The following is a 72,089-nucleotide window of genomic DNA, read 5'->3' as shown; positions in this document are numbered from 1 at the left end:
CTCTCCTACTTTGTTCAGAGGTACCGGTCTTACATTTGATCTAGGCTTCTCGATCTCATCTAGCTCTTTTTCCAAGAACTTTAATGGGCTTTTGATCCCAATTTTTTCCAAGCATTTTGCTATATCCGTCACATACTTGGCCTGATTTTCAAAAGTTCTGCCAATGTAATTGTGCACTTCACTGGTGTGGATAGCAAGTCAGTCAAAATTTTTGTGTCTAATTCTTTTGTCCCTCCTAGCCTCTGTGAACTCTCACAATCTCAGACTTTGCCTCAAAATCTCCCATGTACTGTGGCAAAGTTCTTAACGATGCAGGTCTACTGTCTTCGGAGGCTATCGATCCTACGTCACCATGATATGACCTTGCATCAACACTCATTTGTGGTCTATCTAATGTGATTTCAGGAAATGGTGCTGGTCCAGCATCCTCTTCTCTTTTTTGGGCATCTCGGACAGCCTTCCATAACTCCTCTGGCTACTGCTCCTCAACTATAGGAACATAGGGTGGGAAATCCTTCATTGATTCATCTGTTGTATTTTGGACTACCCTCGAGTCTTGCGACCTTGGCAGTGGTTCTTCCCTATGATCCACCTCTTCTCTAGGCAATTCGTCTACTTTAATGCTCTCATCTTTGTGCACTAGGTGACTATCCTATCCTTCAATTCTGGTGGAGGTGGTTCTAGCAATGCTTGAGCAGTTTCAATGAGTTGCTTACACATTTCTAGCCTTTGCTTCTCTAGTTCAAGATAAGGATGGGTCATCCATCATTGTTCTAAGGTCTGTCTATTTTTCAATCTAGCCTCATAAGCCTGTAAAATAAAGTCTAAAGGCTCATTCACTTTGTCCACTAGGACAGATCCTCCTGAACTAGCACTCTTGGGTGCTTCAGCTGGTTTAAGGGTTTCAGCTTCCCTTTGTTGTGTCTGTTGCTCTTGAGTTGTTTCCAACTCAGCTGTAACAAACTTTTCTTCTCCTTTCTCCCTTTCTAGTCTCGCTTTCATTCTAGTCCTTCTTGCTCGTCTAGAGTTTCTACGGCTTTTGGAACTCTTACTAGTCTCTCCATCTGTAAGCTTCTTCTCTTGCACTTTTGCTTGTGCTCTTGTGAAAATGTTTACTAGAGCAACTTTCTTACTTTCATCTTCTTGTCTTTTAAGCACTTGTTCTTTTGCAATTTTTTCTTGCTCTGTTGTTGTTGTCGTCTCTCCTTTTGTTGCGGCTCGTTCTTTCTCTGATTTGTTGGTAGAAGGAAAGGTAACATGTGGTTACATTTTACCTTTCTTTCTTGGATTCTTAGGACAATCCAAAATCATATGTGTGACTGCACACTCATTACAATATACATTTATCATGATATCATGGTGTGGACAATCCTTAATCAAGTGATCACTACTACCACATCTGTCACATGGACGTCTTGGTTGTTGTGGCAATACTTGATATTGACCTTGAAGTGGCCTCTGATCGACCACATATCTTTCTATTTGAAGCTCATGACTCACATATGCATTTCTAGCAGCTATGGGTCTTTCACTTCAGAACACTTGTTCCGCTACAGGATGATATCTAGGTGGTTGAGACATAACATGATCAAACCCTAGTGGAGTCTTAGGTCTATAGTAAGGACAATGTTGCATCGGATGGTCCCTCCATATGTCATGCACCTTCATCGTTGAGGAACTCTATAGGCTGGTACTCTGTCAGAGTGGTTGATGTGTTGCATCACATTCTCTATGATTTGCTCCTCAACATTTACTTGGTTTTGTCTTAGATTCCCTCTTTGATCCTCAAGATCAGCGGTTTTCTTTTTCTCACTCGCATCATTCATCTTCTTCTAACCATCTTCATAGAATTTGCAATTGTCAACTAGGTCAACTGCCGCTTTGGTCACCTCTTCTAAGATTTGGTATCTTTTCACGTATAGGTCCTTTTGGAGATTCTCATTCCTAAGCCCTCTGATAAAGCATAGGATCTGACGTTCTGGCATGGGTAACTCTTGGGTAGGACATCTAGCAACATATTGCTTGAAACGCAGTATTGCATATCGCAATGTTTCTGTTTCGCCTTGTTTAAATTCCAGAATCTTAGAAAGGGTGTTATGTGTGAGGTCCCCACCCCACCATATCAAACAGCGGATCTGATGGTGAACCTGGTGGCCACTAGATCTATAGCGGAATCAAACAAAGTGGTTTAGGGTTCAGCTAGCAGACGATCTCTCATCACAAAGTAAGTCGAGCTCGAGCCTACTAGCAATGAGATCTAGCTCCATCTCGCAGGGGAAGCGTACTTAAACCATCTAGCGATCCTAAGACCCACCTTCCAAGAGGAGAGAAACCTCGAGTGCCTTTTTCCCCATGTTTCGGAGGCACGTACTCTCGAGATTTCACCGCTCTAGGGACAATGAGTATTACTAATATCGAATTAAACACTATGGGGACAGAGAGTTCCCCACCAATCGGGACCACCCATCTAATAGGCATTGGCAACCTGAGCCAAGCCCCCACTTTCCACCCCCACACTCACACTTCCTTGTGTGACTTAATTACTACCACAATGATTGTTCAACATAAACATTCCTTGATTAATTCTGAATCACATTGTTCGTTAAGACAACCCTTCAAACAGTATTGCAAATCGGCACCAAGACAGAATTTCTAGTAAAAATTCTACACAAACTTATTCATTAAAATTCCAATGTTCTGGAGGTACAACATCCCCCCTCCAGCGAGAGTTTACTCCTCCCGTTGTCACCTAGCTGCCCATACAACTAGGTTTGTCCACCGCATAAAAAGCACGACATGGACACTCCCACCGCATAGAAAGCAAGACGTGGGTTCCCACCGCATAGAAAGCAAGTTGTGGGTAAGGCCCTAAGATAGTAACTCTAGCTACTGCAATATCTTCGCGAGCCGCCCCCTGTGATCAGTAGGGGGGTTAGGACTAGTTCAACATTGGAAGTAGAATGAACATGCTGAGATAAATTTTCCCTAGCATACATTCTTTCCTATTGCAAACAGTATATCCGTCAAACAATTCTTTCCTACTTTAAAATTTAGTAAACAAATGAATTCAAATGCCGTTGTTTCCGTTGGATTTGTCCAACATGTTCGGGGACGTGTTCATTTCCTAACTAATCGTATGCAATGTTAATTAAACAACTTGAATAAAATTTAGTGACCTATCTCTTCCATTTGCTTGTCAATGGCCGGTGAGATGGCCGGTATTTGTTCGTCCATGGGAGATTTTCCCTTTTCGTTCACCTTGCTCGTTCCTGCCTCGTGGTCGTGGGCTCCACCAAAGCGAGTCCTCTTAATCGGGGCCATTTTAAACTCACTACTTTAAATAATTAGTTTGGAGAAAAGAGATAATGTCCACAAGCGTCATAACAAGCCAAATGATAGATTAGCAACATCAAACAATGCCTGGTATATGAGAGGTTTAGATTTTTCCATATAGCAATCATTATGGATGATGTATATTCCTATGGGAACCGGCTCTAAGGATAATTACTCGACTTAGATGATTAAGAATAATAAGGTCTCATTAACAGAATTACCAGGAAGATGAATCAAGCATAATTAATCTCTTCCTAGCAATTAGAGGATGCAGGTTCACCTCATGCATAGGTGTGAGAAAAATTAACTCTTAGAGACTCAATGACGGCTTTAATTTTACCTTAATTACATCTTAATGCATAAGAGAATGGATCTAATTTAGCTACATTGTTAATAAAAAAAGTGAATTTCATCCATCTACACAGTTACCAGCTTATTGATTAATCACTATGTTACCTAGAGAGAGAAAATTTTGTTAATCATGCACTAATCACTAATTAAGGATAATGAATGGCTGATAATTATGGCATGATGATTACATAATAGAATATGGTTAAAGAGAAATTAGAGAGTAATTATAGAGAATTACGACTAGGAATAAGCATAATAGACGAGAAATTTAGATGGTAATGAAAAGGATTTACAAAAAGCATTAATTAAATCGTGGTTACCGTGATTAAGGGCTGATAATCCTCTCAATTCTCTGATGTAATCGAGCTTCTTGAGGCGAGAATTTGACAGCACCTCCCTCCTTGCTTCTCCTTCAAAGGATGTGTGTACCGGCAGCACCTTCCCAAGGTGTGTGTAGGTGTGTGTGTGTGCACTGGGTGTGTGTGTGAGCATGTGTGTGTGTGTGTGAGAGAGAGAGAGCAGGCCTTTAAATAGGCTCCTACAGGCTGAAAATTGACCAGCCCTGCTATAAGCATATTGAGGAGCACTGAGTCTCTGCATTGGCAAGTCCAGTTCCCCTACCCACCAAGTGTCAGGTTGGCTAGGTTAACTGGCTCTGAGACTTAGTTTCTGGCTTGGCAGCTTTCCCAGGACTCCCACAAGGACAAAGGGCGCCCCCTAGCTGCTAAAGCTGATCTGGAGTGGCCTTGGATCTGTTCCCACACAGTCCCGGGCTCCGGTGCCTCCCTGCTCAACTGTTGGAAAAATTGATTTTAGGCTGAAACGGGTCATACGAGTCGGATTTTGATGCCGTAAATTGCTATACGGAGCTCTAACTAAGGAATACTGGCTCGAGTACCTGCCATATTTAACAGCCCCCTGGGTCCGAAAGTGCATTTTTTTCAAATTCGGGGTACGGGTGCAGTGTTTCGAGACGATCAAAACTAGACTGGTCGGGTGATCAAAAACTTACTATTTTTGGAAATTTTTTGCAAAAATTATTTTAATTCACATTTGGGAGCTTTAAAACATTCTAAACATCATGGCACTGACAGAATTCAGAAAACTGCTAAAAATAGTAACTTTTTCTATTATGATCATTACATGGTGCACGGTGCTCTTTTTGGTCGGGGTCAGAGACCTTACAACCTCCCCAACGTGAAAAAATTGAGATGTCCTCATCTCAAGAATGTGTCTGGGTAATCTTTTATGAGCGTTGGTTCGTCCTCCCAAGTTGCATCTTCTTCAAGGTAATCCTGCCACTTTACTAGATGCTATGTGATTGTTCTATTGCGTAACTTCCTTTCCCTCGTTTCAAGTACATAGTCAGGTTGGAGCTCAAGAACTCCTTGTGCTGGCATGACTATCTGATCTGAGTCCAAGAATTGATCAGGGTTAGGAATATAAGGTTTGAGTAAGCTGACGTGGAACACATCATGAACCTTCAAGTTTGCAGGTAACTTTAGCTTGTAGGCTTGGTCACTTACAACTTTAACAATCTCAAATGGTCCACAATACCTTGGGCTTAGCTTCTTATCATATCTGCCTAGTGATAAGTTACTTTTCTTTGGTCGGACTCTCAGAAAAACCTTATCCCCTTCTTTGAACGTTCTTTCCAAACGGTTCTTATCTGCATAGTGCTTCTGCCTATCCTGAGCGGCCTGAATGTCTTGGCAAATAGCTCTAGTCTGAGCTTCCATATCTTCTAACATCTTCCTAGATGCTTCTACCCTGATGGTTTTATCTGAGAAGTTCAGTGGTGCTAAACAGTCCTGTCCATAAAGAGCTTTGAAAGGTGACATTCCAATGCTTTTGTGTTCGGAAGAGTTATAAGCATACTACACCAAAGGTAGATATTGTAACCACTTCTTTGGCTCTTGCGAACAATAGGCTCTGAGAATTTCCTCGATGACTTGATTAACTCTTTCAGTTTGCCCATCTGTCTGTGGATGATACGCTATACTGAAAGCTAATTGTGACCCAATAGATTGGAAAAGAGAAGTCCAAAACTTTGATGTAAACTTGGCATCTCTATCACTGACGATACGCTTGGGTAGACCATGTAACCTAAAAATCTCCTTGATGAATACCCGGCTAATATCTGAAGCAGTAAAGGTTGTCTTTACGGGTATTAGATGAGCCACTTTTGTGAGCATATCAACAACCATGAAAACAGAACCATAACCTCCTGTAGAAGGTAATCCTGTACCAAAATCCATATTGACGCATTCCCATTTCATCTGGGGTATGTCAAGAGATTGAAGTTGCCCTGGTAACTTGATTCTTTTGGCCTTTATCCTCTGACAAGAAAGACATTGCCTCACATAGCGAAGTATGTCTCCTTTCATTCCAAACCAACAATAACTCCCCCTGACAGCATGAAGAGTTTTAGCATAGCCTGGATGTCCGGATGTAGGGCTATCGTGTGCTTCATACAAAATGGCCTTCTTTAAAGCTAGATATCTGGGTACACATAGTCTATGTCTGTAGTAAAGTCATCCTCCCATAAGAGAGTAATCTTTAGCTTCAGGTATCTTATTTTGCTGGACTAATGCTACTATACGTTGGTATTCTGGATCTACCAAAGATGCTTCTTTGATTCTATCCCAGATAGGGTTATTTGGAATAGAGATAGCTCCGAGAAAGGATTTTCAGCTAAGACCATCTGCAACTGCATTCTCCTTCCCTAGTCTATACTTTATGTCGAGGTCATATTCTTGTAATAGCTCTATCCATTGTCGTTGTCGCATGTTGAGAATAGGTTGAGTAAAAATCCACTTTAAGCTCTTGTGGTCTGTAACCAGCTGAAACTTGCATCCGAGAAGGTAATGTCTCCACAACTTCAGCGCATGTATAACTGCTAAAAGTTCCAGATCATGAGTAGGATAATTCTTCTCATGATCCCTCATCTTTCGTGAAGTATACGCCACTGGTCTTCCTTCTTGAGTAAGAACTCCGCCTAAAGCAAATTTGCTAGCATCGGTCGCTACTTCAAATTATTTACTGAAGTCTGGAAGCTTTAAAATGGGAGCTGAGACCAAGAACTCTTTTAGCTTAGCAAAGCTAGATTCGTGCTCGGCCTTCCATTCGATCCTCATTCCTTTCTTCAGGAGTTCCGTCAAAGGTGCAGCAATACGTGCATAGTCCTTGACAAAAATCCTGTACCATCCCGTTATTCCAAGAAATCCTCTTACTTCGCTGACGGTGGATGGTTGAGGCCAATCAACGATGTCCTTGACTTTATCTGGATCCACTGAAATTCCTTCAGCCGATATGACAAATCCAAGGTAATTGACCTTCGGTGAGAAAAAGGTACACTTGCTCTCTTTAGCGTAAAGCTGATGTTCTCGAAGGAGATCAAGTACCTTGCGAACATGATCTTTGTGATCTGCTTCGTTCTTAGAGTAGACCAGAATGTCATTAAAGAAAACCAAGACAAAGTCATCCAGATAAGGTCTGAAAATATCCTGCATAAGTCGATTGAAGCTTGCAGGGGCATTTGTTAGACCAAAAGACATTACTGTGAATTCGTAGTGTCCATACCTAGTGTTGAAAGCTGTCTTTGGAATATCCGATTCCTTGATTCTGATTTGATAATATCCTGACCTTAGATCAATCTTACTAAACATTTTGGCACCGTGGAGTCTGTCCAAGAGTTTGTCAATCCTTGGAATTGGATACTTGTTCTTGACAGTTACCTGGTTCAGTCCATGGTAGTCTATGCATAGCTTTAAGGTTCCATCCTTCTTCTTTTGAAAAAGAACTGGAGCACCCCAAGGAGAAGTACTAGGTCGAATGAATCGTTGCTCAATGAGTTGCCTAAGTTGTTCCTTGAGTTCGATGGCCTCTGGAAGTGACATTTTATAAGGTCTTTTTGAGATAGGTTCACATCCAGGGATAGTTTCAATCTCATGATCTACCTCTCTATGTGGCGGAAGATTCGTAAGGTCTTCTGGGAATACATCATCATACTCTCTCAACCAGTTTGGTCGAAGTGAGGTATCTGCTTGGTCTACTTTGTTGAGCTTTATCGCATAAATTTTTTGTCCCTTTCTTAATCCCTTCAAAAGTCTGCTGGCCTTTACTAGAGTAGCCCTAGGTCTCCCATTTTCCCCCTGGATTAAGGCTTCATTACCCAAGTTATTTGTAAAGATAAAGTTTTCTTGTGCACAATGTATGTGGGCCCTATTTTGCTTTAGCCATTCCATCCCTAGTATCCCATCAAAGAATCCTAAGGGTAGGGTTCGAAATTGGGCAGAAGTTGGGTGTCCCCCTAAATCAAAGTCGATTTTTCCTACAGAATGTTGAGATACTACTTCCTTGCCGTTTGCTAACTCTACAACTAGCTTGCTTGTTGGATACTTATCTAGCCTTAACTTCCTCATGCATCTGGGTGAAAGAAATGAAAGAGTACTACCACAATCTATAAGGAAGTTAACTTGTTCACCTCTGAGAGATCCTGGCGTATGAATGACTGCGTATTGCTCGCAACCATTGGGGTTGTCAATTGCAACATGCAGGGTTTCTCTTTCCACTGCTTCGTCTCCCACTGTTGGTTGTACCACTGCGGCATTCACTCTGGCGGTAGCTCCACGCCCTCGCCCTCGCCCTTTGTTCATCCTTTCTCGTCCTCCTCTTTCGTTAGCTTGGCCACGCCCATGGGCATTCAAAGGTATGACATTGGCGTTGGTTGCCTGAATGTTCCCGGGGCACTTGGATCTATAATGTCCATACTCGCCGCAACCATAGCATCGAACATCTGGGAACTCCGTGGTTGTGGTGGTAGCCACAATAGGACGCTGGTCATATGCTTGGTTGGCTGGTCTGTTATTCCAAGCAGTTGTCCTTGCCCTCTTTGCCCAATGATTCCTCCTGTTTTGATTAACCTTTTGTACTTCAAGAGCTAATGGTTTGGCCCTCAGCAAGGCATCCTGAAGAGTTGTCGGCCTGAGAGCTTCCAACCGAGTATTCAAGGGATCGATTAGCCCTTGGCAAAATCTCGCTACGTGTTGTTCCAAGGTCATCTTAGGAGCATATCTTTGAAGAGTGACAAACTTTGCATAGTATTCTTTGACGGATGAAGTCAGCTACCGAAGTGAAAAGAACTCATTCATCTTCAGGGTTTTGTATAGTCAGGTGGTAAATAACGCCCCATTATCGCAGCTTTGATGTCTTCCCAGGATTGGGAAGATCCCTTGATATCCAAATCCTTGCAATGTTGCTACCACCATATCTTGGCATCGCCAGTCAAGTGGAACATCGTAAGCATGGTCTAATTTATGGGTTGGGTTCCCGCAGCTTCAAAGTAGTCATCCATGGCTTCCATCCACACTTCCGCATCTCTCTCCACATTTGCCCCCTCGCCCTTAAAGATCGGAGGTTGGGCTTGCTTAAGGAGGAGCTTGTTCTCTTGCGCTGCCGAGTATAGAGCAACAGGGGGTGCCTACATGGGTTATACGAGATTCTTGATACCATTACTTGGATTTCAAAATAGACACGAGACTTTAAATAAAATTCAAGATACCACTTTATCTAGAGACAGAGATTCAGAGACAAAAAGCACTTTATTGATGAAAATTTATTACAATTGAAACCCCTCAAGGTTTAGGATAACTGATGATCAACTTATTACATGGCTTTTCGGATTGCGTATAAAATATGCCTAGGAGATGGTATTCACATGATGCACTACTTTGTTCGTAAAATAGTTCCTATACTCATCCTTGAGCGGATTATAAACTAAGATATCAAGCCGGAATTCCTCTTTTGGTACTCCAAAATTTTTGACTCTGTTTGTTGGGATCACCTCAGTGACCTTTTTCAAGAGCCAGTTGTTGATGGCTTGATTGGATTCGCCTGAAACAGTCAGGTCCAATCGGGTAGGCAGCAAGTAGAATAACTCCACTACCCTCAACTCTTCTCCCCAACGTATCTTCTTCAAATCGGTAGCCAGGCATCCTAGCTTCCGAGCGTTGATGTAGTAAACCCCTCCTGGAAATGTCCAATCAAGTTTCCATCCTCTATCAATGCGAGTGGAGTGTGGCGTATGAGCCTTCATCAGTATCTCCATGACATCTCGCCTGAACAGGTAAACTGGGGTGTTGACCGCTGGGTCAACAACACAACATAACTCAAGTTTCGTACCAAAGTCTTATCTTTTGCGAGTTATAAAATGCTGCGGATTATGGATATAAACGTCATTTGTAATGAGTAGTTATTCTAGTTTTAGAAGCCGGGGTGCAATGGCACTTCTAGATTGTAAATACAAAGCCATTTGACCCTTTCAACCCCATTTTTGGTTAAACCTAAGGTAGCCTTAGTATATAAGGTACCTAGGTCATTTTGTAAAAAAGACTTTTAATCATAATCAAAACTTAGCGCTGCCGTCTACTGTGTGTGAGAGAGAAAGAGAGTGAGCATGAGCTTCATCCTCTCGCTACGCCCGGCTCGCTCAACACATTGGAGATCTGACTGCACCATTGCTGTATTCCACGATCAAGTGGATAGCCAGGAAGCGTGTGTCTTGCCGAGGGTCTGCGACTAGATAGGTTTAGTTAGGATCTGTGGATTAGAGTAGTTGTTGGTGGTCGAGTGATTTGTGAGGTGATAAAAGCGTTTACTAGTCCGTGTGTGGCAGTGAAGCGTTTTTCTACTCATAGATGCAAAACCCCATATGATTTGTAGGAGTAGCTTTAGGTAAGTGATCCGATTCTGATCTAGAGCTATTCATCACTGAATTATTTGCTAAAGTGCTTGATTGCATTTGAAATCACGGAAAAGTGTGCTTTTGAGTGTAAAAATGCATTAAACAATCTTTTGTGGATATTTTTGTATGACTGACTGATGCTGTGCATATAAAAGAGCATTTGCAAGGGTTCTGTGAAGAAAACCTGCAATTCTGTAAACATAGACATCCTACGCGTAGGATGTCTCAAGGGGGTTTTGGAGACCAAATTTGAAAATTTTGACTGCACCAGTGGGTTCAAAGGGTAGGTTTTACCCTAGTAACATATTGACTTGGGTGTTTTTCTCTATTTTTGTTGACCAAAAGCCAAAAGACGGAGTCAAAAAACGTAAAATTTCAGAAAAGGCTTAAATTGAGTGATTTTTGCATGTTTTTGCAATTGTGAAGCATACTTGCGCTTGTTGAGAGCATAAGGAAGCATCGGGGACACTTCAGTCTCAAAAAATCAGCAGTAGACATCCTACGCGTAGGATGTCTACAGGGTGATCTGGTGGAAATTTTGAAATATTGAGTTGACCAGTGTGTTCAGAAGGTAGGTTTTACCCTAATTTCACCTGGAAAGTGGAAATTTGACCAAATTTTGACAGATCAAAGTCAAAAGACTAGAATTGCCAGACATCCTATCCAAATTGTGCCAAGGGATTATTCCAAGACCAAAACCATAGGGTGACTTCATGTGCATGTTATACATGATGTTTTGAGTGCATGTGAGAGATTTCATCTCATTTGGGTCAGTGAAAGTGAAGATTGAACAGACTTTAGCATTTTTGACTGAAAAAGGCAAGAATAGCTAGTTTTGGGGTCTTTTGACATCCAAACTCAAATCTAAGCATAGCATTGGGTTGCTGACATCAAGGGGAAGTTGTGGCTCAAGTTTGGGACAAAATCTGAGCAGTTAGACATCCTACGCGTAGGATGTCTTCACCATGATTTAGTAGTCCAAATCAACCTCTGAGCATACCACAGTGATCAGCACCTTAAGGAGATTCTGTGATTCAAATTTTGGGCAATTTTGAGCAGTTAGACATCCTACGCGTAGGATGTCTAAGGCATGATTTAGAGGCCAAATTCAAACTGTGGACATAGCAGGATGTTGTATAGACTTAGGCAAGGATCCTAGTCAAATTTGGTCCAATTTGGAGTTGATTTGACTTAGGAATTCATCAGAACAGACATTAGGCTTTTGAAACAGATTCTTGATCATTTGACCAACCTATAGGTGTCAGAATCAAAAAGTAAAACTAGCAGTGAGCTTAGCACATCAAAAGGAAGCTACAGTGCAAGTTTGAGCTGAAATAGAGCAAAAAGACATCCTGCGCGTAGGATGTCTCCAGCTTGATTTAGGACTCCAAACCAACCTATGAGCACACCACTGTGATCAGTACATCAAGGAGAAGCTGGGGTGAAAATTTCAAGTCATTCTGAGCAAAAAGACATCCTACGCGTAGGATGTCTCAAAGCCATTTTTAGGTCCAAATGAAATAGCATACCATTGTGTTGTTGGACTTAAGGGGAGTCTCTGGACCAAATTTTGTTAAATTCTGAGCATATAGACATCGTACGCGTAGGATGTCTCTAGGCTAGTTTTAGGGTCCAACCGTACTTTTGACCATACATGAGTGTTCACAGTGTCACAGAGATGCCAAATCTTTTTTCAAAATTGAATTTGGACTCATTTTGACCAGTCTAAACTGCATTTCACTGTTTTGGCCATAACTTTCACAAACGGTATCGGATTGGAAAAGTTTTTATATCAAAACGTAGCCTGAGAGCGGCTCTACAGATCTTAGAGCAAAACTTGAACTAAATTTGAACTAAATGTATGCCCATGGCAACCATTTAGTTCAACTTTGAAAAAAAAATCGTTTAAGGCCTCAAAATTCATCCGCAAGTTAGGGGTGTCTGAAAACGACAATTTGCGAGAATTGTGATGAAATGGTTGCGGTTTTGGACATAGTTTCGACTTTTCCCTAACCAAAGAACTTGAACACAGTGGACTAATTCTACTTGGACCAAGCAAAATCTCTTAAGCCCAGAAATCATGTCTACCCTAGATTCAAACGCAACTTACACAAGCTTGGAGATCCCGACGATAGAGGAATATCCTCCCACAATGGATCTTCCAAACTTGCAATTGATAAAGACCCATCTTGTTGAGAGAGTTTGGATGATTGCTCATGAGAGTGAAGGACTATATAGAGACATTAACGACAATGAGGTCAATCTTTATAGGTGCTCAGATCCATACCTAGAAGAGATAACGGATTACAAGCTCTTATATGTCTACACATACGAAGTCGATTGTCAATGGAGATCTATAGTTGTCGACAAGTATGGACGAGAATACAGAGTTGTAGAAAGCACAAATCCACAGACTATAGTAGAAAGAGGTGGATATTTGGTCAATGAAGGACCACAAATGCCTCCACCAAACACGAGAATTCCTATAGGAATTCCAAGAAGAGAGCCACCAAGATTCCCTTCAAGAGTGATAACAAGAAAAGGATTGGGAGAGTCTCTGGTTAGACTTGTAGACGGTCGACGAGTTAGACCATCCCAAGTCCAGAAATGGGTAAATAGAAAATACTCCGGAGATAAAGATCCGAGAGATCACGTAACGGCTTTTAAAAGAGTGATTAGAGCAGAGGAAGCTTCAGATTTTGCAGCACAGTTTGCGGGATTTGGATTGAGTCTAGAAGATGATGCAGCTACATGGTTCGACTCGGTGGAAAAATGGGATTTTGAGACCCTAGATGAGATGTTTGAGGAGTTTATTGAAGAATTCTTGCCAAAATCCATTGCTCACAACACGGTCTCGCAAATATATAGATTCAAACAGAAAGAGGATGAATCAGTACGCAAAGCATCATTACGGCTCAAGAGATATGTTAAGATCTGTCCGAGAGCGGAATTACCTACGCAAGCACAACTGATGCTGATCTTTATCTAGGGAATGAGACATGCGGGCCTTCAGAAGGATCTGCATATGATAAGGAGGATGACTCTAAATGAGTTGATCAAAGAAGCTCTTTATCTAGTGGATAACTGTGAGGCATACGAAGAAAAGGACTTAAGGAGTCAAGGAGATGACACATCCTCTCAGCACAGTGTTTCACAGATAAGTGAGTCCATTGCCAAGCCAACGACACTTATTGATCAAGAAAAGCTTATCGACGACTTGGTCAAGAGGTTGATTCCTCTTGTAAGATCTGATTCAGGAGAGCCGAAGTGGTGTGAAATTGAGAGAAAATGGACGAACCATATGGGGAAAGAGTGCTATTATAGCATGGAAAATGCTAGGGAGAGGTTTGTACAACTTGTTCCAGAAGCACCTATTCCACCTAGATACATCACGGGGAATGCACCAAGACCAGTAGGACAACAACCTCCGCTGCCAAGTGCTAGAATGCAGGTAGACATGAGATACATGCCAATGATGGAAGCATCAAATAAACCAATGCCAGTACCAGCTACAATGTGGTATAGCAACCAAAGTGAGTACTACCCTTCAGAGCAACAAAATGTGAGAGAAACACATGGAGTGGTGAGGCCGGTACAACCTCCACCTCCTGGGTTTCAGTCGAAAGAAAGAAGGTATGAAATGGAGGAAAGGACATTGCAATTCATTGCAAATAGCGGCTTATTTAGGTCAAAGCTTGCTTATAGCCAAGAGGAAATGCTAAAAGAATCTCCTTAACCAGAGACAGATTGTCACAAAAGTCGTGACAACCACTTGGTCAAACAATGTCCTCATACGGAGATCACTGAAGTAAATGCCTATTGTCTTGAGTGTGGCATCACTCACTTGATCCCCGATTGCCCGAAAAAACCAAACCAAATCAGGAAAATCACGAAAAATGTATCAGGGATTTTTCAGCTCCCTAGTAGCTCAGAAAATGAAAATTTTGTACCAGTTCAAGTGGTTACGAGAGCACAAGCTCAAAAGAAAGCTGATGAGAATCCAGAGACAAAGAACACGGAAAGTGACACGAGTCCAAAGACAGATGATGGACCAAAGACATACACACCTAGTCAGAAAACCAAGAGCAAACGAAATAGTTGGAAAGCTAGAAAGACTAGGATGAAAGCACGCAGGGAACGAGAGAAAAAATCCCTAGCTGAGAAGCTTACCGAAGCTCAGGAGAAGATACAACAACATGAGGAAAAGGAGGCACCTTCTCTTACACAGATGGTTAAACCTCTAGAAGAACCATCCACGGATGAGAAACCGAGAAGTGCTAGTTTAGGAGGATCTGTGTTGGCAGAGAAGGTTAATGAGACATTAGATGCCCTCTTGAAATCCTATGATGTGAGGCTCAAAAACAACCAAACCCAAGAACACAGGTGGATGCCATATCCCTATGCGGAACTAGAAAAGCAAAAATTTGAAATGTGCCGGAAAATGATTCAAACAGCCCAAGCTTTACTAGAACCACCAGTTGCAAAACCTGAGGATGTGATCCATGTCATGCCTACACAAGTAATCCCACCAAACCAGGAACTAAAAGAGTGAGATTCTAGTCATGAGAACAGACCAAACTCAAGGACCCAGCATTAGAACCAAGGATAGTACTGAATACCACGGATAACTCTTCCGAGGGATTTCACCAAGCTATACTTGAGGATTGTAAAGAGATAGATGGTCTTGACGAATTGTGGAAACAAGTCAGAGAGGCCAATGAAGCCGATGACCTAAGAAGACGAGTAGACAAGACTGGTGATGAACGAGGAGTGTTTCTACCACCAATAGAGGAATTTGAGACTGGATCTCTAATGAATCTAGACGTGAGATCGTATTGGGGCGACAAAGGATCTGTACAATCTATGGATAGTCAACCCCATTCTCTAAGAACACTACCGTCCTACATAGGAGAGTACGAGACCAAGTCAGATGTGGTTGCAGCCCCATCACAGAGACTGTCTCCCAACACGGCCATCGATTCAAAGGGGCTAGTAGATATTCTATCTACCCCAGTCACCTGTACAATAATGTTAGCCGAGTTGCTCAGAATAAGACCAAACATGTGGGCTAATGTGGGTAAATGTCTAGAGAAATTTGGTGTAAAAACCCCAATGACTCAAATCAAGGAAGGCATCAAAGAGCTTGAAATGCCTCAACTAAATACCAGGCCAGTGCCATTAAACAAGGTAGGCGAGTATTACGAGGGAGAACATGGAAACACCACCCTTCCTATGGAATTCAATGGTGTAAAAACCATGGCAATCCTTGACAGTGGAGCTGGTGTGGCCATTGCAACCAAAGAGGCTTGGAAAAAATGGGGAAAACCTACCTTGATATCCACATGAATGACCCTGCAACTTGCAGACAGACACAAGGAAAAGCCCCTAGGACTGCTAGAAAAAGTACTTGTTACTTCTTGTGGCATTGAATATGAACACACTTTTGCTGTTGTTGACTTTGGCAAGAAGAAAAACTATGACATCATTCTGGGAAGACCATTCATGCGACAATTGAAAATGGTCCAAGATTGGGGTTATGACCATATATACCTGAGACATATGGGAACCATAACAAAGATAAACTTGAGGGACCATAGCTATAGGGATGTGACGAGAACACCGGTTGAGGAGTTTGATTCCGCCACAGTTACAGGATCAGAACTTCCAGCTTGGTTAGGTAAGCCTAAAGAACTGTGGATGTGTGGAGCTTCACAATGTGATAGCTTGAAATGTGAGGAATGTATTCTAGAGCGGGTTATAGAGGATATGGACTATATCCCAGAACCATTTCCTGAAGAAGAGTTAGAGCCTTTTGGATGGGAACACATCTTGGCTACTCTGGACGTGTGCGCCGTGGAGGATGCTCCCACAACAAAGTTTTGTGATGAAAATGGCTATGATGTCGTTCCTTATTTTGCAGTGAGTGTAATCCAGGAAAACGAAGAGATCCAGACATCAATAAGCTCTTGAACTAAGGAGCAAACAAAGAAATGTGGAGAATCAAAAGATGAAGAAGACGACGAGTTCTATAACTCTGTAGAACACTTCGAGCTTCACGAAGATCAACGACCCGGGAATCAATGTCATCGCTACACAAGTAAAGTGCATCAAAAGTGGATTTCAAAGTCCTCGGTGAAGACACAGCCACCACAAGCATCCTCATACAGGTCTCCTAATAAGGATGCAAAGACTCAGCTAGGAGGAATACGACCAGAGCAACGAGCTAACAATGCTCTAATGAATGGGCTAGAAAAGTCCTCCAAGAAACTACCACCCACGAGCAAACAGACGGTAACTTTCCACTATCAGCCAAAAAATCAAGGGAAAGTACAAGAAGTCAACCTTGCTGAGGATAGTAGCGATAGTGATGAATCCTACGACATCCCCTATCATCAACTCAGGCCATCACTATCACCAACCCCTTCAGCAACAACCATGACAGGTCAAAAGAACAGGACAACAAGTCAAAGCCAAAAAGCTCGACAAATCTGGATACCAAAAAGTCAGATCGGCCAAAAATAGATATGGATCAAGAAGACAAAGATCTCTAATGACAAATCACAAGATCCAACACCAAAACAAAAACAAGGAAAGCATGCACAAACGGGTAAGAATACCACAAAGTCGCAAGCTTTCACAACTCAGGTTTGGGCTCCAAAGAAGTTGATTCAAGCACAAAAAAGTCAGGAATTCATTTGGATTCCAAAACAACCATAGTATCAACTTTCAAAGCCTGAATCCCATCACCAACCAAGCGTACAAGGGCTGAAGCAAATACCACTGTTGACTCACACAACAAAAAGGTGGATCCCAAAGAAGTCTCTTCAAACACAAACAAAGCACGGGCAAGTATGGGTTCCCAAACGAGAGCCAGCAACAAAACAACCAATAATCGCAAAGAAATGGGTCCCAAAGAAGAACAACAAAACTGTTGTCAGTGCATCGCCGCTTGAATTCTTACAATTCTTCCTACGATTACAGTACAGTTACAAGAGATCAAGTCACTTCAATCAAGCAACGATACAGGAGCTTCAAAGACCATTACATTGCTTAGAATAGGAAGCCTCGCCAACAAATGCCAATAAGAAAATTGCTTATACCCACATCTTGCACAACATAAATCTTTTCCATGCATTGACTGTGTATGCATAATAGGGCTACATTACAAGGCCTGCATAGGCACAACTTTTAATTGCCCAAGCACAACACATACCCTTTGCGATACCCTGTCGTAAAGGATGACTCCAAATAGGAAGGGGGGAGGCATTCTGAATGCGGACCTAACATTATGACTATTAGAGGGCAATGTTTTGTGAGATGCATTGATTTTTGCGTTTTATTGTGATAATTTTTTTACAAAATTTAGAGTATATGCCCTCATAGTAGTGTTACAGAGGAGTATGGGGACAAAATCCATATATGAGCCCCTAGGGACATGTGTATAGTGTACATAGCATTTAGATTTCTATTTGAATGATTTTTCTTTTGTTGAGTTGTTTTAAGATTTTCTTTGTTTATTATTAAGAAAACAAAAATCCATAATCCACATGAAGAAAAGACTGACAAGAGGCCTAAGCACTACAAAGAGAAGAAGGTACAGGAAAACGATGAAACTTCACGAAGAATGTCTCAGCAGCCACTACAACAGCCGAAGAACTTGTCACAAAGTAGTTTCAATAGGCAACCGACAAGTCATACAAGTCAGAGACGAGTATCTAAGCCACAAAATAAGTGAGGTGTTAGTCCCAAAGCTTCAAGTAATATTCTCTGTGGTCTAAGCGTCTTAGCTATTCTAGGTACTGCTCAAGCTGGAAGAGTTAAGCATATTTATGTTGTGTCGCTCATGCTGGTATAGGTGAGCAAAAGAGTCAAAGTCTAAGTACTTAAGTCTGGTGAAGTGAAGGAGAAGGTCCAAACGACACTCACGTACTGAGCACAGTGAGATACGAGTGGAGAAACTTCTACGTCGACAACCCTTCTTGGAAGCTATTGAGACATCTTTTGATGTCACATGTGCTACGTTTATTCCTCGAAACACCCATCATCTCCTTCTTTCACATTGCATGCTTTTGTTGACAAATTTCTCATATGCATATAGAGTGTCCCATAATTGGCACTTGCATCAGGCACTCTTTCCGTGTTTCACCCAAGCTCTCACCTTTCATGAACATGTACTTCACGTTCAACTGCTCAACTCCAATAAGAGCATTTACCAAAGGCATTTTTTTCCCATCGGGTTTTTTCCCTTTGGTCATCCAGGTTTTAGACCCTAATCTAAAGACACCTATCACCATCCTCTTGTACATATTCCTTCTACATCAACAATAAGGAAATGCTACTCAAATCAATTGACAAATGAATTGGAGCACCAATTTTAGATCATAGCATACTTCTCCTCAATGGTGAGTCGAAGAATGGCCTACAATGACACAAATGCAGACAACACTAACAACATGATTGCACAGGAACAAAGAAGTCCTCAATGACAAAGAGCAGACATAAGGGTAATCAGAGGATCTCAAAGTCTTGTCCTTGATAATGCGCATTGAATGCTCGGCAGGGTTTTGAACCTCAAATTAGAATAATTAAGTCCAGGATTCGACCTGACAGACAGACTTTGCATTGGAGTGCAACTTGGCCTAAAGAAGTTATGGGTTTAGCCATACAATTTCTACAAAATCCTTACAAAGCTGTCATTGGCTCACAAGATCAGAAAGCCAATCACTCAATTCTACAGATTGTAGAAGTTGTTTTTGAGAATCACAAATACTCCGAATTGACAGATTTGCTGGAGAAAATGATGGATGGAGCTTTCTCTATCCATGATGATAAGAGTCAAGCTCAACAACATTGGGTTCTTTTTGAGTTTAGATCTGGTAGTAGAACTATAATGACAGAAACAGATGCTGCAGCTCGGAGTGTGGATGTGAAAGACATAAAGTTCGTCATCAATTATGATTTTCCTAAATCATGTGAAGACTATGTACATCAGATTGGATGAACAAGACAAGCTACTGCAAAGGCTATAGTCTATACTTTCTTCCCAACAACAAAACGACAGCAAAGACCACATCGCCATCGACAATCAGGTCATGTCGGGGACGACATGAATGCGAAAGGGGGGAATATTGACCGCAACGTCAACAACACAACATAACTCAAGTTTCGTACCAAAGTCTTATCTTTTGCGAGTTATGAAATGCTGCGGATTATGGATATAAACGTCATTTGTAATGAGTAGTTATTCTAGTTTTAGAAGCCGGGGTGCAATGGCACTTCCAGATTGTAAATACAAAGCCATTTGACCCTTTCAACCCCGTTTTTGGTTAAACCTAAGGTAGCCTTAGTATATAAGGTACCTAGGTCATTTTGTAAAAAAGACTTCTAATCATAATCAAAACTTAGCGCTGCCGTCTACTGTGTGTGAGAGAGAAAGAGAGTGAGCGTGAGCTTCATCCTCTTGCTACGCCCGGCTCGCTCAACACATTGGAGATCCGACTGCACCATTGTTGTAGGCTCGAGGAGAGCTACGCGACAACGCCAAGCATTCCACGCGAGACGAAGTGCACACGCCGACGCATCTACGAGCTATTTGTGGCCGTAAGTGTATCAAACGATGTCTGTTTTCTGCATGCTAGTAGTCTATAGAATCATGGCGACATAAGCTACGCATAGGTACTCATAAATTTCAGTTTCGGGCACTTTCAAAATTCTATTCTGTCATCCTACGCGTTTTCCGTAGATGGGTTTAGAGTGAGGGTTTTGAGTGTAGAAGCTTAGGGACAGGTGTATCCTAGTGAGGGGATGGTGTTCCTTAAGTTTCGTACGAATCTTGCATGATTAGGTGAGTTACCTTCTGTATGTGTGTATGTGGCTAGGTGGTGTAGTTGAGAGCAGTGAGGTTCTTGATTGTGGTTTAGTTGGCCTTCCTGAGTGTTGTATGTGTAGGATGGTCTTAGCCTGACAAGCTTAAGAGATTTCCTCCGTGTGCCTATTGTGTCATCCGTGTCCTCGATTGACATTATGTTGATCTATGTAGTGTTTGCATGCACTTCATGGGTGTGTGAGTTGCCCCCCGTCCAACATGGGGATCTTCGAGCTTGCTCAAAAATAAGCTCAAACACTTGAAACTTCTGATATCCTAGCACGGGGTCTTCCTGCTGTTGAGATGTCGAGCTCTACACCTTGAGCTGGCATCCACTATGGGTCTTGGCCGCTTACGGCATTTACTCACTGGCGCGTTAAGTGACCGACACGGAGGATCTCTGCCAGTGATTCTACAGCTGGACTACACTTATAGTGCCAGCCTAGTACGCTTCTAGCGAGTTCACACTTAGTGACCGCATGTACATATGTGCTACTTTTCAGCTTTAGCACTTAGTCATTTTGTATTCTCTTTTCTGTGTGAAGAAGAAGAAGAAGCTTTCCATCTCTGTGTGCTTTGTGTTTGTCTTGTGTAGCTCTCTTGCATCCTCATTCTTTACACCTGCAACACCAATGCAAGGAATTCGGATCAGCTACCTATATACTTTCAGTTCCTTTTTAAATATTCAAACAGTACGACTTTATTTCCCAGCGTAACCTAGGCTTAGCTCTGATACCAAGTGTGAGGTCCCCACCCCGCCATATCAAAAAACGGATCTGATGGTGAACCTGGTGGCCACTAGATCTATAGGGGAATCAAACAAAGTGGTTTAGGGTACGATCTCTCATCACAAAGTAAGTCGAGCTCGAGCCTACTAGCAATGAGATCTAGCTCCACCTCGCAAGGGAAGCGTACTTAAACCATCTAGCGATCCTAAGACCCACCTTCCAAGAGGAGAGAAACCCCGAGTGCCTTTTTCCCCATGTTTCAGAGGCACGTACTCTCGAGCTTTCACCGCTCTAGGGGCAATGAGTATTGCTAATATCGAATTAAACACTATGGGGACAGAGAGTTCCTGACCAATCGGGACCACCCATCTCATAGGCATTGGCAACCTGAGCCAAGCCTCCACTTTCCACCCCCACACTCACACTTCCTTGTGTGACCTAATTACTACCACAATGATTGTTCAACATAAACATTCCTTGATTAATTCCGAATCACATTGTCCGTTAAGACAGCCCTTCAAACAGTATTGCAAATCGGCACCAAGACAGAATTTCTAGTAAAAATTCTACTCAAACTTATTCATTAAAATTCCAATGTTCTGGAGGTACAACATCCCCCCTCCAGCGAGAGTTTACTCCTCCTGTTGTCGCCTAGCTGCCCATACAACTAGGTTTGTCCACCGCATAAAAAGCACGACATGGACACTCCCACCACATAAAAATCAAGACGTGGGTTCTCACCGCCTAGAAAGTAAGTCGTGGGTAAGGCCCTAAGCTAGTAACTCTAGCTACTGCGATATCTTCGTGAGCCGCCCCCTGTGATCAGTAGGGGGGTTAGGACTAGTTCAACATTGGAAGTAGAATGAACATGCTAAGCTAAATTTTCCCTAGCATACATTCTTTCCTATTGCAAATAGTATATTCGTCAAACAATTCTTTCCTACTTTAAAATTTAGTAAACAAATGAATTCAAATGCCGTTGTTTCCGTTGGATTTCTCCAACATGTTCAGGGATGTGTTCGTTTCCTAACTAATCGTATGCAATGTTAATTAAACAACTTGAATAAAATTTAGTGACCTACCTCTTCCATTTGCTCGTCAATGGCCGGTATTTGTTCGTCCATGGGAGCTTTTCCCTTTCCGTTCACCTTGCTCGTTCCTGCCTCGTGGTCGTGGGCTCCACCAAAGCGAGTCCTCTTAACCGGGGCCATTTTAAACTCACTACTTTAAATAATTAGCTTGGAGAAAAGAGCTAATGTCCGCAAGCGTCATAACAAGCCAAATGATAGCAACATCAAACAATGCCTGCTGCATGAGAGGTTTAGATTTTTCCATATAGAAATCATTATGGATGATGCATATTCCTATGGGAACCGGCTCTAAGGATAATTACCTGACTTAGATGATTAAGAATAATAAGGTCTCATTAATAGAATTACCAGGAAGATGAATCAAGCAAAATGAATCTCTTCCTAGCAATTAGAGGATGCAGGTTCACCTCATGCATAGGTGTGAGAAAAATTAACTCTTAGAGACTCAATGACGGCTCTAATTTTACCTTAATTACATCTTAATGCATAAGAGAATGGATCTAATTTAGCGACATTGTTAATAAAAAAAGTGAATTTCATCTATCTACACAGTTGCCGGCTTATCGATTAATCACTATGTTACCTAGAGAGAGAAAATTTTGTTAATCATGCACTAATCACTAATTAAGGATAATGAATGGCTTATAATTCAACTATGGCATGATTATTACATAATAGAATATGGTTAAAGAGAAATTAGAGAGTAATTATAGAGAATTACGACTAGGAATAAGCATAATAGACGAGAAATTTAGATGGTAATGAAAAGGATTTACAGAAAGCATTAATTAAATCGTGGTTACCGTGATTAAGGGCTGATAATCCTCTCGATTCTCTGATTTAATCGAGCTTCTTGAGGCGAGAATTTGACAGCACCTCCCTCCTTGCTTCTCCTTCAAAGGATGTGTGTACCGGCAGCACCTTCCCAAGGTGTGTGTAGGTGTGTGTGTGTGTGTGAGCATGTGTGTGTGTGTGTGTGTGTGAGCAGGCCTTTAAATAGGCTCCTACAGGCTGAAAATCGACCAGCCCTGCTATAAGCATCTGGAGTAGCACTCAATCTCTGCATTGGCAAGTCCAGTTCCCCTACCCACCAAGTGTCAGGTTGGCTAGGTTAACTGGCTCTGAGACTTAGTTTCTGGCTTGGCAGCTTTCCCAGGACTCCCACAAGGACAAAGGGCACCCCCTAGTTGCTAAAGCTGATGTGGAGTGTCCTGGGACCTGTTCCCACACAGTCCCGGGCTCCGATGCCTCCCTGCTCAACTTTTGGAAAAATTGATTTTAAGCTAAAACGGGTCATACGAGTCGGATTTTGATGCCGTAAATTGCTATACGGAGCTCTAACTAAGGCAGACTGGCCCGAGTACCTGCTAAATTTAGCAGCCCCCAGGGTTCGAAAATGCATTTTTTTCAAATTCGGGGTACGGGTGCAGTTTTTCAAGACGATCAAAACTAAACGGGTCGGGTGACCAAAGACTTACTATTTTTGGAAATTTTTTGCAAAAATTATTTTAATTCACATTATGGAGCTTTAAAACATTCTAAACATCATGGCACTGACAGATTTTAGAAAACTGCTAAAGTAACTTTTTCTATGATGATCATTACATGGTACACGGTGCTCTTTTTGGTCGGGGTCAGAGACCTTACATTATGTTCTATGCCCTCTTGAATTCTTGAACAAATTCATCCAACATTTGTTCAATGGTTGTGAACTCTCTCCGGTTCAATAGTTCAAACCATGCTTGTGCATTGTCCTCCAATGTAAGTCGAAAACCTCATACTACGTGTGGAAGTCCTCTACTCGTTCTGCTCGTAGGACTTGCTTGAAAGCCGAGACATGGGCGTATGGGTCTCCTATGCCATTGTACTTTCTATTTACCCATTTTCTTAGCCGAGATGGTCTTATACTTTGGGGTGCAAAGTATGGTTGCAGCATCCATCTTCATCTTCATTACTTCATCACCATCTTCATGTGGAATCTTTACAAAATCTTTGAGGATTCTTTATGGAAACGTTGTTTAAAGGGTGTCCTTTCAACAAACGGCCAAGTGGTGAATCTATGGTCTATCTTTCTTATAACCACTATTTAAAATTGATAAATGGTGGATGTAATGGAAACCAACCATTACATCCACCTTGCAAAGCTGGTTAGAATAGCCAAGTGGTGGATCTGAATTACAACCACCTTTAGCACTTGGTTAGAATGGCCAGGTGGTGGATCTAAGGTCTGCATATTGCACATAGGTTGTTTAAAATAAGAAGTTGGTGGATGTAGGAGACACTAACCATTGCATCCACCTTGGAAAATCTGGTTAAAATGGCCAAGTCCTGGATCTTGGATGCACTTACCTTGAAAAATAGGAAGTTCGTGGATGTAGGAGAAACCAACCATTGTATCCACCTTGAGAAATCTCATTAGAGTGGCCAAGTAGTGGATCTTTGGATGCAAAAACCTTTCTTACACACTTTGTCGAAAGTTGTAAATTGGAGGATTTACAAGACACCAACAATTGCATCCACCTTCAAAAACATGGCTTGAATGGTGGCCAAGTGTTGGATCTTGGATGCATTCACCCTCTAAGAGTTGGTTAGAATGGCCCACTAGGGAGTCTAAGATCTACCTATTTCACACACTTTATTTGAGATTGCAAGGTGGTACATCTAGGAGACACGAACAATTGGGTGCATGTTTCAAGCCTTCATTATATTGTCCAAGTTCTGGAGCTTTTATGCACCTTCTTCCGAATTCTTAGTCTAAATGGCCAAGTGGTGGATCTTGGAATTGGCTACAATGGGTAAGGATCTAAGGTCTACCTTTCTTACTCACTTTGTTGAAAGTTATAAATTGGAGGATTTACAAGACACTAACAATGGGATCCACATTTCAAGCCTTCGCTATAATGGCCAAGTGGTGGATCTTTGATGCACATACTTCCCAATTCTTAGTCTAAATGACCAAGTGGTGGATCTAGGATCTACTCATCCGACAAACATTGTGTAAAATTACAAGTGTTATTATGGCCAACTTTTGAATGCACCTAACTCTAAGACATGGTTAGAATGGCCAAGTGGTGGATCTAGGAGACACCAACAATTGGATGCATAATTCAAGCCTTTGTGATAATGGCCAAGTGGCGGATCAATGATGCTCCTACTTTCCAATTCTTAGTCTAAATGGCCATGTGGTGGATCTAGGAGACACCTACAATTGGATCCACAATTCAAGCCTTCATTATAATGGACAATTGGTGGATCATTGATGCACCTACTTCCCAATTCGTATTCTAAATGGCCAAGTGGTGGATCTAGGATCTACTCATCCCGCAAACATTGTGTAAAATTACAAGTGTTATGATGGCCAAGTGTTGAATGCACATAACTTTAAGACATGGTTAGAATGGCCAAGTGGTGGATCTAGGAGACAACAACAATTGGATCCACAATTCAAACCTTCATTATAATGGCCAAGTGGTGGATCTTTAATGCACCTACGTTTTAATTCTTAGTATAAATGGCCAACTGGTGGATCTAGGATCTACTCATCCCATAAACATTGTGTGAAATTACAAGTGCTATGATGGCCAAGTGTTGAATGCACCTAGCTTTAAGACATAGCTAGAATGGCCGAGTGGTGGATCTATGGTTTACACCCATCCTCCAATACTTGATAGAATGGCCAAGTGGTGAATCAATGGTCTATCTTTCCTATAAACGCTATTTAAAATTGATATATGGTGGACATAGGGGAAACCATTGCATCCACCTTGCAAAAGCTGGTAAGAATAGGCAAATGATGTATCTAAATTGTAACCACCTTTAGGACTTAGTTAGAATGGCCAGGTGGTGGATCTAAGGTTTGCATATTGCACACAGGTTGTTTAAAATAAGAAGTTGGTGAATGTAGGAGACACCAACCAATGCATACACCTTGGATAATTTGGTTAAAACGGCCAAGTCGTGGATCTTTGATTCACTCACCTTGAAAAATAGGAAGTTGGTGGATGTAGGAGAAACCAACCATTGTACCCACCTTGAAAAATCTGGCTAGAGTGGCCAAGTGGTGGATCTTTGGATGCACCCACCTTCAAGAATTGGCCAGAATGGCTAAGGATATAAGGTTTAACTTTCTTGCACACTTTTTCAAAAATTGTTAATTGGAGGATTTACAAGACACGAACCATTGCACCCACCTTCCAAAATTTGGCTTGAATGGTGGCCAACTGTTCGATCTTGGATGCATCCACTCTCTAGGATTTGGTTAGAATGGACCACTAGGGAGTCTAAGGTCTACCTATTTCACACACTTTATTTGAGATTGCAAGGTGGTGGATCTAGGAGACACCAACAATTGGATCCACATTTCCAGCCTTCGTTATAATGGCCAAGTGGTGCATCTTTTGTGCACCTACTTCCCAATTCTTAGTCTAAATGGCCAGGTGGTGGATCTTGGATGCACCCACCTTCAAGAATTGGTTACAATGGTTAAGGATCTAAGGTCTACCTTTCTTACACACTTTGTTGAAAGTTATAAATTGGAGGATTTACAAGACATTAACAATTGGTCCACATTTCAAACCTTCGTTATAATGGACAAGTGACGGATCTAGGAGACACCAACAATTGGATCCACAATTGAATCCTTTGTTATCATGGAAAATTGTTGGATCATTGATGCACCTTCTTCCCAATTATTAATCTAAATGGCCAAGTGGTGGGTCTGGAATCTACTCATCCGACAAACATTCTGTAAAATTACAAGTGTTATGATGACCAAGTATTGAATGCACAAAACTTTAAGACATGGTTAGAACGGCAAAGTGCTGGGTTTAGGAGACACCAACAATTAAATCCACAATTCAATCCTTTGTTATAATGGCCATGTGGTGGATCTTTGATGCACCTACTTTTCAAATTCTTAGTCTAAATGGCCAAGTGGTGGATCTAAGATCTACTCATCCATTAAACATTGTGTAAAATTACAAGTGTTATGATGGCCAAGTGTTGAATGCACCTAACTTTAAGACATGGTTAGAATGGACAAGTTGTGGATCTACGGTCTACACCCGCCTACCAATATTTGGATAGAATGGCCAATTGGAGAATCTACGGTGTACACCCACCTACCAATACTTTGATAGAATGGCCAAGTGGTGAATCTATGTTCTATCTTTACTATAAACACTATCCAAAATTGATAGATGGTGGACGTAGTGGAAACCAACCATTGTATCCACCTTGCAAAAGCTGTTTAGAATAGCCAAGTGGTGGATCTAAATTGCAAACACTTTCAGGACTTAGTTAGAATGGCGAGGTGGTGGATCTAAGGTCTACATATTGCACACAGGCTGTTTAAAATAACAAGTTGGTGGATGTAGGAGACACCAACCATTGCATCCACCTTGGATAATCTGGTTAAAATGTCCAAGTAGTGGATCTTGGATGCACTAACCTTGAAAAATAGGAAGTTGGTGGATGTAGGAGAAACCAGCCATTGTATCCACCTTGAAAAATCTGTTTAGAGTGCCCAAATGGTGGATCTTCGGATGCATCCACCTTCAAGAATTGGCTAGAATGGCTAAGGATATAAGGTTTACCTTTCTTACACACTTTGTGGAAAGTTTACAAGACACCAACCATTGCACCCACCTTCCAAAATATGGCTTGAATGGTGGCCAACTGTTGGATCTTGGATGCATTCACGCTGTAGGAGTTGATTAGAATGGCCCACTAGGGAGTCTAAGGTCTACCTATTTCACATACTTTATTTGAGATTGAAAGGTGGTGGATCTAGGACACACCAAGAATTGGATCCACATTTAAAGCCTTTGTTATAATGGCTAGGTGGTGGATATTTGATTCACCTACTTTTGAATTCTTAGTCTAAATGGCCAAGTGGTGGATCTTGGATGCACCCAGCTGCTGCACGAGTTGGCTACAATGGCTAAGGATCTAAGGTCTAAGTTTTTTACACACTTTGTTAAAAGTTATAAATTGGAGGATTTACAAGACACTAACATTTGGATCCACATTTCAAGCCTTAGTTATAATGGCCAAGTGGTGGATATTTGATGCACATACTTCCCAATTCTTAGTCTAAATGACTAAGTGGTGGATCTACAATCTACTTATCCCACAAAAATTGTGTAAAATTTCAAGTGTTATGATGGCCAAGTGTTGAATTTAACTTACTTTAAGACATGGTTAGAATGGCCAAGTGGTGAATCTAGGAGACACCAACAATTGGATGTGTAATTTAAGCCTTCGTGATAATGGCCAAGTTGTGAATCAATGATGCACCTACTTCCCAATTCTTTGTCTAAATGGCCAACTGGTGGATCTAGGATCTATATTTCCTTTAGACACTATTTAAATTTGATAGATGGTGGACGTAGGGGAAACTAACCGTTGCATCCACCTTGCAAAAACTTGTTAGAATATCCAAGTGGTGAATCTAAATTGCAACCACCTTCACGACTTGGTTAGAATGTCTAGGTGGTGCATTTAAGGTCTACATATTGCACACAGGTTGTTTAAAATAAAAAGTTGGTGGATGTAGGAGACACCAACTATTGCATTCACCTTGGATAATCTGGTTAAAATGGCCAAGTAGTGGATCTTGGATGCACTCACCTTGAAAAATACGAAGTTGGTGGATGTAGGAGAAACCAACCATTGTATCCACCTCGAAAAATTTGGATAGAGTGGCCAAGTGGTGGATCTTTGGATGCACCCACCTTCAAGAATTGACTAGAATGGCTACGGATATAAGGTTTACGTTTCTTACACACTTTGTGGAAAGTTGTAATTTGGAGGAATTACAAGACACCAACCATTGCACCCACCTTCCAAAATATGGCTTGAAAGGTGGCCAATTGTTTGATCTTGGATGCATTCACTCTCTAGGAGTTAGTTAGAATGGCCCACTAGGGAGTCTAAGGTCGGGCCTATTTCACACACTTTATTTGAGATTGAAAGGTGGTGGATCTAGGAGACACCAACAATTGGATCCACGTTTAAAGCCTTTGTTATAATGGCCAAGTGGTGGATATTTGATTCACCTACTTCCAAATTCTTAGTCTAAATAGCCAAGTTGTGGATCTTGGATGCACCCACCTTCAGGAATTGGCTACAATGGCTAAGGATCTAGGGTCTACGTTTCTTACACACTTTGTTAAAAGTTATAAATTGGAGGATTTACAAGGCTCTAACAATTGGATACACATTTCAAGCCTTCGTTATAATGGCCAAGTGGTGGATATTTGATGCACATACTTCCCAATTCTTAGTCTAAACGACCAAGTGGTGGATCTAGGATCTACTCATCCGACAAACATTGTGTAAAATTACAAGTGTTATCGATCCTCTAGATTTCACGGTTTTTGCTTTGATTTTGCTTCCAGGTTCTTTTACCTTTTCCTGGAATAGCTTTTTTGCTTTCTTCTCGATCTTAGCTCGTTGTTTTTTTTTTCTCATCTCATACCTTTTGCTTCTACTTCTTTTGGTCTTTTAAGAGGCAACTTTTGTATTCTCCAAATTATCAGAGGAGTTATGTTTCTTTTCTTAGCCTGGGGGCTCTAGTGATTACCTAGATTGGAACAATCGGTTCACTCTCTGTGATGAGCTACTAGGTATCACTTGGACTACATTTACTACAGTTTTCCCCTTGTTTAAAGGATTTTTAGAACAATATTCTGAAAAGTGTCCTTTCTTTTTGCAACATTGTAAGCAATAAGCTTCAACCAGCTTGAGGTTTTTTTCAGGCTCTGGGCATTCATTTTTCCAATGATCATCTGCACCACAGTTGTGAAAGTTTCCTGTTCTTGGCCTAATCATGGGTCTTACCATAAGAGGTCTAACACCTTGATTAGCTACATAATACATTGGTGCGAGCTCTAATCATGTTCTTGGCCTAATCATGGGTCTTACCATAGGAGGTCTAACACCTTGATTAGCTACATAATACATTGGTGCGAGCTCTAGTGGAGCATAAGTCAGAGGTTTCCTCCATTGGCGGTGGATGTGAACTATACCAATCTCCTTCTACCATGACTGTAGATGGACTAGGCTTAGTATAGGGTGTAACGAGCACTAGTGCTTGTTGATTTTTGACTTCTTCTGAATCCATGTACTCTACAAACACTGCATTATGTCCTGGATATGAAGGTTGTTGACCCAACACGGGTTGAGGTCTTTCCATACCCATTGGTGGTCTTTGAGTTGGTGTCATGTTAGGATGGTATTTGTACATGGGTTTTCCTTGGGGCCTCATGTGCACGTACTGAACATTCCCATCATAATTTGGTCGGTAGTAGCACTCATTGCTCTCATGGTTGGTCAATTTACCCTCAGTTGCACACTATTTTTGCGGTCTAATTGGTTGGCCCTGTTGAGGTATCCCTTGCCCTGGTCCCCTTGTAGGTCCTTTTTGCATGTTATTCATCATGTCATTCATCCTTTTAAGCATGCCTTCTATGGCTCAAAGTGGTGCTGCAGCAGCCATTTCCACTTGTGCCGGTTTAGTGGATGCAGTTTTCTCACTTTGGTTATCCTTAGGGACATCTTCTTCGTTGAAAATATCACAATGGTCTCCTGAGTCAATCGCATCTGACACACACGCTTCTAGGGTTGCATGCTTCTTGCTATACATTATAGCATGAAGTTCTTTGTTTAGCAGTCCCTTTAAAAACAATGATACTAGTCGTTCTTCTGTCGGTATCTCTAGCTCTAGGCATCTAGCAATGTATTATTTCATTTGAGTTGCACAATCCCTGACAGACTCACCTTTTTTTTGTTTAAAGCTGTAGATTTGAGCTATAGTATTGTGTTTGATTCCCATTTTGGAACAAGCAACTACAAATCCTTGAGCTAATGTGTTCAAGTCCATGATTGACCTTGGTGGAATGTTTTGGAACCATGTCAATGCTTTTCCTTCTAATGTCATTCCAAACCCCTCGAATTGAGTATGGAAATCCAATATCAGATCAGCTCTTAGCACTTGCTTAAAGCTTGCTAAGTGGTCGTATGGACCCTTGATCCACTGTATTTTCTAACCCATTTTTGAAAATTAAATGATCTAACGTGTCTATTTGGTTCAACTCTCGGTCTTCTGGAAGTTGGTCCTATTCCGAGTCCTTCAAACCAGTCTGTTGGAAATAGTGACTCATGTAGCCCTGGACTGGCCTTAGTGTCACCCAGTTTTCTACGTGATGAGGTGGTCTCTGGTTTCTTAACATTACTCACAATACTTCTAATTTTACACAATATTTGTGGGATGAGTAGATCCTAGATCCACCACTTGGACATTTAAACTAGGAATTGGGAAGTAGGTGCATCAATGATCCACCAATTGTCCATTATAACTAAGGCTTCAAATGTGGATCCAATTGTTAGTGTCTTGTAAATCCTCCAATTTATAACCTTCAAATAAAGTGTGTAAGAAAGGTAGAACTTAGATCCTTAGCCATTGTAGCCAATTCCTGAAAGTGGGTGCATCCAAGATCTACCACTTGGCCATTTAGACTAAGAATTCGGAAGTAGGTGCATCAAAGATCCACCACTTGGGCATTATAACAAAGGCTTGAAATGTTGATCCAATTGTTGGTGTCTCCTAGATCCACCACCTTGCAATCTCAAATAAAGTGTTTGAAATAGATAGACCTTAAACTCCCTAGTGGGCCATTCTAACCAACTCCTAAAGGGTGAATGCATCCAAGATCCACCAACATTTGGCCACCATTCAAGCCAAGTTTTGGAAGGTGGGTGCAATGGTTGGTGTTAGACCTTATATCCTTAGCCATTCTAGCCAATTCTTGAAGGTCGGTGCATCCAAAGATCCACCACTTGGCTACTCTAACCAAATTTATCAAGGTGGAAACAATGGCTAGTTTCTCCTATATCCACCAACTTCCTTTTTTTCAAGGTGAGTGCATCCAAGATCCACTACTTGGCCATTTTAATGAGATTATCCAAGGTTGATGCAATGGTTGGTTTCACCAACATCCACCAACTTTTTATTTTAAACAATCTGTGTGCAATATGCAGACCTTAGATCCACCACCTAGCCATTCTAACCAAGTCCTGAAGGTGGTTACAATTTAAATCCACCACATGGCTATTCTAACCAACTTTTTCAAGGTGGATGCAATGGTTGGTTTTCCCTACGTCCACCATCTATCAATTTTAAATAGTGTTTATAGAAAAGATAGACCATAGACCATAGTGTTCAATCTTCAATACCATATAAAAACTCAAAACAATTTTTCTAGGTTCTTCTATTATTTCAAACATTCGCATCCTTCAACATCCAAACATCAATCTAAAGATCTCCCCAAGCTTTAACCTAGGCTTTGATACCAGTGTGAGGTCCCTGCCCCTTGTCCAGAGGGGCGGAGTACCTTTGATAGGTCTCCAATCCTGAGAAGGAAAAACCAACGGACATTGCCTTAGCTACTACGTAGCTACGAGCATGAACCGTTAGCTAAGGATTGGTCCTATCTCACTTTGGCGGAGCGTGACCACCATAACCCTATCTAAAAACTATCTATATTCAATTATACCTAAAGGTATAAATCTTAGAGTGACTAACCTGTGCGCTTTTCCCCCCATGTTTCAGATGCATAGCCGCCAAGGTTTGTCTCTTTTAAGATTTATGACTATTAAAAAAAACAATTTCTAGCGTTGGAAAGTAACCCGAGTCATCGGGTCCACCCGTCCATACAATGATACCGTCGGGGTATCATTCTCCCACTTTCCACACTGCACTCACCCTTCTTTTGTTATCTAATTACTACCACACTGTTTAAACATGCATGTTCCTTTACTTTATTTATGATACTGGTTCGTTAAAACAGCCCTTCAAATAGTATTACAAACAATAGTCAAGAAAGAAGTCGTCCAATTTTTTAAACCAACAACCCTTGGATGAAGTTCACTTAAGAATCTCTACTAGCACTATTATGTCCGATCGGTAGATACATTTTTTATTAAAACCCTTGTCCTCATGAGCGTCCCATACCGCTCGACAAGTACTCGTTGTGCTAATCTGGACGTACTCTTGCCACAGCAACAAAGGTGCCAATCTGGGCGTCATCCTCATGCCACGGCAAAACTTCCACCACAGCATCAGCGGTGCCATCCTGGGTGTCATCTCACGCCTCGGCAACTTCCACATAATGCCAGCGCTAATAAGTAGAGAAACTTGAGAGAAACCATACCAAAGGTTTTGGACAAACATTCTTTCCTATAGCAATCAGTTTAACCAGACATTCTTTCCTACTTGTCAAACATATGTCGAGTTTCTTGGGGTTAAGCCCCTTGGTTTCGGTCCGTGTTTTCTTTTCATAAGGTAAATAATATATTTCTATGGTCTCGCATATACAATGATGCATAACCTGAAACTGCAATACTAACCTGTAACATAGCTCTAATTGATCCGATTAGTGGAGACATAGAATGTTCCGCAGGAGTTGCCCCGTTACTTGTACTGGCTTCATGATCATTAGCGCCTTGTGTTCGAGCACGCTTTGGAGCCATTTCTTTGTACTACACTTATGTTATACACTTAGAACTTTAAATTGGTCAATTTCCCTAGTAATCTCCTTGTTTCCAAAGAGAGTCTGTAATTTAAACCCTCGCTAGCTCGGATTCACACTTAGTGTTGTTGTTCTACATCTAATTTCTATACATCAAATATTTACTAATCTTAATTAATCAAAAATTAAGTGTATAAACTACGAGTGAAAGTTTAGGAATGCATTACTTTTATGCTTGACATTTCTAATCCAATCCTAACTTCAATTTCATCATGTATAATAAGAATGTGATGAGTTCTCTTATGTATTAACTTTCAATTAACTATGCATAACTTAATAGTGAAGATGTACTAACTAGAGAGAGTAGGTATACTTAGAGAGATTGGAGTAAAAGAAAACATACACACACATATTTTCTAAAGTTAATTGAATCTTACTAATCCATTAGATGAAACCTTCATGCACTAAGAAAAACACTTAGCAAACACAACTTTAATTATCCCCGTTCTCAGACCCAAGACCTCACACACCTTCGAAGATGGTGAGAGCTAGCAGGGTATGAGAGTAGATTGAGAGGAAGAAGGAGTATCTTACGAGAAAGATGTAAATCTCCTCACATAATCACTCATATTAGCATAGCTTAGCTTAGTAATTAGCATGGTAGAGGAGATGAGCATGCATTGAAGCTTGGCTCTTGGTTGGATTTGCATCCACATGCCAAGAGTGTGTCGATGTAGGCTTCTATCTCACAAGCTTGGAGTAGTAGGTGATGAGCTCTCCATTAAAGCTTGGGAAGAGATAGTCTTATTTGCTTCACACATGAGATTGTGTGAGTGTGTGTGTGATAACGCCTTGCAAAAATCAGCCCCCTCTCTCTCTTGGGTGATCCCTCTTGCTATTTACTCTTGCAGGCTCCCCATTGGACCTCCCCAAGTCAAGCCAATGGCTATTAAGCAGCATAAGTGATAGCCTTCTGACATGTGTCCCCCTTTCCCCTTTTGTGAGAGCTTAATCAATTAAACTTAATTGATTTAAATGACTTAAATACCCATTGGACCTTTCCCCATTCTGACCAATAGGAATTAAGTAGCCCATTAGGCTGCTCAATTCCTATTGGACCCCTTCACGGGCTGTCCAATAATCATCCAGGAGACTTAATTTTCATTGGTTCTTTTTATTAAGTGTTTTTAAATCAATTAGACTAGATTTACTCTAGCCTAATTCTCATTGGTCCACCTCTAAGGCCATCCAATAGGAATTGGGTACACCTTGTGGGCATCTGGACTAGGGAGCTGACATGTGTCCCTCATTCCCTTTGTGTAAAGGGAGATTGTGTGTGTGTGTGTGTGGCTTTCTCTCTCATCCCCTAGAAGAAAGGCTCACCCCCTCCCATGTAGAGATATGCAAAGACTTTTTTTTACACACACAAAGCATCCAATTCCCCTAGGGTTGACCTTTGGACATAACCTTTGAATTTTGGAACCTTAGCATTTTGGAAGTCTTAATGGGCTGAACCTTAGGGTCTTCTTAGCCCATTGTTGCACATGGATCTTTTGCAGATGGCCCCCCCTTTGGATCCCTATTTTCCCTCCTTTGGATCCATTGTTGCACATGGATCTTTTGCAGATGGCCCCCCCTTTGGATCCCTATTTTCCCTCCTTTGGATCCCTACTGTGGCCGGTCTGCTAATTTAACCAATATTCTAGCTTTTTCTCCCCCGGCACTTCCCCACATTAAATGATCAATTTAATATGAGAAAATCATTTAGGAGAATTAGATATTGATTATTATGACACACCCTTGGGATAGGTGGTGCAAACACCCTATCCAAAATCATCATCACCCTTTTTCAAAACTGATAATTTGGTGATTGGCATGCATTTTCAAACATGATGGTGAACACCTGGAATTTCTGGTAGGCTGAATGAACATTTTTCTGTACCAGGAAAGTTCAATCTTCAATACCATATAAAAACTCAAAACAATTTTTCTAGGTTCTTCTATTATTTCAAACATTCGCATCCTTCAACATCCAAACATCAATCTAAAGATCTCCCCAAGCTTTAACCTAGGCTTTGATACCAGTGTGAGGTCCCTGCCCCTTGTCCAGAGGGGCGGAGTACCTTTGATAGGTCTCCAATCCTGAGAAGGAAAAACCAACGGACATTGCCTTAGCTACTACGTAGCTACGAGCATGAACCGTTAGCTAAGGATTGGTCCTATCTCGCTTTGGCGGAGCGTGACCACCATAACCCTATCTAAAAACTATCTATATTCAATTATACCTAAAGGTATAAATCTTAGAGTGACTAACCTGTGCGCTTTTCCCCCCATGTTTCAGATGCATAGCCGCCAAGGTTTGTCTCTTTTAAGATTTATGACTATTAAAAAAAACAATTTCTAGCGTTGGAAAGTTACCCGAGTCATCGGGTCCACCTGTCCATACAATGATACCGTCGGGGTATCATTCTCCCACTTTCCACACTGCACTCACCCTTCTTTTGTTATCTAATTACTACCACACTATTTAAACATGCATGTTCCTTTACTTTATTTATGATACTAGTTCGTTAAAACAGCCCTTCAAATAGTATTACAAACAATAGTCAAGCAAGAAGTCGTCCAATTTTTTAAACCAACAACCCTTGGATGAGGTTCACTTAAGAATCTCTACTAGCACTATTATGTCCGATCGGTAGATACATTATTTATGAAAACCCTTGTCCTCATGAGCGTCCCATACCGCTCGACAAGTACTCGTTGTGCTAATCTGGACGTACTCTTGCCACAGCAACAACGGTGTCAATCTGGGCGTCATCCTCATGCCACGGCAAAACAAAACTACAGTATCCAGCTGGGCTAATCTGGGTGTACTCCCACCACAGCATCAACGGTTCCATCCTGGACGTCATCTTACGCCTCGGCAACTGCCACATAATGCCAGCGCTAATAAGTAGAGAGACTTGAGAGAAACCATACCAAAGGTTTTGGACAAACATTCTTTCCTATAGCAATCAGTTTAACCAGACATTCTTTCCTACTTGTCAAACATATGCCGAGTTTCTTGGGGTTAAGCCCCTTGGTTTCGGCCCGTGTTTTCTTTTCATAAGGTAAATAATATATTTCTATGGTTTTGCATATGCAATGATGCATATCTTGAAACTGCAATACTAACATGTACCATAGCTCCGATTGATCCGATTGGTGGAGACATAGCATGTTCCACAGGAGTTCTCCCATTACTTGTACCGACTTCATGATCATTAGCGCCTTGTGTTCGAGCACGCTTTGGAGCCATTTTTTTGTACTACACTTATGTTATACACTTAGAACTTTAAATATGTCAATTTCACTAGTAATCTCCTTGTTTCGAAAGAGAGTTTGTAATTGAAACCCTCGCCAACTCGGATTCACACTTAGTGTTGTTGTTCTACATCTAATTTCTATACATCAAATATTTACTAATTTTAATTAATCAAAAATTAAGTGTGTAAACTATGAGTATTACTTTTATGCTTGACATTTCTAAGCCAATTCTAGCTTCAATTTCTATACTTCAACTAAATCAATTTTTAGTATTATTCAAAATTCTACTTAATCTAATTGACAGTAAAATTGGTGAATGAGAATTTTATCATGTATAATAAGAATGTGATGAGTTCTCTTATGTATTAACTTTCAATTAACTATGCATAAGTTAATAGTGAAGATGTACTAACTAGAGAGAGTAGGTATACTTAGAGAGATTGGAGTAAAAGAAAACATACACGCACATCTTTTCTAAAGTTAATTGAATCTTACTAATCCATTAGAAAGATTAGAGTAAAAGAGAACACATACACATCCTTTTCTAAAGCTAATTGAACTTACTAATCTATTAGAGAGATTAGAGTAAGAGATAACACACACACACACACACACACACACACACATATCCTTCTTAAAGCTAATTGAATCTTACTAATCTATTAGAGAGATTAGAGTAAGAGATAACACACATACACACACACATATTCTTTTTAAAGCTAATTGAATCTGACTAATCTATTAGAGAGATTAGTGTAAGAGATAGCACACACACATCATTCCTAAAGTTAATTGAATTCTTAATTAATATGCATCTTATTAGTCCACTAGAGTTTTTGCGATATACGTGATTCACTGAATGTGGGCTACGTCCACGGGAAAGCACTCACTCAATGGCTTTAGTACTTCAATCCAAGAAGTAAGTTACAAAGGGATTATACCCTTTTGGAGCTCCCACCTTGTTTCACTCTCACCACCTCACACCCACCTTGTTGCATCAACTTCACATTGTGAAATGTGTGTAGAAATGGCCTCCTTTTATAGGCCAGAAGGGTTTCCCTCTCTCATGAGAGGCAACGATGTGTATCCGCCCTTCTGTAGATAAGTCCAAATCGGACCCTCTATTCCGCCCATGTGTGGCTACCCTTGAGAAGACAAGTCCACTTTTGAATTGAGCCACCTTCCATTGAATTCGGCCACCGGCTACTAGCCATTGACTTCCGACCACCGGCCATTGGCCATTGACTACCGGCCATTGTCCAGCTGGCCAACCGACCGCTCGTTTTCCGATCCCTTTTCGATCGTCGTTCGGCCATAATATTCTGACAAAAATGAATATTTTGGCATCATCTATGAATGTTACATAGTACAATGAGCCACCAAGTCATAGAGTACTTGCAAGGCCCCAAACGTCAGAATGAACCAACTCAAGTTTTTTCTTTTTTTCTTTCAGTTCCAATTTTTTGAAATTTTACCCTCTTTTGTTTACCATAAACAGAATCTTCACAGAACTCTAAGTCTACTTCTTTTAAACCTGGTAGAAGCTTCTTTGTTTGAAGGATTTGCATTCCTTTGGCACTCATATGCCCAAGCCCATAGTGCCACATCGCACTGTCAACTTCTGTAGCTATCACACAAGTTGAAAATTGCATGCTAGCAATACACAAGTAAAGTGTACCAACCTTTTCTCCCTTGGCAACCACCAAAGATCCCTTTGAGATCTTCCACCGTTTGCTTCCGAATGCAATGTTGTGACCTTCATCATCCAGTTGTCCTGTAGAGATTAAAATTTTGCAAAGAGAAGGAACATGCCTCACATCCTTAAGATTCCATTCATTTCCATTAGCAGTTTTGACACAAACTATACCTTTACCGACAATTTCACAAGGTTCATCATTTCCCAAGTATACATACCCAAAATTACCTTTGGTGTAATCTTGGAAATATTGCTTGTGTGGGGTCTCATAGAATGAAGCCCCATAAGCTACTATCCAAGAATTAGACCCATTGTCTAATGAGAGAATTAGAGCATCTTGCTCTACTTTACCTGCCACATTGGCCTCAGATGTTGGCTTGTTCTTGAGACTCTGACTTCTTCTTCTTCTTGGACCAACAATCCTTCTTGATGTTGCACTTCTTGCCGCAATTCCAACATTCAAGAACTGACTTTGTGCGTGACTTACTCCGCCTTGAGAGATCACAAACCTTTTGTTTTTTAAACCTCTCCTTAGGTCTTCCTCTTATTTCCACTGACAGTGCAGCACTTGATGATTCTCATGTGCTTCTCCTTCACATTTCCTTGCTTAGGAGAACATTCACAACATCATCAAACTTAAGAGTATTTGTGCCAGAGATAGAATTACTTACAGCCATCACAAGGCTGTCCCAACTATCCGGTACAGCTGACAGTATAAGGAGAGCTCGCACTTTCTCACATCGAAATCAATTTTCACCAATCAAAGTTTACTTATGTTTGTTTTGAAGTCATTTAGGTATTGTGCAGCTGAACCATTCTCTGTCATCTTTATATTGAATAAGTGCTTCATGAGAAATACCTTATTGGATGCCAATGGTTTCTCCTAGAAGTCATCAAGTGACTTCATCATGTCCTCCATGATCTTCATCTCCACAATGTTGAAGGCCACCGTTGATGCCAAGCTTGACTGGATTGTTCCCAGTGCTTTTTGATATAGGACAATCTATGCTTCATCTGGCATCGTTGCGGGCTTCTTTGCAAGACCTTCTTGGATGCCAATGGTTTCTCCTAGAAGTCATCAAGTGACTTCATCAAGTCCTCCGTGGTCTTCATCTCCACAATGTTGAAGGCCACCATTGATGCCAAGCTTGACCGGATTGTTCCCAGTGCTTTTTGATCCAGTACAATCCATGCTTCATCTGCCATCGTTGCGGGCTTCTTTGCAAGACGGCCTAGTGGCAAATAGAGGTCCTTTTGGTAGAGATACTCTTCAATCTGCATCTTCCAATGTTGGTAGTTTTTGCTGTTGAACTTCTCGATCTTAAGTTTCCCTTCCTCTGCCATCACTCCCACTCAATTGAAGGAGTTCTTTCCTTGAGATAATTTATCTACAAGAAAACCTTGCTCTGATACCAGTTGTTAGGAAATATGACGTAGCTAAGATAATTGAGTAGATTACTTAATGGAGAGAGATGATTTACACACACAAGAGATGATAGAGTAGAGAGAGAGAGAGAGAGTACACATGATATACCTGGTTCACCCAATGTGGGCTACGTCCATGGGAAAGCAGCCACTCAATGGCTTTAGTACTTCAAAACACAAAGAAGGTTACAAAGGGATTATACCCTTTTGGAGCTCCCGCCTTGCTTCACTCTCACCACCTTGTTGCATCAACTTCACACTGTGAAATGTGTGTAGAAATGGCCTCCTTTTATAGGCCAAAAGCACTATCCTCTCTCATGAGAGGCAGCCATGTGTGGCTGCCGCCCTTGTGTAGATAAGTCCAAATCGGACCCTCCAATATTCCCATGTGTGGCCGTCCTTGAGAAGACAAGTCTGCTTTAGATTCCGGCCATTGGCTACTAACCATTGACTTTCGACCACCGGCCATCAACCAACCAGCCAACCGACCGATCGTTTTTTGACCACTTTTCAACCGCTCAGGACCTAATATTTTGGCAGAAAGGAATATTTTGACATCATCTATGAATGTCACATAGTACAATAAGTCACCAAGTGATGGTGTACTTGCAGGACCCCAAATATCAGAATGAACCAACTTAAGTTTTTTCTTGTTTTCTTTTATTTCCAGATTTTTGAAATTTTACCCTCTTTTGTTTACCATAAACACAATCTTCATAGAACTCTAAGTCCACTTCTTTCAAACCTGGTAGAAGCTTCTTTGTTTAAAGGATTTGCAGTCTTTTGGCACTCATATGCCCAAGTCGGTAGTGCCACACCGCACTGTCAACTTCTGTAGCTATTGCACAAATTGAAGATTGCGTGCTGACAGTACACAAGTAAAGTGTACCGACCTTTCTCCCTTGGCAACCACCAAAGATCCCTTTGAGATCTTCCACCGTTTTCTTCCAAATGCAATGTTGTGCCTTTCATTGTCCAATTGTCCTATAGAGATCAAATTTTTGTGAAGAGAAGAAATATGCCTGACATCCTTAAGCTTCCATTCATTTCCGTTAGCAGTTTTGACACAAAATGTGCTTTGGAATACTGATTGCTTGAGGTGTTGGTACCACTTTTAACTATTGTCAAGCTTTTTCTTGCCATTGGTAATTTGGTCGGCCTAGTGCTGCATGGTGTGGTGGAGTCTGTTGAGACTTAACTAGTCATTGCTTGATTGGTTTCGCAAGTTGTGGAGAAGATAAGTGTTTCTTTTTCTTCCAAACCATCTCCATGTTAGGTTCCTTGCTCAGAGATGCTCTTCTCTGTGTTCGAACCCTTGGAACCTTCTTTTTTTTCGTCGTCGCTGAAGTTTTAGGCCCCCAGATCTGAATCGGTTTATCCTTAAGCTGTGCTTTTGGTACCCAAATTTGCCTGACTCCTTGCATGCTATATGTAGAATTTGATTGTCGAGGGGATGGAGAAGATTGACTTTGTGGATTGGTTTGTTGATTCTTCTTTTCCATTCCTCCTTGCTTGGTGCAATTGGAACAATGAGCTGCCCTCCTTTAGGTGATAGCTTTAGTTGATTCGTATCCCAATCAGGTACTGCTTTGTATGTACGCATCTAAAGAATTCCAAGAATCATCGTCTCATTCATGTGTTCATCTCGTAAACATACAAACTGATGAGGACATGAACATCCATGTACTATCACGTTCAAGTTGACTACTCCCAATGTTGGCATTGGGTTCTTTTTGCATCCTTTGATTGTCACTATTCCTGCATCAATGCTTGACTTGTTGCCTTCTTGTATGTGGTTTCGAGTCTTTTTGAGCTATTTCTAGCCGTAGACCTGAAATTCTGCAACTTCCAATAACAACTCACACTTGATTCTTTCAGAGAGAGCAATGTTCTGAAATCCACCTCGGATCCTACTTACTCTACTCCTAGATTCTCATGCAATGAGGTTGTGGAAAGTGTCCACAAACACTCATTTTCTTGTGTTTTATATGTTTTTCAGAGTCTTGATCTTAAGACTTGTCTCTCCTTTCAATCATTCTCCAAATCCTAATCTAATTCTACAATCCTACAATCCTAAAGGTACTCAACAAGTATGATTACTTCCAAGCTACCTCTACACAGCAAAGACGACAATCTTAAGCTATGCAATTTCTAAAGGAGAGTTTTGAACTCTAGGCAAACCTAGAGGAAGTTCAAGGACAACTACACAAGACACTTGTGTTTTTTCTAGTTTAGGTCTCTGCAATCCCCGGCAGCGGCGCCAAATGTGGGACGCATGTCTAACCTCACCATCCTATCTTATTGCAGTATTAGCGAGAACCACATTTAATTTGTCAAACCATGGGACGAAGCTGACTCGACTAGTGCATAGAGGCTACAAGAGGTTGTCAATCTCTCGAGAAAACAAGCAATGCAACAAACACAATTGCAATGTGACAACCGGAGAGGGAGTAGGAAGAGTGAGAAGGAGAGAAGTGAGCGCCATTAGCTCACGCTATGTATTTCTTATCCAAAAACTTATTAAAAACTTACAAAAATTGTCTTTTATACCTTAGCCAAGGTTTTTGGGTGGTCAAAACTAATAATTTGGAGTTCTACGAAAGTTGGGTAATGATTGGCTGTACAATCTGGAAGATTGTAGCCCCGGCTCATTAATTATAGAGTTTACCCGAGAAAATAGGAGTTACAATATTCTTGATTTATCAAAATAATAAATGTTTTACAAAGAGAACTCTGAAAAATGGTTTCCGTGCTAGCTTGCTTCTAACACCTGATGTAGATGGAGAGAGAGAGAGAGAGAGAGAGAGAGAGAGAGAGAGAGAGAGAGAGAGAGAGAGAGAGAGAGAGAGAGAGAGAGAGAGAGAGAGAGAGAGAGAGAGAGAGAGAGCAGATAAAATGCACCTTGTCAGACGCTTTTGATTTACACACATTAAAAAATTATGCTTTCTGTGATGTTGAAGCCCTGAGTGTGATTGCCTTTGTCATGCTATTCATGCTTTGTTTTTCATCTGATGTGGTCCCTTTATGCGCGCAATCTAGAAATCCCTCTTTTGAATGCGATGTCACCCCTATCGTGCTATGCACAACCTGTTTTGCATGCACTATGGTTTCCTTGTGTGCGCGAGCAAGAAATCCCTCTGTGCGTGTGAGAAAGAATCTCCCATGTTTCTATGTTTCACTTGGTTCGCTGTGTGTTTCTATGGTAGGGTTTCCACATGTACTTTAAAACTTAAAACTCATCTACCTTTTGAGAGATTTGCTTTCGTTTTGACCAACCGAGTTTTTTTTAAAAATAGGAAATTTGGCATACCATACAAGTAAAATCTCTTGTGTTCTAATCATGTTCAAAAGAGATAAACCTTTATAATTCTCTACAATAAAAACTTCTTGTTTTTTGAAAAAAGGCGTGGGACATTGTCCCTCGACAAGGGGTTACCGCCTCTTGACCCCGCTTGGGGCACTGCCCCAAATCCCATGGGGGCTGTCGCCCCTCGACCGTGGTCAAGGCATTTCCCTGAGCCCCACAAGGGGCTCCTACCCCTTGACCCTTCTTGAGACGCTGCCCCAAACCCCACGGAGGTGGCTCCTTTTGATGCTACTCGGGGCATTGCCCTGAACCCCATAGGGGATTCCGCCCCTTGACCCCGCTTGGGACGCTGCCCCAAACCTCGCGGGACCCCGCTTCGGGTGCTGCACCAAACCCCAATCTAAACTCTTATTGTAATACCCTATTCCACTTTCTCAATTGTGGTCTAGCTTAGATAAGCTATGTATCTAAAACCTAGTCTCTTTCCTTGCTTCATAGCTCACCAAGGACAATCAGCATAAATAAGTGGCGAATTGGAGCTCAAAACTCAAAATTTTCCTTTGACATTGACCATATCCACAACATGCCTAAACTATGCTCATAGTTATTCTCGTCATGGCAAGTTTTGGGCTTTTTGTTTCAAATTTCACCAATTGTCAAATCTTGCTTATCAAGAGAAGCAAGGGCTAGGTCGTGGAATAAATCACCTTGGACCTTGCCCCAAATCTTGAGTCCACCACAATTTCAAGACATAATCTAATATAGCAAGGTGTCTTCTATGTGAAAACCCACCACTTGGTCCACCACTACTCCAACCTTGTTTTCATTCAACTTTGACATTAAAAAGAAATGTTCCTTTCTTGTAGTACACCTTTTCCATCTCCCATCAAAGCTAAGTCCACCACTTGTCAAAGCGAGACTCTTACATAGGGAGGGGGTTTTTGTTTCAATATTCACCACTTGTCCTTGTTGAAGAAAGTGATTCTTTTACTTCAGGAAGCTACCAGCTCATCTAGTAGTTCACCTTCAATATTGGCCATAATAATTACATCCACCACTTCTCCAAGCTTCCATTGAAAAAAGCAAGGGTTGCTCGGACATTGAGAAGAAAGGCCCTACTATCAACCTTGCTTCCATTGAAACAAGCAAGGGCTACTTGGACATTGGAAAGTAAGGCCTTGAAATTGTCCTATGTTTTCCATTAAAACTTATAGGTCCACCACTTGTCCAAGCTATACCCTATTATAGTTGGTCCAATATTCACTACTTCTCCAACCATTGGACCAGCTGCTTGTAGTTCATCTTGAACCTTGGCCATTAAAACTAGGTCCACCACTTGTCCAAGCTACCCTCAAATAAAGCAGGGGGGGTTTTGTTTCAAGATCCACCACTGCTCCAATTTTGTTTCCATTAAAATAAGCTAGGGCTACTTGTAGATTGAGAAGCAAGGCCCTACAATAGTTCATCTTGGACACTGGTCATTAAAACTAGGTCCGCCACTTGTCCAACCTTTACTCTCATTTAGAAAGGTACTTTTGGTTTCAAGATCCATCACTTGTCCAACCTTACTTTCATTCAAAGAAGCAAGAGATACTTGGACATTGGGAACCAAGATCCTACACCACCTTGGACACTGGCCATTAAAACTAGGTCCACCACTTGTCCAGCCTCTACTCTCATATATAAAAGGGACTTCTGGTTTCAAGCTCCACTAGTTGTCCAACCTTACTTCGATTAAAAGAAGAAAGGGCTACTTGGACATTGAGAACCCAGAACCTACAATATTTCACCTTGTACATTAACTAGGTCCACTACTTGTCTAGCCTTTACTCTCATATATAAAAGGGACTTTTGGTTTCAAGCTACACCACTTGTCCAACCTTAATTCCATTAAATGATGTAAGGACTACTTGGATATTGAGAATCAAGGCCCTAAAATAGTTCACCTTGTACATTAACTAGCTCCACCACTTTTCCCAGCTTTAATCTCATATAGAAAGGGACTTTTGGTTTTGAGATCCATCACTTGTCCAACCATACTTCCATTGAAAGAAGCAAGAGATACTTGCACATTGGGAATCAAGTTCCTACAATACCAGCTTGGACACTGGACATTAAAACTAGGTCCATCACTTGTCCAAGCTTTACTCTCAAAAAGGCGAGTACTCCACCCAACTTGGGTGAGGCAGAACCAATCGTGCATAACCACTTTAGAACATAACATGCTGCAAAAGTTTCAATAGCATATAACCATATCAAAAAAAAAAACCATGAGCCAGACCGGCTTCCATCATAAAATCACAACCATAATCCATGAGGGAATCTCAGCCCTTAACCATAAATTACCACCCCTTTGTAGCACCCCTATACGTGTAGGTAAAACCGGTCATAGAACGATTAATAACTCGCATTCCCAAGGTGATAACGGAGACCTAAATAAATTTATCATCAAGTTTCATCAAAAGTTTTAAATGGTTAAGTGGTTTTTCCAATCCGGTGAATCTATATAGTGGTTCTCCAGGGAGCCTGGAGTCAAAACTTTTGGTTGTGCAGTGGACAACAAGCTGTTTTTTTTATCATATCTCTTAGTGGACATCTAGGAGAGAAAATTTTCTAAATGGGGTTTTTTACCTATGGTATAAAGGGTTCGGGTTGATTCTTAACGGTTTGTGGTTTATGACCAAAACAATGTTCCTACTACCTCTATGATGTGAAACAAAAAGCACTTTTTTTGCACACACGTGATTATAAACGCATCATGTGCATAAATTAGCATGTTAAACATGATGAAGTAATCATGGGACAACACACGTACTCGATTAATCCATACATGCACTCGTATGAGAAAAAACAATCACCAAGAGTGTGACTACTTAGAAAAACGAGAGAGAGAGAGAGAGAGAGAGAGAGAGAGAAAGAGAGAGAGAGAGAGAGAGAGAGAGAGAGAGAGAGAGAGAGATGATGGCTATGGATTTTAGAGCTTCTCATCGTGATTTAGAATTGATCAAGGGCTGTCAAAAGGCTTTTTGATTTTCCAAAAGAGATCGGTGATGAGAGCTACGTAGAGGTACCCGCCACGAAAGCTTCCGGAGAGCTCATACACCGTGAAACGAGAGAGAAGATAGTAAGCAAGTAGAGAGAGAATATCCTTCTTCTTCTTCTTCTTCTTTTTCTTCTTACTCTTGAGAGAAGAGCTTATGGAGATGGTGATGAGAAAGAGCTTGCACCACTCCGTATAATATATATGTATAGCCTTGTGGTAGTAGACGCAACAGATGGCACTGAAAACTAAGCACTCTATGCCAATTTATAGGTTCTCCAACTGCCCAGAGTGTGTCCCAAGCTGAATAGTTCTACAACTAGGAATAGCTTCCTGCTTTTGGGAACTTTCCTAAAAAAAGCCTTTGCTTTTGGTGGTCAACTTTCCCACTTACCATTCAATTTTTACAGCAAAATTGGCCAATTGAACTTTCTTGCACTACCCTAGCGTACTTACAATATCGCTTTCTATAAAAATAATCTCCATAAAAATCCAATTTAGTCCCGTTTTTGCTCCGGGTGATCATTTTTAAATGCGACGGAGACTAAAATTAATATTTTTATGTTTAGGTCATCATAAAAAGCACATTGATTTTCAAAAACGCCAAAAAGCACAAAAATATAAAAATAGAGTAAAAATAAAAAATAAAAAACTAAAATTGAACCACGGGTTCCCCTCGTCCACTGGAATAAGAAAGCGGACTCTCTTTTCACTAAAAAACACTAAAAATCATGCAAAGCTAAAGATAGATTGAAAAGCACTTGAAAAGTAGATTTTTATAAAATTGAACCATAGCTTCCTTTGAACACGTAGATCAAAGATCCGACCTTGCTTTTTGCAAAAAAGCACATAAAAGCATTAAAAAACTAAAAATAACGGATTTTTTCAAAATTGAACCAAACATCCGTCTAACCTATTGGAACATGGAAACAGCCCTGCTATTCACTTTAGAATCTTTTAATACTGTCAATCAAGCATCTTAAGTCAAATTTGGGCAAAATAGATATTGAAAGCTATTTTTCTTATTTTTGAAAGAGATCAAAAAATTGGGGATCTTACATCCTCCCACACTTGAAAAATTTGAGGTGTCCTCACCTCGAGATGAAGTCTAGATAATTTAGTTTCATTACATTATCATGTTCTCAAGTGGCATCTTCCTGATGATACGTTGACCATTTAACAAGGAGTTCAATAATGGTCCAATTACGTACAGGCTTGGTTCTGCTCTAAAGTATTACTTCGGGATATACTTCAAAAGTTCTGTTCAGTAGTAGAGGTAGATAATAGAGAATCATCAAGAATATGTTGCGGATTAGGTGCATACTTCTTGAGTAAGCCGACGTGAAAAACATCATGTACCTTTATGAGTGGTGGTAATAAGAGTCTGTAAGCTTGATCATTAATCTGCTCTGTTGGTTACAAAAGGTCCACAATATCTGGCACTTAGCTTCTTACACTCACCCATTGATAAAGAACTACATTTGGGTTTCACTCTCAAAAATGCCAAATTGGGGATCTTACATCCTCCCATACTTGAAAAATTTGAAGTGTCCTCACCTCGAAATGACATCTGAATAATTTAGTCTCATTACATTATCACGTTCCCAAGTGGCATCTTCTGATGATACTTTGACCATTTAACAAGATATTCAATAATGGTCCAATTACGTAGAGGCTTGGTTCTGCTTTGAAGTATTACTTCGGGATATACTTCAAAAGCTCCATCTCAATAGAGGCAGATAATGGAGAATCATCAAGAATATGTTGCGGATTAGGTGTATACTTCTTGAGTAAGCTGACGTGAAAAACATCATGTACCTTTATGTGTGGTGGTAACAAGAGTCTGTAAACTTGATCATTAATTCAATCTATGATTACAAAAGGTCCACAATATCTAGCACTTAGCTTCTTACACTCACCCATTGATAAAGAACTACATTTGGGTTTCACTCTAAAACATGCCATATCGCCCTCTTCAAAAAGTCTGGCAGATCGTTTTAAATCAGCATAACTCTTCTGTCTATCTTAAGCAGTCTTAATATCCTATTGTATAAGATCGGTTTGTAGTTGCATTTCATCCAACATTTCTTTGGGTGCTTGAACTCGTATGAGAGGATCTGTCCATTTGAGTGGAGTAAGACATTCTTGTCCGTACAATGCTTGAAAAGGAGACATTTTAATTGAGTCTTGGAATGATGAATTATACGCCACTTCAATCAAATACAAATATCTAGTCCACTTACTCTGTTCATGCATACAATAAGCTCTTAACAGGTATTCAATGATTTGATTTGTTCTTTCTATCTGCCCATCAGTTTGAGGATGATAAGTAGTAGTAAAGGCTAATTGGTTTCCTATAGTTGAGAATAAGGCTTTCCAAAAACTAGAGGTGAATTTTGTATCACGATCAGAAATTATCTGTCGAGGTAAAACTTGATACATGAAAATACCTTTCATAAAGACTTGATCTATATCCTTAGCCGTAAATGTTGTCTTGACTAGAAACAAATGGGTCATTTTTGTAAGCATATTAACAACCACAAAAATAGAGTCATATCCCAAAGATGTAGGAAGTCATGTAATAAAATCCATGGATATGAATTCCCATTTCATTGTGGAGCATCAAAAGGTTGAAGCTTACCAGGGTATTGAATTCGTTCAGCTTTAATACATTGACATGTTAAACATCTCGTAGCATTGTTCAACACATCACGCTTGAGTCCTGTCCAAAACAAACTCTTTATTACAATAAAGTAAGTTTTAATGTATCCGGATGTCTTGCTATAGGTATATCATAAGCTTCTAGTAATATCTGAAGTTTGATTCCACCTTGATCTAGAATACAAAGATGGCTACCAAAGTAAAGGTCATCTCCTTCAATGTGGAAGCCTTTGACTTGCCTTTCTTGCTTCTCCGTGCGATTATTTAAGTTCATCAAGTACTAGATTTTTAAGTAGTACGGGTCATGAGTCATACCTTCTCGAATAAGGTCAATTAAAGAAGTAGTAGAGGTTGTGACAGCTGCTATAGTACTCTTCCTGCTTAAACCATCGGCCAAAATATTTTCCTTCCCAGGTTTATATTAAATTTCAAAATCATATTTGCATAACAATTTTCGTTGCCACATATTAAGGTCATGTTGAGTGTAGATCCACTTCAAGATTTTATGGTCTGTATGTAGATCAAATCTCCTTCCAAAGAAGATAATGTCGCCATACCTTAAGAGCATGCACTAAGGCCAATAATTTCAAGTCATGTGTAGTGTAGATCCACTTCAAGATTTTATGGTCTGTATGTAGATCAAATCACCTTCCAAAGCAGATAATGTTTCCATACCTTAAGAGCATGCACTAAAGCCAATAATTTCGAGATTCATAAGCTACTGGTTTTCCTTCTTCAGAAATAACACCACCGATTGCTTGTCCACTTGCATCAGTGACTATAGTGAATGTATTTGAGAAGTTTAGAAGTTGTAGAATTGGAGCATTCACCAAAGATTCTTTGAGTTTCTCAAAACTAGCTTGAGCATGTTCACTCCAAGTAACACTTTAGCCTTCTTAAGCGTATTAGTCAATGGAGATGCAATCTTAGCATAACCTTCAATAAATGTACGATACCATCCTGTCAAACCAAGAAAGCCAGATACTTGTCGTACTAATTTTGGTGTAGGAGAAGGCATAACAGATTTAATCTTACTTGGATTAGTAGAAACATCATCCTTGGATACAATGAATCCCAAATATTCCACCTTGTCAGTGAAGAAGTTGCATTTGCTACATTTGGCATAAAGTTGATTTTGATGGAGAAGTTCAAGTGCTTGACGCACACATTAGGAGAAACTTGGACTCAATTTTGGGCCCTGTAAGAGATGCCAACTCAGCATAGAGAGAGGTGATTATAAAAAATGCAAAAGTTTCTTTTTGGAATTCTATTTCTCATAGTTCATACGTAAAAATTTGCTCAATCACTTAAATGCATGCTCGTACAAAATGCTTTTCGAGAGCCCAACTTAAGTGTACACAAAAATCCATGTCTATGAATCTTAATAAGTGATGTGATGTGCGATGAGAGAAAACACATAAGAGTTGTTTTCAAAATACAAAATTAATACCACGGATGCATTCAAAACGTCCAAAAACCTTAAGATAGCTTTATAAAACACTGAAATCTGACATCTCTAGCTCAAGATATAGCATTTTTAAGCCTAGGTCCTCATCAGGTCAGTACCAAGTGAATAGAGGCCCTTGAGGGGTCTCAAGGGCCTCTATTCGCTTGGTACTGACCTGAAGACCTCAAGGGCCTCTATTAGCTTGGTACTGACCTGATGAGGACCTATGTTTAAAAATGCTATATCTTGAGCTAGAGACGTTAGATTTCAATGTTTTAAAGAGCTATCTTAAGATTTTTGGACATTTTGGATGCATCCGTGGGCTTAAAAAATGCTATATCTTAATCCTAGGGACTCATGAGGTCATAACCAAGCGAATAGAGGTCAAGGCACCCCTCAAGGGCCAATATTCTCTTGGTTCTGACTCCTTCATAGTCTTAAATAGTACCTATCAATCACTATCAAGTACGATCTGTTCGAATTTAAATTGCGAGTACTTCATAAAAAGGTGATTGATGCTTGTGCAAAATGCACAAGTAGAAGTACTTTACTTTATAGGATAGCAACAGTGGGTCATAAAAAGGTGTTTGACGCTTTTGCAAGATGTCATTATCAAGTGCCTTATTTTCTAATGATAGTGACAATTTCACCAAAATGATTTTCATGTATATTTTCAAAATGAGAAAAAGGGTTTTTTCTACATAACATTAGCCTTCTTCTTATTGGCTAAGGAGCATTCTCTCACTACAGCTAAAAGGCACAAAAATGATTCCATTTCTTTCATAACGTGTCATTCATGTTCTTCTCTATTTGTTGAGTAAACCAAGATATTATAAAAGAAGACAAGAATAAAATCATCAAGATGCTCTCGAAACATGTTGTTCATAAGACAATTAAAAGTTGCTTGAGCATTAGTATGTCCAAAAGATATAACTGTAAGTTCATAATGTCCAAAACAAGTATTAAATCCTATCTTTGGTATGTCCTCCTCCTTGATTCGGATTTGGTAATACCCTAACTTACGATCAATCTTTGTGAAGATAGAAGCTCCATGTAATTGGTCAAGTAGTTCGTCTCCTTGGTATTACATACTTATTCTTGATTGTTACCTGTTTCAATCCACGATAATCAATACAAAGATGTAGAGTACTATCCTTCTTCCAATTAAAGAGAACAGAAGTACTCCATGGAGAAACACTGGGTCGAACGAATCCTTCTTTAAGGAGTTGAGTTAATTGCTCCTTGAGTTTCGCAGGTTCAGATACTGACATTTTGTAAGGTCTACGGGCAACTGGTTGAGCTTCTAGAGTAACTCTATTGCATGATCATCATCAAATTCTGTTATCCATTTGGGTTCAAATGAATCTATCTTCTTCTCCTTAGGGTTAAGCTTTACTACGTAAATCCTTTTTTCCTATGACTCTTTATAAGTTTGGTAAAGTTCACTAGTCTGAGCTTAAGCTTCCCTCGTTTTCCAATAATTGTAACTCTAGAGTTTTGATCACTTTTGAAAGTCAATGAAACGTCTTTACAATGTATGTGACCATCATTGGCATTAAGCCAATCCATTCCTAAAATTTCATTGTAGATTCCTATGAGTAAGACTCTAAAGTTTGCAAAAGTGTTATGACCATCCAAAACAAAACTCAACTTACCCACTAAAGTAGAAGATCTAACCTTCTTACCCGTAGCTAATTCTAGTGTAAGGTCTGTATCAGATAATAGAGCTTGTATGCACCCACATATTGAAGTTCCTAGCCTTCTCTATGTGGAGTTGTATAAACAGAAAGCTCTCTACGAATGTACTTTCAACCGGCAAGGGTAGCTAATACAAAATCCTTTCAAGGGGGGGTCGGCCTCATCATTCCGACCCTCAATACGATGTCGGCTCTCTAGTTTCAAGTTAATATGCTCATCTCTTGCAATTGTTGTGCTACACATATGCTATTATTGCTATTAGATGCTTTACTTTGCTAATTTCAAAAGGATTGTCATATGTGTACATACATACATACACACGCACACACACACACACAAGCGTTTGTGATGCCAAGTAGTTATAAATTATGTAAGATTCATTGAAGGTGGGAATTACATGATAATAAGCTTCTTGATATTTGTTATGCCATGAAATTTGTCATCTTGGAGAGACAAGCATGGGCATGATGCCTTGAGACATTTTACAAAGGAAGATTGGTGAAAGCATATAGACTCGAGATAGTCTAGAAACGGTTTTGTGGTGGGTTCGAATAGACCAATCTTGGAGACATTAGCACGGAGGCGGCCTTGGACGAGCAAAAAAAAGGGGCCAATGCTCTCAAGAGATATCTGACGGGGGAGCACCAAATGAGCGTTGAAGCTCTCTGCCTCTTCAACTGCGTGGGTAGAGCGTTTGTAGAAAGTTGAAAGATACACAGTGCCTACGCGAGTTTCAGAAAACTTAGCGCTGTATTTAAGGAGGTTGTCGGCAAGGCGAGTAAGATCCATGGCCAGATATGGCAAATGGGGCACCACCAGATCAATATGATCCTCCTCCTCCTCGAGCACCTGCACTTGTTGTAGCTTTGTGGTGAATCGCACCTCCACGCACACCAGCTCTCCTTTCAACTTCATCCTCCCATCGTCCAACACTTTAAACTGTATGCAATTATTCGGTAATTTATCATAAACTGCTAAATCTCCCCACAAGTCAGGTTTCCATGTGTGCCGATGCCCCTCATTGCTATCCTCATGTTCCACATTCACATAATAGTTTATGGAAAACACTGCCATGGCCAAACCCTGCTGGCCTTGCCTCTTGAAGAACTCCATTGTTGAGGCCTCCACATTCTCATCCTTTGGGGCCACAAAATCCTTCACCATTGCTAAGCCCAGGATGCTGTTCATACGATCTCCCACGTGCTTGCTGTTGCGACTTCCACACAGTACTAATGCTCTGGCTACCGTTGGGAACTCAAAGCATGTCCAAAGCAAAGTGCTTAACAAGTCCCCAATACAGTCATGCCAAGTTGTTGCTTTCATCCACATCCAGTTTGATTCCACTATTACATCATCATCACCATCTGCCGTTGGAAGATTTATTGCAAGGTTCCGACACAAGAAACGCAGAACTGCTTCCATTTCCTTCAGAATCTCAAAAAGCCTTTCCTCTTCAATGATTTCAATTGTCCTCTCCCCAGTATACCAAAGACTTATCTTCTCCTCAAACTCCTCGAGGCTCTGGCATTCGCCCAAAGGGCTGTCACCCACACGCACGCAGTATCGCCTGCATTTTGACAAAGCTGCCTCTTGTCATGTCCATACTCTCGTGTGCCAACGGCATGTAAGCTCATCAATAACATTACTATTCCTGATGGGTGCCATGGGATTCCCTACATAGTGCAAAAAGATGACGGTCTCCTTTGAACTTGCATAGATCCATCCCATGTGCTTGATGGTTTCCTCAACTTCTAAATCATCATGTTGTGCAATACATACCCCATCATGCCAAGCATACTTCACCCCTGCCGCTGCCAAAATAGCACACATTCGCAGGATGTCATCCACAACTCTTTTCTGTTTTTCAGTACCTGCCACTAGTGATGCAGCATCCCAATGCTCATGGGGGCACCGTTTATCCCAGCAACGAGGTGGAAATACGTTTGCAGAGCTCTTGGATGCACATTGGCAGTTAAAAACCTCATAAACATCCATCCCATAAGTGTGGGAGATGGCGGTATAGCCCACTTGCTGCGCACCATCAGTCCAATAATTCACCAGCACCACACAGCGCTCTCCTTGCCTGCATGTGGATTCGATGTCGATCACTCGCAGGACTTGAGGTGGCTCCAGCCTTGCTCTTCTCAGAAACTGAGCTCTCAAATGGTCATGCTCTTCTCTCCAATTCGCTGCCCTGTCCCATACCGGCAATCTGACATAATAATTATTGAATACCCAAAAGATTCTACGTCGATCTTCCATGAAATCCTTCCTGTGAATGTTTACAAAGAAATCTTTTGCTGCATTAATCAAGAATTGGTGAAGTCTAGTGCACATTTCATTAATGAAGGGCCGATCAATGAAGCTTGCCGTTTCTGTACTCTGCATGTTCTGCTGTGCTTGCTCCTTTTCCATTTCCATGTTGATGTGTTCCAATTCCATGCTGAGATCCGTGTGACTAGCTATCAGATGCATCTGTGTTTTGAAATCGTCCACATCGCGCATAGAATACTTTGCAAAATGTGCGAGATCCACCTCATGATCGATGAAATTGTGCAATTCACCTTTCAAATGGGTTTCCCAAAGCGAGGGTTTTGAGCCACTAGCACTGCTCATTGTATTGAGCAGCAGCAGCTTGTGAATCAGATCATCCAGCGGAAAACAGAGCTTATGGGCGAGGTCCTTGAAATTTCCTCAAACCTTCTGCATTGCCTCTCCTGTAAAGTTCAAGGAGTTCTCTCGCTTTTCCTGTCTGCCCCGGCAACCGAGATTCGAGATTCCAAATTCAAATTTTACTCAAACCCCCTCCTCCCTTTTCAAAAACCTCCAAACTCTTACCACGTGGCATCTGTGTGATTGTTCCTTAAGCTCCCGTCCGTTCTCGGGACGGCCACAGACACGTGCACCTCGTGCTCTGATACCACTTGTCAACTTTTGTCTTGACTGCTTTGCGACCATTTGTCGCTGCCTTCGGCAGTCATCCAAAGCCACCCACAACTTTTCAGTTCTGTCACCAAGAATTGATTGAGAGAGAGAGAGAGATAGTTACAAAATGTTAGTCTAATGGTCATGTCTTAGACTCTCAATCCTTAGTGTGAGGTTCAAGTCCCTCTGTAGCCTCTTATAGAGATAAGCCTATGCTCGTTGGGGTATTCATAACTTCTTGGCAATTTAAGCATGGTATTATGAAGTGATTATATCATGTCCCCTTGTAAGGTTTTGCATGAATGCATTCAGTTCCTACAATTGGCAAATATTTGGAAAAAAACACTTGCACTTTTGTCACTAAGGACACCCAAGATATGAACAAATATACGGGTAGAACCTCGGTTGTAGGTACCAAGAATTGGTTCATAGGATCATTTTGTATTTATGTATCTCCATAGAAACACTATGTATCTTTTTGGTCTTTTGTGGTTATAAAAATTTGACTTTGAGTCTTTGTTTTGTTATTCTAACTAACATTAGTGATGTGGTGTACATGTAGATGACTGACATTTTACCTCAAGGGATATGGGCGGATATACTCTCTCGCCTTTTGGTGGTGGAGCATTTCCAAATTGGAGTGAAATTGCAAAGACTTGTCACTAGCACGCATAATGGGGAAGAGAAGAAAAGGTTGATGTCTACGGATTTCATTGTACCTAATACCTTCCGAGCTTGGTATCATTATGATGCAGGGAACCCCAAGTTTAGACCACGTGAGCATAAACCCTCACCTGTTGGGAGTATCGAGTGGATACAATCCAAGTTAAAAATGGAGATTGTTGTCACTAATCAAATATTATACATGAATGCTTATGAACCCTAAGACCAACAAAGGAAACATGGATGGCCAGAAACATACTTCCTTTAGTAATGGCTACGGGATGCTTTGACATTGTTGTGTTTAATGTATGGGCCATCAATGCAAAAACAAGGACCAAAATTCCTTTAGCCTGGTACCTTGAAAGTTGTTCTTTGACTTATTTGGAAAGTCACTAATATACAATCCTCAACCTCAGTTCCTTGCAGAATATTCACCGGCTAAGTTGGATGGGACACACCGGACATGTTTCCAAAATAATCTGCCTACTTTGATGACTACTTTGGGTATAAGAAGGTTATTTTCCACATTGAAATGGGGGTACCTATGACAAACAAATACCTTACTCAAGAATGGTATGACTCGCACGCCAATGAAGAGATGTTCCAGCCAAAGATCACAAAGGATTATTGGAATCAACCATCCGATATAGTCATGGAGTGGGACAACTATGCTCCATTGGTGAAAGGATGACACAATGGATATTACCAAGTGCATTATGTCAGAGCCATTAAAATTTATTGGAAGCTTTTGAGACACTTGTAGACTTTTTGAAAACCCAAAGTTTTGTGATATAGAAATTGGATTTATTTTTTCTCCTATTTTCCTCTCGTCTTATCTTTAAATGTCTATTCTATTTGATTTAAAGACTTTGAGCGGAATATAATGTTTTACTAAGTGTGACATTGGTTGAAAAGGTGCAGTACGTTACCATGCCTCCTATAGGAAATGCGGTTGCTACTAACACAAATGCACCTATTGTTTCTCAACACACCATCATTGATAGAGACATTAATGGTATGCCTTGCAAGTCTCACCCTGGGAATTTTAGTGGGGAAGGCAAAGATGTAGGCAAAGTTCTTAAATATTGAATTGAGCGCATGGATGACTACTTTGATTTGGCTCATTCGTCATGAGCAGTAAACAAAGCTATCATCGCGAAGTTCAAACCAGAAAAAGCAGCCAAGCATTGTTGGAGAGACCATTGCAGAGAAAACAATGTTGATCTTAATGCTGCAACTTGGGATTTAAGGTACCCAAGTCAAGAAGAATTGTCAGAACAAAGTCTATCATTCAGACTATATGAATGAGTTTCTTGACTGTACTCAAGGAACCAAAGATCTAAAATCATACTATTAGCATTTCTTAATCCTTGTCAGTATGCTCGAGTAGGATGACTCAAGAGGTCAAAGGAGCTCGATTCGTGTTAAGATTACATAATCCTATTTATGAAGACTAGACTCCAGAGTCTTCGTCTTACCAATTTTGCAGATATCGTTGATGCATGCAAACCCATTGAAAGAGAGTTATCTACTATCAAAAAGAGAAAACCAAAACTTGTTCCTGTTCGTGAAATCAAAAAGCCTCGTCCTAAGGAGGAACAAAGGTATGGAAATCCACAACAAAGAAGAGAGAACTTATTACGTATAAAAGCTAGACAGGATCATTTGTGCTACACTTGTCTTGACCTTGGTCATCAAATTAGGAATTGTCCATTTAACAATTCAAGCTTCATAGGACTGGTGGACAATTATGAACATAGAAACTTCAATCCAAATTGAAATTTCAAAAACTGTAGACCCAGACCATTGGTAAATTAGAGGAATTTCAATCAACGAAACTTTAACCAAAACCAGAGACAATCTCAAAATCAAGGAGACTTTAGACCAAGAAATCCACCTTTTGTTTGGAATGGACCTCCTGTCAACAATAACAACCATAGAAATGTTAACTGTCAACCTCGTCCAGGAGGAGGAGGAAATCAAAGACCTCAAGGGAGACCTCAAGTTAACAGAGCTGAAGGGGCTAGAGGTGAAGGGAATCAGACAAACGTATATGTTCATGCTGCAATTAAACATCAGGGAGTGAATGAGAAATTTTCAGTAGTTCAAACCCCAACGAAGAATCCAGATAACCATTCTACCTTATTGAATGATTCAGAGTACACATTCTTCCATATCTCCTTAGTGCATCAGAAATCTCATTTTGCCTGTACATCCTAATACAGACCTTACAATAGAATTAGCTACGGGTAGGAAGGTTATATCTTCTACTTCAGTGGGTAAGTTGAGTTTTGTTTTGGATGGTCATAACACTTATGCAAACTTTAGAGTCTTACCCATAGGAATCTATAATGAAATTCTAGGAATGGATTGGCTTAATGCCAATGATGCTCACATACATTGTAAAGACGTTTCATTGAATTTCAAAAGTGATTAAAACTTAGAGTTACAATTACTGAAAAACGGGGGAAGCCTAAGCTCAGACTAGTGAACTTTACCAAACTTATAAAGAGTCATAGGAAAAATGAAAGGATTTACGTAGTAAAGCTTAATCCTAAGGAGAAGAAGATAGATTCACCTGAACCCAAATGGATAATAGAATTTGATGATGTATTTCTTGAATAACTTTTGCAGCTACCACTCAAGCGTGATGTTGATCATGCAATAGAGTTACTCCAAAAGCTCAACTAGTTGCCCATAGACCTTACAAAATTGTCAGTACCTGAACCTGCGGAACTCAAGGAGAAATTAACTCAACTCCTTGAACAAGGCTTCACTCGACCCAGTGTTTCTCCATGGAGTACTCCTGTTCTCTTTAATTGGAAGAAGGATGGTACTCTACATCTTTGTATTGATTATCGTGGATTGAACCAGGTAACAATCAAGAATAAGTATGTAATACCAAGGAGATGAACTACTTGATCAATTACATGGAGCTTCTATCTTCACAAAGATTGATCTTAAGTCAGGATATTACCAAATCCGAATCAAGGAGGAGGACATACCAAAGATAGGATTTAATACTTGTTTTGGACATTATGAACTTACAATTATACCTTTTGGACTTACTAAACAACTTTTAATTATCTTATGAACAACATGTTTCGAGAGCATCTTGATGATTTTGTTCTTGTCTTCTTTTATAATATCTTGATTTACTCAACAAATAGAGAAGAACGTGAGTGACACATTATGAAAGAAATGGAATCATTTTTGTGCCTTTTACCTGTAGTGAGAGAATGCTACTTAGCCAATAAGAAGAAGGCTAACGTTATGTAGAAAAAACCCTTTTTCTCATTTTGAAAATGTACATGAAAACCATTTTGGTGACATTGTCACTATTCATTAGAAAAGTAAAACACGTGATAGTGACATCTTGCACAAGCAGTGAACGCCTTTTTATGACCCATTGTTACTATCCTATAAAGTGAAGTACTTCTACTTGTGCATCTTGCACAAGCATCAATTACCTTTTTATGAAGTATTCGCGATTTAAATTCGAACAGATCGTACTTGATAGTCATTGATAGGTACTATTTAAAACTATGAAGGAGTCCGAACCAAGTGAATATTGGCCCTTGAGGGGTGCCTTGACCTCTATTCACTTGGTTCTGACCTCATGAGGCCTTAGGATTAAGATATAGCATTTTTTAAGCCCCCGGATGCATCCGAGATGTCCAAAACCTTAGGATAGCTCTTTAAAACACTGAAATTTGACGTCTCTAGCTCAAGATATAGCATTTTTAAGCCTAGGTCAACATCAGGTCAGTACCAAGCGAATAGAGGCCCTTGAGATTTATTCGCTTGGTACTGACCTGATCTTGACCTATGCTTAAAAATGCTATATCTTGAGCTAGAGACGTCAAATTTCAGCGTTTTAAAGAGCTACCTTAAGGTTTTTGGACGTTTTGAATGCATCCGTGGTATTAATTTTGTATTTTGAAAACAACTCTTATGTGTTTTCTCTCATCGCACATCACATTACTCATTAAAATTCACAGACATAGATTTTTGTGTACACTTAAGTTGGGCTCTCGAAAAGAATTTTGTACGAGCATGCATTTAAGTGATTGAGCAAACATTTACGTATTTACTATGAGAAATAGAATTCCGAAAAAAAAAAATTTACATTTTTTATAATTACCTCTCTCTATGCTGAGTTGGCGTTTCTTACAGGGCCCAAAATTGAGCCCAAGTTTCTCCTAATGTGTGCGTCAAGTACTTGAACTTTTCCGTCAAAATCAACTTTATGCCAAACGTAGCAAATGCAACTTCTTCACTGACAAGGTGGAATATTTGGGATTCATTGTATCCAAGGATGATGTTTCTACTGATCCAAGTAAGATTAAATCTGTTATACCTTCTCCTACACCAAAATTAGTACGAGAAGTATCTGGCTTTCTTGGTTTGACAGGATGGTATCGTACATTTATTGAAGGTTATGCTAAGATTGCATCTCCATTGACTAATACGTTTAAGAAGGCTAAAGTGTTACTTGGAATGAACATGCTCAAGCTAGTTTTGAGAAACTCAAAGAAGCTTTGGTGAATGCTCCAATACTACAGCTTCTAGACTTCTCAAATACATTCACTGTACTCACTGATGCAAGTGGACAAGCAATCGGTGGTGTTATGTCTGAAGAAGGAAAACCAGTAGCTTATGAATCTCGAAATTATTGGCCTTAGTGCATGCTCTTAAGGTATGGCAACACTATCTCCTTTGGAAGGAGATTTGATCTACATACAGACCATAAAATCTTGAAGTGGATCTACACTACACATGACTTGAAAGTATTGGCCTTAGTGCATGCTCTTAAGGTATGGCAACGTTATCTTCTTTGGAAGGACATGTGATCTACATACAGACCATAAAATCTTGAAGTGGATCTACACTCAACATGACCATAATATATGGCAACGAAGATGGATAGAGTTGTTATGTAAATATGATTTTGAAATTTAATATAAACCTGGGAAGAAAAATAATTTGGCCGATGGTTTAAGCAAGAAGAGTACTGTAGCATCTGTCACAACCTCTACTACTTCTTTAATTGACCTTATTCGAGAAGGTATGACTCATGACACGTACTACTTAAAAATCCAGTACTTGATGAACTTTAATCGCACGGAGAAGCAAGAAAGGAAAGTCAAAGGCTTCCACATTGAAGGAGATGACCTTTACTTTGGTAACCATCTTTGTATTCTAGATCAAGGTGGAATCAAACTTCAGATATTACTAGAAGCTTATGATATACCTATAGCAAGACATCCCGGATACATTAAAACTTACTTTATTATAAGAAATAATTTGTTTTGGACATGACTCAAGCGTGATGTGTTGAACAATGCTACGAGATGTTTAACATGTCAATGTATTAAAGCTGAACGAATTCGATACCCTAGTAAGCTTCAACCTTTTGATGCTCCACAATGAAATGGGAATGCATATCCATGGATTTTATTACAGGACTTCCTACATCTCTGAGATATGACTCTATTCTTGTGGTTGTTAATATGCTTACAAAAATGACCCATTTATTTCTAGTCAAGACAACATTTACGGCTAAGGATATAGCTCAAGTCTTCACGAAAGGTGTTTTCATGTATCAAGGTTTACCTCGACAGATAATTTCTGATCGTGATGCAAAATTCATCTCTAATTTTTGGAACACCTTATTCTTAGCTATAGGAACCCAGTTAGCCTTTACTACTCCTTATCATCCTCAAACTGATAGGCAGACAGAAAGAACAAATCAAATCATTGAATACATGTTAAGAGCTTATTGTATGCATGAGCAGAGTAAGTGGACTAGATATTTTTATTTGGTTGAATTTGCGTATAATTCATCATTCCAACACTCAATTAAAATGTCTGCTTTTCAAGCATTGTACGGACAATAATGTCTTACTCCACTCAAATGGACAGATCCTCTCATACGAGTTCAAGCATCCAAAGAAATGTTGGATGAAATGCAACTACAAATCGATCTTATACGACAGGATATTAAGACTGCTTAAGATAGACAGAAGAGTTATTCTGACTTAAAACGATCTGCTAGACTTTTTGAAGAGGGCGATATGGAATTTTTGAGAGTGAAACCCAAATGAGTTCTTTATCAATGAGTGAGTGTAAGAAGCTAAGTGCCAGATATTGTGGACCTTTTGTAAATCATAGATTGAATTAATGATCAAGTTTACAGACTCTTGTTACCACCACACATAAAGGTACATGATGTTTTTCACGTCAGCTTACTCAAGAAGTATGTACGTGATCCGAAACATATTCTTGATGATTCTCTATTATCTACCTCTATTGAGACGGAGCTTTTGAAGTATATCCCGAAGTAATTCTTTAAAGCAGAACCAAGCCTCTACGTAATTGGACCATTATTGAATACCTTGTTAAATGGTCAAAGTATCATCAAGAAGATGCCACTTGGGAACGTGATAATGTAATGAAACTAAATTATCCAGATGTCATTTCGAGGTGAGGACACCTCAAATTTTTCAAGTATGGGAGGATGTAAGATCCCCAATTTGGCATTTTTGAGAGTGAAACCCAAATGTAGTTCTTTATTAATGGGTGAGTGTAAGAAGCTAAGTGCCAGATATTGTGGACCTTTTGTAATCACGGAGCAGATTAATGATCAAGCTTATAGACTCTTGTTACCACCACTCATAAAGGTACATGATGTTTTTCACGTGAGCTTACTTAAGATATATGCACCTAATCTGCAACATATTCTTGATGATTCTCTATTATCTGCCTCTACTGAACAAAACTTTTGAAGTATATCCCGAAGTAATACTTTAGAGAAGAACCAAGCCTCTACGTAATTGGACCATTATTGAACACCTTGTTAAATGATCAACGTATCATCAAGAAGATGCCACTTGATAACTTGATAATGTAATGAGACTAAATTATCTAGATTTCATTTCGAGGTGAGGACACCTCAAATTTTTCACGTGTGGGAGGATGTAAGATCCCCAGTTTTTCGATCTCTTTCAAAGTAAGAAAAATAGATTTCAATATCTATTTTGCCAAATTTTGACTTAAGATGCTTGATTGACAATGTTAAAATGTTCTAAAGGGAAAAGAAAGGCTGTTTCCATGTTCTCATAGGTTAAACGGACATTTGGTTCAATTTTGGAAAAATCCGTTAAAATTTTAGTTTTTTTATGCTTTTATGTGTTTTTTTGCAAAAAGCAAAGTCGGATCTTTGATCTACTTGTTCCAAGGAAGCTATGGTTCAATTTTATAAAAATCTACTTTTCGAGTACTTTTCAATCTATTTTTAGCTTTGCATGATTTTTAGTGTTTTTTAGTGAAAAGAGAGTCCGCTTTCTTATTCCAGAGGACGAGGGGAACCCGTGATTCAATTTTAGTTTTTATTGTTTCATTTTATGCTAATTTTGTCTTTTTGTGATTTTTGGCGTTTTTGAAAAGCAATGTGCTTTTTATGATGACCTAAACAAAAAAATATTATTTTAGTCTCTGTGGCATTTAAAAATGATCACCTGGAGCAAAAACGGGACCAAACTGGATTTTTATGGAAATTATATTTATAGAAAGCGATATCGTAAGTACGCTAGGATAGTGTAGGAAAGTCATAATTATGTTGGGACATTACGGTGCTGCATACTCTAGCTATGGTTTCCATTAGTTGGTCGGAAACTGTTCAATTGGCCAATTTTGCTGTAAAAATTGAATGGTAAGTGGGAAAGTTGACTATCAAAAGCAAAGGATTTTTTTTAGGAAAGTTCCCAAAGCAGGAAGCTATTCCTAGTTGTAGAACTAGCGCTACCTTCAGCTTGGGGCACAGTTGGAGAACCTATAAATTGGCGTAGAATGCTTAGTTTTCAGTGCCATCTGTTGCATCTACTACCACAAGGCTATACATGTATATTATACGGAGTGGTGAAAGCTCTTCCTCATCACCATCTCCATAAGCTCTTCTCTAAAGAAGAAGAAGAAAAAGAAGAAGAAGAAGAAGGAGGATATTCTCTCTCTACTTGCTTACTATCTTCTCTCTCGTTTCACGGTCCGGAAGCTTTCGTGGCAGGTACCTCTATGTAGCTCTCATCATCGCTGTCTTTTGGCAAAGCAAGAAGCCTTTCGATAGCCCTTGATTGATTCTAAATCACGATGAGAAGCTCTAAAATCCATAGCCATCATCTCTCTCTCTCTCTCTCTCTCTATGTCATTTTTCTGAGTAGTCACGCTCTTGGTGATTGTTTTTTTGCATACAAGTGCATGTATGGATTAACCGAGTACGTGTGAAGTTGTGCCATGATTATTTCATCATGTTTAACATGCTGATTTATGCACATGATGCGTTTATAATCATGTGCGTGCAAAAAAAGTGCTTTTTGTTTCACATCATAGAGGTAGTAGGAACACTATTTTGGTCATAAATCACAAACCGTTAAGAATATGCCCGAACCCTTTATACCAGAGGTAAAATTCTCCATTTAGAATATTTTCTCTCCTAGATGTCATGTGAAAATCACGCAGGAGCTAAGAGATATGGTAAAAAAAAGAGCTTGTTGCCCACTGCACAACCAAAATTTTTGACTCCAGACTCCTTGGAGAACCACTATATAGATTCACCGGATTGGGAAAACCACTTAACCATTTAAAACTTTTGATGAAACTTGATGATAAATTTATTTAGGTCTCCGTTATCACCTCGGGAATGCAAGCTATTAATCGTTCTATAACCGGTTTTACCTACACGTTGTCAGGAGTTTTTTGGAGCAAGGGATTGCGCATATGTACATACACATGCATGGTGCATCAAATAAAGAATTGCCCATTTTCCATAGCTAGGTGGTTACGTGGGGCCCACATGTGTACAGGTAGGACAGCATGTACATAGTGCATCGATTTTCACTATTACCAGTACCAGTGTGTTTTTTCTACAATAATGAGGAGTTGGTAGCGTGTAAAACTTCTCGAGGAAGCTCTCCGCGGGCCGACGACATGAGGTAAGCAGGTGCGTCAGATGGAATCTAGTGGCGTCAGGAGGCCGAATGGGGTCAATACTTGCAAGTGGATACGTACGGACACAACGTGGGTGTTTTCTTGTGATAATTATGTAGAAAGGTCATCATGAGGACCATATTTTTGGGACCACTTCACGTGGTTGCGAGATGCATTATTGAAAAGAAATGAGTGCCAGGTGTGCGGATGATGCAAAAAGGTGACAACTATGCACTGCGAGGTCAGTTTTTGGCCTGTTCGGGGTCCGTTTGAGGTCATCTAAAAGGCCAAGGGTGCCCAACTAATAAAGCTAAGTGTGGGAACTGAAAAAAAAGAGAGAAGACTGTGCGCTCCTTGCCGCACTGTCGAAGCAAGGGACTTGCCGATACACCGTGTATGAGCCGCAGACGGCTCCAAGCACACAACTAGTTTAACCAGTAAGCTCAAGAGGGCAATGGTGTGTCACTCACCGCCTTATGCTCTTGCCGTAGAGGATTCCTCGCCGCGAAGAAGAGGGAGATGCCGCTACGCCGCGCACAACCGCCTCGCCGCCGTCGTGCCGCCACAACGCTCGATCGCACACACACTCTCACACTCTCTCTCTCTCTCTCTCTCTCTCTCTCTCACACACACACACACACACACACACACACACACACACACGCACACACACAAGGAGATGGTGAAGGAGAAGGTGGAGATGGAGCAAGAGCAGCTTCTATTGCACAATGAGAGAATGAGTAAAAATTAGGTTTAGTTGGCTTTTATATGAGCTCACCCCATTCACACTTGGGCGCCCATGCTTAGCCAACTAACCCTAGCATGTTCGTGTTAGAGTGCGCCTCTCATCGGCGATCACTCTACCTTTCCCTATTGGACCGACAAGCCCGGTGCCTGACTCTACTTAAATAAATAATACGGTTACAGTGTCCGTCGTAGGCGATAGGGTGTCCGTGACCCACGAGGGTTAACATTGCCCCCCTTCCTGATGTAGATTCCGTCCTCGGAAGCTATTGAGTTGAAGCTTGGTAAGTCCATGTTGTAGAGCATCTAGATTTGAATCTGCAAGGCAAAGTCACTGTTTTAGCAAGCGGAATTATATTGCCATAAATCATGAGGGGAATGTAAAGTACATGTGGAAATGAGTAAATGCAAGATTTATGAAATGTTAGACTGCCATTAAGGACAAATAAATTGCACTTTGAGTAAATTAATTAATCAAGAGTTTTGAGCTTATGGGTGAATCTATCAATTAGTTAGCTATGAATAAGGTTAAAACAACTACTCTAGTACTAGCTAAGCTAAGAAGATTATCTAAATGCAAGATTCCCTAATTATGATTTTCAGCTTTGATTAGCCAACTCGCTCTCACAACTGCAAACAAAAGCTTGAAATGTTAACTGTAAGCTCAATGGAAGTCTTTTAATTTCTTTTTTTTTTTTTAATACTTTTTTACTTTGGGTCACAATCATGTGACGTGTGTGCTTATTTTGTATGTCCGGGGTTTTTTGCTTCTCAAGGAAAAGCGCCCACACTGGGAACCTCTAGGGCTCTAGTACCATAGACAATACAGGTGAGTGAAGTACCAATTCAAGCCAGGATTTCTCTTCCAGCGTAAGATTTTTCATTTGTGGCACTTATGTTTTTTTTTTTTTTTGCTTCCATTTCCTTGGTATTCGCACTAGTGTTTTTTGTTGTTTGAGTGAGCAAGCCTTTCTCTGCCTAAAACATTCTTAAGGTCTCAAATACTCGGATAATTTTATTAGCTAGGCCTAGTGGTCAAGTAAATGAGTTAACCTAAAGTCACGGTCTCCTAATCTCCAGGCTCATCCATAAGATTAAACTGGAGTTCAATCAACTTAAGCAAAGACAAATTTATACATCTATAATGGCAGATAACAATCATAACTATTGCACTCAAACAAAGAATGAAAAATCATTATTAGCAATTACACATATCCACCAACATGAATCATGGAAAGTAGTACACCTGGAGGTATGGAGTGGCTCATTTCGTTGAAGCAGATGTCCTAAGCCATGTGGATGGAGATCCATATAAGTCCTACCTAACACATCCAAAAACAGGCACTATACCTCTAGGAGGCATGTCAGTGTGAAAAATTAAAACTCCTAAAAAACAAACTCAAAACACAATCTAGACCCCTAACCTACCTATCAGCACCCCTTTTAGAATCAAGGAAAGAAGATATTATATAAACCGGGTGGCCACCCTAAGGCTAGACCTCTATCCTCATCATCTAGATAAATAAAATCGTTGTCCGTGAGGCCATAGTCTTCCTCGGTCTCTATTAGTTCCTCTTCATCATCCTCTTGTGCAAGCATGCTAATCAAGAACCTCAGGATGCGTGGATACTCATCTTGTGCAAAAGAATAAGCATGTGCCATTGGAGACACATTCGCTACTGGGTAGGGATCACTAGTTAGCCATAGACGTATCAGCCATTCTAACTCCTCAAAATTTCTCTCACATGCAAGGCTCTCTATCAAATCCCATTCGCAAGAAAGTATAGGGTAGCATACGTAGAACACTTGAGGAAAAGACAAAGGGTACCTTTCATCAAAAATAGAAGTGCATGCCTCTGGTGAAGTAGCCATTTCTGACAAGACAGATAGATTTGGTTAGGACTTTAAAACATAAGATTTGTTTTTGTGTGTTTCTTGAATTGACACGGTGAATTTGGACTTATATGTAAGATCTGATAGGGTGCTCTCTCGTTGCTAGTCGCTCTTGCTCTTTACTATTGTTGTTTTTTATGAGTATAAGGCTATATATATACATTCCCTAAGATTGGAATTGAGAGGTCAGGGAGGAAGGTTGAGAGGGGAGCGAGTGAATGATTGAGGTTAGCAAACACTCCCCCCTTCCTTGGGTAGATCATACCTTTTGGAAGGAGGTCGTCACCTTTTGAAACCAATTGTTCCAAGTTGTTATGGGTGAAGGTTTTAACCAATAGTTTTCGACCGCCCTATGCGTTTCATCTAGTTGCAAGGGTGGTAAGGTACTCTCCCATGATTTTATTGGCAACGTTGTTGTAGATGGTGAACTTACCCCGGGAGGTGCAAACTCTTTCATGCTTGTATGGATATGTACAGTGGTAGGTGGAGGTTGTGTCGAAGCTTCTATTTGCGTATAAGAACTTCATGAAGAGCAAGAAGCTTCATTTGATTTCCCTGTTCTTGAGCTAGGCGGAACAAATCGTTCTTTCTTTGGTACCCAAACTAGCTCTAGATCGGGTGTGTAACATTCCATGATTTTTTCCTTTCCGCGATTTTCAATTTGTTTTGGAGCCACAGGATTGGGTTTACATGGGCCAGGTGACAGGTTTGAGTACACTTTACGTTTGGGCACCCAGATTTGATCATTTCCTTCATAGTATCCTTGGGCTTCCAATAGTCGTTTAGGAATCCAACGCAACGTTTCTTTACATTTCTTGGAGTGAGTGGGACGGTTCTTACTAGGTTTCCGTTTTTTTGCATCAACCATGCTCACTACAGAGGCTTTAGGGACCCACTTGTATGTTTTCTCTGTTATATTAGGATGGTTCTTGTGTGTCTCAAGCTTTCTTTCAACTACATCAGTTGAAGCTCTAGAGAGTTGGGCTATGGGGACGTATGGTTCAACCTCCTGGACATGCAATGTCTTGGGTTTTATCTCCTTAGGCAATATCTCAGGGACTATGGCTTGAGTGGTAGGGCTAAGAGTTGGTTTTTGCGTTGTAACACCCCCAGTCCCCCAATCAATAGTGCATTTGGTGGCTATCATCCACGTGCGGCCTAGGTTTATATTACCCTCCATAGTTCCAGTAGGCATGACCAAAAAGTCTTGAGCTACAATTCCATTGTCATAACTGAAAAAAGTGTGCCAGATTCCAAAAACCGTAGTTTTTTTCTTGTTGACACCCTTGACTTGGATAATACTCTCAGATAGAGGTGGCTTCCCTAACTAACACCACACCCCATAGGATAGCAGATTATATTTAGCACCCGTGTCCAATAAGGCGTTATATAGCACTTTTCCATAGGAACTGTTTAACTCAATAGGGTATCGTAGAGGTGTGTCAGAGTCCAACCCCTCCTCTTCGATTTCCACGTGGAATGCATTTGTGACTCCAAGGTTAGCCTCTCGTTTTTGTCTTATACGTTGTTGTCGCTCCTTAGCCTCAGCTTGAGCTTGTATCTTGTTTTTAAACTCGGTTTGTGCTTTGGCGGCCTTCTTTTGATGAATGGCCCGTAGTTCTTCTTGGCTTAAAGGATCATAATATCTTTTGAATTTACTCCCATTGAGGAATCCAATGGTTTCAACTCCATCAAGAGTTTCCACACGAAGGGTACCTTGTGGGGTAATCTCACATACTATATATGGTCCTTTACTAGCATATTTCAACTTTTTCTTCTCTTTACGTACTCCATACATAAGGACTTTATCACCAACTTTGATGTCCTTGTCCTTCACATGGTGATCAAACCACTTCTTTCTCCTATCCTTTTCCACAAGAGCATTTTGCACAGCCAACTGTCTCTCTTCGTCTAGTTTTTCTAAGATATACAAACGCTCGGTTAAGGGGTTACCATTCCATCCTTCTTGCGAAGCTACCCTAAGACTAGGAATGAAAAACTCCCAAGGCATAACCGCTTCTTGGCCGTATACCATTTTGAATGGCGTACAATTAATAGCCACTTTATAAGCAGTACGATAAGCCCATAGAGCAGATGTCAACTTCAAATCCCAATCAGTGCGATGAGCTTCTACCGTCTTGGTTAAAATAGAGATTAGAGTCTTGTTGGTGCTCTCGGCTTGTCCATTAGCTTGCGGGTAATAAGGTGTAGACTTATGGTGGGATATCATAAAGGTCGTGGTAAGCTCTCTTATTACCTCATTTATAAAATGGGTACCATTATCACTAACAATTTCAAAAGGGCAACCAAATCTTGTGATAATGTTCTCAAAAAGAAACTTAGCTGTTGTCCTTGCGTCAGCTTTTTGTGAAGCCTTAGCTTCAGCCCACTTTGTTACATAGTCCGTAGCAACTAGAATATATCGAGATTGAGTGTTGCGAGCTGCGGGACTAATTGGACCTACAAAGTCTAAGCCCCATTTTTCAAATGGTTGGGTTACTTTAATAGGATGTAAGGGCATTCTGTCTTTGCGCTGTGTGGTCTTGTAACGTTGGCACTCATCACACCCTTTTGTAAAAAGTGATGCATCCTTAAATAAAGTTGGCCACCAATAGCCTGATTGCAGCACCTTTCTAGCAGTCAGGTCTCCTGAAAAATGTCCTCCTGCTATGCCCATATCCGTGTCCTTCTTTGTCATCTTGCCCTATTGCCCATCCAATCCCTGTAGGACTGGTATCTACTGTCACAAATCACTGGCCTTTGACACTCATAGTCTACCTTTCTCAAAGTCGTTGCTGATTGGAGTAACTCCTTTAGCTTTTTCATGGATTTTACATGTGCTTCTGTCCATTTAAACTTTTGATTCTTTCTAAGCAGCTGATAAAGAGGATTAGCTACATGTGCATAATGTGGAATCCAAATAACATAGAAGACACATGCTCCCAGAAACCTTCTAACCTCAGTGATGCTAGTGCATGTTTCTTTCATTCTTTGGATGGTATCTACCTTTGATGGACAAGGTTTCCTACCATATGGCCCGCACATGTGCCCCACAATGAGCACTTCTTTGACACCAAACATAGACTTTTTCCCTGACAATGTAAGATTCACTTCTTCCAACCTAGACAAAATTTTATCACAATCATTTATGTGATTTACCACAAACCTGCGACATCCCTTGAGATCCAAAGCTTCATCTTTGTCACTTTCTTCACATCCTTTGATAGGCAAATCATCAATGAAAGGCATTGTGATTTTAGGAATAAAGTCACGTAAGACCTTATTCATCCCATTCATCATATGTGCAACCGAGTTGGTTGCTCCCTGTGGCAAGGTACACATCCTTACCAAACCCAAAGGTGTCCTCATGGTTGTCAAGTCTCTACTTTCGATTGCAAGTTGAAATTGATCATACCCTTAGTAGAGATCCCCCATTGAGTAGATTGCCCTCCCTGCAAACGCCTCTACAAATTCATCCACAATTGGACCTGTACCTACATTTCTAATTGTCACCTTGTTCACTGGTTGCATATCTTGGATGAAGCGTAGAGAACCATTCTTCTTTGGAACTGTGAACCACCTGTTTGTGTATGGAGCACAAGAAGGCTCCAAGATTCCCATTTTGATTTTCTCATTCAGTAGCTCTACTAACTTTGGCAAATGAGCCTTTGGAACCGGAATAGGCCGCAGATTCCAAGGCACATGAGGTATTGTGAAAATTACCATAGGAGCTACAATATAAGGATCAACACATCCTATCTCATGTGGCTCAAATGCAAAAGCCTTACCATGCTTTGAAAGCATTTCTTTGAAGCACTTTGTCTCCTCTTGTGTTAGAAACTCCTCGCAACCAATCTGCAACTCTTGAAAGGACTCCTTTGTGAAGGTATGCCCGATCTTTTTAGGATTCCGCAAACTTGGTTGTAAAGAAGCCTGTTCAATCTTTTCCCTGTTGTTGGGTGGTAAGGGTGAAGCTACTGGTTTCACCTTCTTTTCTACACTCTTGTATTTAGTTTCAACATGGACTTCTGGGACAACTGTTTGGCTTTCTTTAAAGGCTTCTATTACTTGATACATTTCCATAGAGCAAACTTCCACAACTTCATTTTCAAGATGCAAACTAGACCTCATTATAGCATCAAGCTCACCTATAGTATCTACAAAAGAAACTTGTTCACACAAACCCAAAACATTTTCAGTAGGCTTTAGCAACCCACTCTTTTTCATGCCTATTTGTACATTATGCACATATTGCCTCTCATATCTCTTCAAATCTTCAAGTTTTGTAAAACATACTGATCCATTCCTTGTTACCAAGGAGCTCATCGAGAAAGTTTCACCTATTTTTGGATCAAGCGAGACCCTTTTTCTTTCTGTACCACTGCAATCCCGCTTTACAATGGTACTTGGCCAAAACCCATCATTTCTCTATGATCATGAAACTCTTTGCTTACCTTTGGTAGAGGATGTTCTCTGAGGTTGTCACGATTTCTTTCATGGTTTACACAGACTGTGAGAAATTGGACAGCTCGTTTACCATCTTTGCTACGTATTCTAGCATATGCTGAACCATCGTCCATTACCTTTGTTTCCATTCGAACTCCCACAACGTAGGGTTGTCCAAGGATGAGATGATATGAAGATGTATCCTGTAC

General features: G+C 40.4%; 2 protein-coding genes across 2 annotated transcripts; both read right to left on the bottom strand.

Annotated features, from left to right (window-relative positions):
- Positions 1-52,617: 52,617 nt before the first annotated feature.
- On the bottom strand, positions 52,618-53,646 carry LOC147429716 (uncharacterized). Its single transcript, XM_086495281.1, has one exon. The coding sequence runs from the start codon at positions 53,644-53,646 to the stop codon at positions 52,618-52,620; it is 1,029 nt and encodes a 342-aa protein (XP_086351407.1).
- Positions 53,647-53,817: 171 nt separating this feature from the next.
- Positions 53,818-54,840, bottom strand: LOC147429715 (uncharacterized). Its single transcript, XM_086495282.1, has one exon. The coding sequence runs from the start codon at positions 54,838-54,840 to the stop codon at positions 53,818-53,820; it is 1,023 nt and encodes a 340-aa protein (XP_086351408.1).
- Positions 54,841-72,089: the final 17,249 nt, after the last annotated feature.

Source organism: Adiantum capillus-veneris, chromosome 22 (genome assembly GCF_014529385.1).
Source record: "Adiantum capillus-veneris isolate H3 chromosome 22, ASM1452938v2, whole genome shotgun sequence".
Classification (NCBI taxonomy): Eukaryota; Viridiplantae; Streptophyta; class Polypodiopsida; order Polypodiales; family Pteridaceae; genus Adiantum; species Adiantum capillus-veneris.
This window is presented reverse-complemented; position numbering and strand designations above follow the sequence as displayed.

Excerpts from the sequence above, each read along its gene's own strand:
- LOC147429716 (XM_086495281.1), bottom strand. The coding sequence starts at position 53,646 with ATGGAAGCAGTTCTGCGTTTCTTGTGTCGGAACCTTGCAATAAATCTT.
- LOC147429715 (XM_086495282.1), bottom strand. The coding sequence starts at position 54,840 with ATGAGCAGTGCTAGTGGCTCAAAACCCTCGCTTTGGGAAACCCATTTG.